The 69,170-nt window shown below is 35.4% G+C and overlaps 1 protein-coding gene across 2 annotated transcripts; it reads right to left on the reverse strand.

Annotated features, from left to right (window-relative positions):
- Window positions 1–6,402: 6,402 nt before the first annotated feature.
- On the reverse strand, window positions 6,403–57,129 carry LOC127423607 (paired box protein Pax-2a-like). 2 transcript variants are annotated; one of them, XM_051668059.1, is made up of 10 exons: window positions 56,617–57,129; window positions 55,146–55,311; window positions 53,411–53,608; window positions 49,621–49,700; window positions 45,632–45,751; window positions 29,232–29,407; window positions 20,933–21,047; window positions 11,809–11,910; window positions 11,225–11,311; window positions 6,403–9,334 (listed from the first exon to the last, which is right to left on the reverse strand). In XM_051668059.1, exons 1-10 carry the CDS (start codon window positions 56,657–56,659, stop codon window positions 9,216–9,218), a joined length of 1,206 nt encoding a protein of 401 aa, XP_051524019.1. In that variant the 5' UTR covers window positions 56,660–57,129; the 3' UTR covers window positions 6,403–9,215. The 2 variants fall into 2 exon arrangements, with proteins under 2 accessions (XP_051524019.1, XP_051524020.1); XM_051668060.1 differs by having other exon boundaries at window positions 6,403–9,353.
- Window positions 57,130–69,170: the final 12,041 nt, after the last annotated feature.

Raw genomic sequence — 69,170 nt, forward strand, 5'->3', positions numbered from 1 at the left:
TATATATTTTAAAAGAATGAGTTCACCCAAAAAATCTAATTCTGTCATCATTTTCTCACCCTCATGTCATACCAAACCCATTCGTTCCAATTTGGTCCCTTTATGAGGTTCCATTTCAGTTAATTTACTGTAGTTAGATCAATCAATGTTCACTCATTAGCTTCTTCCTCTTGGAAAACCTCTACAGTCAAAAATCACCCATAATTGCACGTGGGATGCCCTGTGAACACCCAGTGCCATGCAGGGCAATGACTGGGCATAATGGGTCCTTAAGAGACCCAGTATTTATTGCCAAATTTAATTAGATTCGCAGCATAAACGTGACAACTTTGCTGATGAATTATTCTGATAAGAACACATGAAATGTGTCAGGATTATTTTCTTGTTTTCATCTCACAATGAAAATGAGTTGTGAGATTTGTTGAGAGGATGATCTGATAACAAAATCAGTTATCGTGCTGTAACAGTGATTTATTTTTAACTAGTTGTAGATAGACATTGTTGTAAACGTTGGTGTGCACTGGATTGGAAAAGTGTGACGCATTTTGGATCTGATTGGAAACGAGTTTTGCTAAAATGACATCAGTTTGTTGAATCATGCATGGATTGTTAATTTATCAAAATAACACCTTTGTATATACTGTATGATATTTATAATATTCATTTATTATAATTTGCAAGAGATAATATCAATGGGAAAATTATTATTATAATTTATTTATATTATGTGAAATATAATTTTTCCCATTTAAAAAAAAAGAAAAAAGTATAGTTAAAAGTTGATAAAAAGTATCAAGATCAAATTGATCTTAATATATTTTTTTTTATTAATGTGTATTTTTTAAATATTGTTTTAAAATATATTTAATTTATTTTAATATGGTTACATATTTATGATATATTCTTCAATTAGACAAACTTTCATTCCCATAGGATGATTTGAAAGGAAAACATGGTAAAAACAAAACAAAACAAAAAAATCAAATAACATAGTTTTAAATAATGTGTTATAATTAGAAGTCAATCGATATATTGGTTTTACAATTTATCGGTGCCGAATGCTGCTTTTTGGAACTATCGTTATCGGCAAAAATCGATGCCGATAGTTGCCGATATTTTTTTTTAATCACTATTTATTCCTTCGTCTTCCTCTGTGGCTGCCGCTGTACAGTTCTACAGTTAGAACGACGGCCTCTAGAGGTGAAAAAAAAAAACATCTTAGTCTTTCATTATTGACAGTATTGATCCAGATCTTTATCCTCACTTTAATGCATGTTTCATTATTTTGATTAGAGAATCGAGTGTTCTAAATTGAAGCGAGGACATGCAAAGAAAAATGTGACCACACTGAAACCTGCTCTGTCAGCACATACATCGTGTCTCCAACTTTATATCTTGTAAATAATAAACAAAAACTGTATTCCTTATTAAACCTCTTCTGATGAAGTATACATATACAAAACCCTTCATCTGGTGAATATTTACAGTATCGGTAGGCTATAAAATAAGAGTTCCTTGTGTGTTTCGGGCTTGTTTATAGTTAAAAGTCCCGCGTTATGCACCACATCTTCATTTTCTCTGGTTATTATTGGGATTTTGGTTGAACAATAAACTGCATCTGAGATTTTATTCATTTTGGACTCTTGTAGCCTCTATATCTGCGCCCGTCACAATTAGGAAAGACGAAGAAAAATGGTTAACATTCTAAAAAACTAATTTAAAAACTATCGGGCAATTAATTGGTTATTGGCCTTTTCCAATACCTTAGTTATCGGTATCGGCAACATCCACTATCCACTACTAATATTGTGTATGTGTACTGTATATATATTGTGTGTGTGTGTATATATAATATTGTGTATGTGTATATATATATATATATATATATACATATATATATATATATATATATATATATATATATATATATATATATATATATGTGTGTGTGTGTGTGTGTGTGTATATATATATATATATAGTGTGTGTGTGTGTGTGTGTGTATATATATATATATGTATACACACATTAATTTGTGTTAGCAAGGCCAAGTTTTTTTTTTGTTTGTTTTTTGCTCCAACTTTTTTTTTTCCAAAAAGTGAGAAATGACTTTACCACCATCACACATTACACCAAAATTCACTTGAAGGGTGATCAGGGCCATCAGATCTCTTATTCTGACATGTGGTGAATGTTTCAGCATAGGTGAAACATAGTTATAAGTTTTCTTTTTCATGCATTTAAGTAATCAAAAGAACCCTTGTTGACTTCAGTTAAAGCTAATGCCACATCAGTTGTGTTTTTGTGATGCCCGTGTTTTTCTGTTTCTTTTGACAGATCTACTGTGTTGTCTTTGTGCGTTTAAAGCGTCCATGCAAGTGTATGAAAAGTCTGATAATGCTTCTGAACATGAGCGGTCACAGGCTTGTAAGTAACTGACCACAGCGTTAACAGATTAACAGAACAGCTCATTAACGGTTGGTGAATACAGACTTGTATTAAAGCAGCAAGTGTTCAGATCATTGAACTGAGAGCTGTGTGCTGCTCTGCATTACTGTCGGCAGGGTTTCTCAGTGTCACTAAAGGGCTCTGACAACATTTTAGCCATAAAATCTAGGCTAATGTTTTCAAAAAGGGTGTTTCAGAGTGTATAATACTTACAGCACACAATAAAGAGCAAAGAAAATCAAGTGAATGGCAGAGATTCTGTCCTTAGCTATTGACAAAGACGGGTCACTATTTAGCTCTGTTAGAATTGCGGACAGCAGGGAAAAACAAGGTTAAATGTTAATAGTAAAAGTAGACATGCACCGATGTATTGCACTGTGGTATTGAAAGTCTACGTACAGTATATAGATAGTCATTAGATATATTTTAACATACTATATATTGTGTTTGTGTATGTGTGTGTGTGTGCGTATAACATTTAGAAAGCTCTGACAGTAGCAGGTGTTTTTTTATAATGCTGTTCTGATGAGATCCAATCAGCCCGCAGCTCTCTCCCCTCCCCATATCACCGTCATCTGGCATGCTGAAGTAATGCTCCGTCTGATTGACAGCTGCATCCAGGTTCACAGTTTAATGGTTTCCATGAAAGAGCCAGATATGCCACTTTAGACAGGAGTGACAAAAGTTTCCATCTAAATGGAATAATTTTACCACAGGGAATTCTGTGCTGAGGGAGGGAATGAGTGAACAGAGTTTTTTCTTCTCCTAACAAGCCCTGAATGACAAACATATTCAACAGAGGCTGACAGAACGACTGTGCGGCGCTTCACAAGGGAGAGAAGAGTTTCAAGGATAAAACTACAAATAAAGAGTTGAAACCCTAAATAAATAATGTTTAAAGCAAACTTTCTGGTCAGCTGAACCCCTTACCAAATCTACCATGGTTACCACATTTTCCCTCAAAAATACCATAGTTGCAACCAAGGGCGTAGCCAGGAAATTACTTTTGGGTGGGGCTCAATAAAATGGATGGGCCACATTTTTAAGGCGGCACATTCAAACAGTTCTTTCACACTTTCAGAAAGCAGATTTTTTTTTTTTTATATATTTTATAAAAATATATTTGAAATAAACAAATAATCTCTAATATTCTGGGTGGGCCTCGGTATAATTTGGGTGTGCCCAGGACCACCCCGGCCCACCCTCAGCTACGCCACTGGTTGCAACATTTGTTGACGATCATTTAGTAGTACTTGATATTGGCCCCCTCTTTCAAAAATAAACAAAATGAGAAAAAGATTCTGAGAGCTTTTATTTTACAGAAGAAACAGAACTGTTTGCTTTTTTGGCTGATACACTGATTACCATGGTCCATTTTTGTAAGGGTAACATAGAAGATCAAACAAATAAATAAAAAAATGACAGATTCTGATAGCTTATACACAGTGTAAAGGAATATTCCGGGTCCAGTACAAGTCAGCATTTGTAGTGTAATGTTGATAACCACAAAAAATATTTTCGACTCGTTCCTCCTCTTCTTTAAAAAAGCAAAAATCGAATTTACAGTGAGGCACTTACAATGGAAGTCAATGGGGCCAATTTTTGGAGGGTTTAAAGGCAGAAATGTGAAGCTTATAATTTTATAAAAGCACTTACATTAGTTCTTCTGTTAAAACTTGTGTATTATTTGAGCTGTAAAGTTGCATAAATCGTTATTTTTGCTGTCGTTTTAGGATTTTAGGGTTTACGACGTTACGTCGTCATAGCAACGAAGCTGTAAAATTGGCTGTAACTTTACTCAGGAAAGGTTAGTAAGTAATTTTATGACACATATTGTTTACATCTTATGGCTATACTTTTAAAACAGTGAGTAATTTAATGTTTACAGACTGGCCCCATTGACTTCCATTGTAAGTGCCTCACTGTAACACAGATTTGTTTTTTAACCCAGTTTTTTAAGGATTTTTTTAGTAATCAACATTGACACAAAAGCTGTCGATTACGCTTAACTTGTACTGAACCCAGAATATTCCTTTAAAGAAAATGAATAAACTGTATTTTGACTGGAAAAGTGATTACCATCGAAAAATATGAAAATATTAAACTATATAAACCTGAATGTAAATCAACATTACATTAACGCTAAAAATTGCCAGCTAAAGTCCTGTTGCAAATTGAGATGATTTCAGATTTCATCAGAGCATGTGTAATAAATCATAAATAAATGTAATACATTACATGACACAGTAACAGTTATTTCATTTCGAGTTGGACGTGACAAAACTCATTACTGGCGCGTCAGAAAGATCAATTCAGTTACCACTTCGACTACTGTATAAGTGTTTTTGATTTCTAATTAAAAGAACTGGCCTCTAAGAATCATTTATTCAGGAATCAGACTACACTTGTAGTCGCGATGTAGATTCAACAGAGAGACAGCTCTCTGAGTATTTTAGTGCAATGTTTCATCCGCATCGGTGGAAAATTGCACAGTTGACAGAACCGGAAGTCCTATAAAAATCGAACGGTTCTTGCATTTTTAAAAATATAGAAACGGTTCCCAAACCTAGTCCACATATCATCTCTTTACAGAGTTTCATAGAGGAAAGCATTTAATGGACAGATTTTGATCACAGAGAAATACAAATTCTTTCTCAGGGCAAGTGATGTTATTCAAGCAGAAGAAACTCTTGAATATCTGACATAAATTCATTCAGTCAATGTACCCATTCTTTTTTCATTCACAATCAATAATGAAGCGTAAAACAATTCTGCATGCGACTGCAGGATTAAGAGATGGTAAATGTATTTCCAAAATAAATAAATAAATAAATGTATTCACAGCTTCCTGCGTGTGAATTGCTGCATAAATGCCTTCCTCTTGTTGTGAGGTCTCTGCTAATTGTATTCACCCCATTTCTGGAAATAATATTTCTGCTTTTCAGGGCGTGGAGAGGTTATACATTTTATATGCTCAGTGATCCAAATCATACAGAAAACATTCTGTGGCTCTCTTCCCAGCTGCATTGTGATCTCTCTCTCTCATGCCCTTCAAGAAGTTCATCTATTTATCTTTAAATTCCCTAATTACTTTCTTATGAATGAAATAGTATTCAGAGGTGTTTATAAAGCCTTGGGGGAATCACTCTAAAGAGAGCCTCAGAAATGTTTTGGAAACTGATTTAAAATTGTATTAAGTGAGAATTTGATTTACATGCTGAAACCGCCTGTTCGGTGTTTGCATATTTTCATAGTTATCAAGCTGTTATTTAGAGTGTATTATTTATATAATCTCAGGCCTTATTTCCAGTAGTTATAGGATTACTTTTTTTGTGCCTTCTTTTAAATCTTAGTTTTTGATCTTCATTGTTTTCCAGTGTAAAGTTTTCGTTTAATAATAAGTTAAATCGATTTTTTTTTTTTTTTTTAAATAAACATACAGTAAGAGCAGTCAAATCCAGCCATGTAAATTCAGGCATGTGCTTCTTGGTTAATTGTAACAAATGTTTTGCTCAAAATTAATGTTGAATGTTACGGATTATTCATATTTTCACTCAAAAAAAAAAAAAAACATTTAAAAAAAAAAAATGTCAATGCACTTTTACGATTTACACATTTCAGTTGAATGATACATTTCCATCAAATTAAATTAAGTAATCTTTTAATAAATATAAATTAAGTATAAATGTGATGTATTTAAGTTTAATTAAATGCATTTTAATTAAATTCAGTTTAATTAAATTCAGTTTAATTAAATTCAGTTTGATACAACCTTTTCAAACAATTAAAAATGCATAAATAAATTTAAAAAAAAAGTTTTTTATATATATATATATATATATATTACTATTTGCATTTAACCCACTGGTGTCTCATCCCAAAGTAACTCTTTATATTAAAATGTATTTAAGTTACGTACAGATGAGATGATAAAGAGAGAGAAGGGCCTTGATATTTCATCAGAATGTATTTACAGTACAGAAATTAAATTTCACACAAAATTTAGAAAATCATTATTTCACAAAATAGCATAAATAATGAACAAAACATGTCAGTAGTCTTGTAGTTTTTGCGTACAACTGATTTTCTTTGCTCTGCATAGAATTTTTGTACATATATTGAAGTGTTTTTAGTATAATACCATTTGTCCTGACTGCAAATTAAACAAAAACATCAACAAAAAGTCTTTGGCAAATGTGATACAAGTACATTCTCTCACCTGTAAAATATTGATAAAAAAAGCAAAATCTTTGACCAAACAGGAAATCAAACCGGAGTGTACAGTACATGATTTTGAAATTGAAATGTTGTGGAATTGCACTTGTTATAAAGCATTAAACTGTGCAATTTTTTATTTATTTTTTGCGTAACTGAAACAGCTTGACGATCCCAAAACTGGGTGTGTTGTTCCATCAAAGCCGAGCCTGAATTATGAATCACAAAGCCGATAAATAATGACCAACCCATCTGTTGATTGAGTGAACAGCGGCAAACTATTCTGTAAACATATTTTGAGTTTTAAATGTTTCATCAGATCAGTAGTACATGTTTCTTTATCTAAAATGCTTCATTTTAATTAGGATAGTTCACCCAAATATGAAAACTCTATAATTTTTTACTCAACGTATTGTCATTCCAAAACCATATGTTGAAAAAAAAAAAAAAAAAAGTATACATTTTAAAGAATCTTCACAGTTTTGATATCAGTAAAATAAAGTGTAATTGGTTTAGATACTCAAAAAAACACATTTCATGATGTCAAACCTATGCCATAGGCGCCATGTTTCATTTGAGAGCCATAAGTGAAGATTCTCAGTGAATAAAGACTTAAATTTCCTTTTGTAGGGTTTGGAATGACTTGAGAGTGAGTAAATGATTACAGAATTTTGGCTAATGACTGATTTTAAACTTCAGACTGAAGATACTCATTGTGCAAAAACATAACACTGAGAATTTGATGCATAATTTGATCCAGTAATCAAAAACATTGAAAAATGTATAACAAATGAAAATAGTCCATGCATACTGCAGTGTCCTTCATGATACCATTATAAAAAAAATTAAATAAAAAAATAAAACAAATTGTCTTAGAATATTTTCATTTTAAATCAAATCTGGCCTGATTGACAGCAGGTCTGTTTTGCTTCTTGAAGACATAACTGCCCCCTCGTTTCTCACCTCCTTGTTGTTCATGTCTGATTATTTCTCTCTGACGTTGAGAGCGACGAGTTGGCCTTTTGCTGTTTTCCATGCTAAGAGATCACATTAAGTGATAGTTTAGTGTGATAGTTCAAGTTGAGAGTCCTCGTGAGTTTCCTTGTTGTTCATCCCGGTTTTCATTCTCATTCATACTCATCCGTATTTGCATGTAAAGTGCATTTATGTATGTTTGAAAAGACACTGAAATACTGTATACAATATCATTGTGTTGAAAACATCTAAAACGTAAACCCTTAAACTTCAGAGCAGTGGCGTATCCAAGGGTGGGCCGGGGTGAGCCTGGGCCCACCCAAATTAGACCCAGGCTCACCCAGAATATTTGGGATGATTCTTTGACTTCAAATATATATTTATAAAATAGTTAAAAATAAAATGCATACATTCTGATTTCTATAAGTGTGAAAGAACTGTTTGAATGCACCGCTTTTCTGTTGTTAAGGAAAATTTGGTAAAAAAAAAAAAAATTGGGCCCATCCATTTCTATTGAGGCCCACCCAAAAGTAATTTCCTGGCTACGCCCTTGCTTCAGAGACGTACAAATTTTTATGAATTGTGTTTGGTATGAGAGTTTGGAACTTCAATTGCTGATGCAAAGGCAATTTAAAGGTATTTTTTATCAATTAAATCCAGATTGCACCAATAAAAGTATTTTGCATTCTTTGTTTGGCTGCATTAAATACAGCGCAACAGTGCCCGCCCACTTTTCCCAGCCATCTTGGTTACTGAAGTGTTTTTCCCATTTGTTTTTTTCCATAGGGATTTCATAAAGTCCTTAATAAAAGAGTTGTGAGCCATGAACAAAAGCATCCAGCTCCGATGTGAATCACCTTACAAACTTTGATTAAAAAAAAAAAAGGATTTGAAAATCAGACAAAAAAAACAAAAGAACAAATCAGATTAAAAACGATGGAAAAATATAAAACCATTGATTTAAAGTTTTTGTAAAGTTATGAGGATAGGATCAATAAGCAAAAGTATATTGCAAAATATACAAGCAGTTTAAGAATGTAGGGAGACAGGGGCGTAGATTCCAGCGGGGATGGGGGAAGGTAACCCCACTCAATAATCAAAACAAGCAAGTACACCCCCCCATGATCAATGGAAACATGCAAATGCTTCCCGCTGCAACCCCCCAATGTTTAAGCCAAATCTATACGCCCTTGTAGGGAGATCTCCCTGGTAATATGTACTGTAAGGGGGTTTACGTTTTAGATGCTGTCCATACATTTATTTTGTACATATCAAATTGTACAGTTCAAATGTGTTAGAACGACACTTTACATACAAATACCTATGAATACAAATGCGATCACGAGAACAAAATAAATATTAGAAAAGCATGTTCATTCCATCATACATTTTAAAAATCATATTTACCCTCTGTCATTGATATACATTTATTGTTCACATCATTTAGGTCCTTCTCAAGGGTTAAATCCACTGGGGCTTTTTTAATTGGTTGAATTGTGGTCGAGAATCATCCTGATTGGTCTGTTCTTCCCCATGTGACCACATGAAACCACTCTCTGTCCAATCGGCTGCATTGCTCACACTGGCAGAATATGAAGTCCAAGGCCGTGGGCGTGGAACCTAATTTGGTTCCCGTGGTAACTAGTGGCGGTCATAGGCAGTGGCAGCAGTTGGGGGGGCGGAGCCTCTGGATGCACTATAATAATAGGGGGAACCTGAAAGTTAATAAGAAAGGAATGTACCATTTCAATCCACCATGAAAATGACTGAATATTTTATTATTTTGCTTTGTGATTTGGTGTTCAGGTGTTATACAATCTATAACTTTACAGATCTTGCGATACTTAAAGAAAATCCATCCAATCCCTGAATTGTTTGCAACAGCTTGCAGTCTTATTTTTGCAACATTTCCACATAAAATATAAACTTCAGCTAATCAGATATTCAAAATACACGAATCACTAGCTAATCAGATAATGTATTCATTAATGTACAGCAAACAATTGGTAAACAATATTTTTAACACGATTGCTCTGTCCTGATGATAAAATACACAAATATATTTTGCGTCATTTTTGCATTGAGCTTAATATTTGAATGCATAAGCGTATTTAGCTATTATGCATTAAAACGTGCCAAAATACCATAATTATATGATTACACCGGTAACACTTTATAATAAAGCTATACAGAATTTGTTAATATTAGTAAATGCTTAAGGTAATTAATTTTTACAGAATGTATTACTGTTAATCTTAATTTCAGTATATACTAGTAAATTTTTACATTTAAACTGCATATGTCAACAATAGTTAATGCATTATGAACTAACAATGAACAACATTTTTTACAGCGTTCATTAACTTTGGTTAATAAATTTACAATTGTTAAAACGGGTTAGTTTATATAATGCATTAACAAATGTTAACATATGCTAATAATGTACTAGTATGTAAAGAAATTAATATTAACCAATATTAATAAGTGCTGTAAAATGTTGTCCATTGTTAATTCATGTTTATTGTTCATGTTAATTAATGTTTTAAACTAATATTAATGAATACAAGTGTTACTGTTGCACCTGTAAAACCATAATACAGTAGTACAGTTTTATTAATTAAAAAGTTTTTTATTTTGTATTTTATCCCCTTTTCTCCCCAGTTTTGGCATGCCCAATTCCCACTACTTAGTAGGTCCTCGTGGCGGCGCGGTTACTCACCTCAATCCGGGTGGTGGAGGACAAGTCTCAGTTGCCTCCGCTTCTGAGACCGTCAATCCGTGCATCTTATCACGTGACTCGTTGTGCATGACGCCGTGGAGACTCGCAGCATGTGGAGGCTCATGCTACTCTCCGCGATCCACGCACAACTTACCACACGCCCCATTGAGAGTGAGAACCACTAACCGCAACCACGAGGAGGTGTCCCCATGTGACTCTACCCTCCCTAGCAACCGGGCCAATTTGGTTGCTTGGGAGACCTGGCTGGAGTCACTCAGCACACCCTGGATTCAAACTCACGACTCCAGGGGTGATAGTCAGCGTCAATACTCGGATGAGCTACCCAGGCCCCCCTTATTTATTTATTTATAGTTATGGTTAAACCAGTAAAACTTTACAATAAGGTTTTATTTGTTAACATTAGTAAATGCTTTAGGTATCATGAGCTAACAATGAACAGAGATTTTTTTTTCTGCATTATTAATCTTCTTTTCGTCAATTTACAATCGTTCGTTGTTAGTTCACAATGCAATAACTAATGTAAACATATACAACTTTATATGTTAATAGTGTAGTCCACTAGTATATGTTCAAATTAACATGATTCAAAATCATTATTAAGTGCTTTAAAAGAGTTTTGTTCATTGTTAGTTCATGTTAATGGTCCATGTTAACTAATGTTAACAACTTTATTGTACATATGGTTAAATAGTAAAATAAGTTAATCTTTTTTGATTTAGATGACCACAGTTTTACTGTAGTAAAAGTAACTGTAGGATTGATGTAGAAATAACTGTTGTAAGGTGACTGTGGTCTATTTTTGTCATGGACAGACGGTTTAACTTGACCATTCTGAGCTGTACTCACTCAATATTGCTTGGTTGCTGAATCTCCAGGCGTCGTTGTAGCTCGTGTACTGTGGATGGCTGTAGGGATTCCCTGAAAATTCACTCCCTGAAACAGAACACACACAGACGCATAAACAAATCTGCAGTTATCACATTGCACACAGATTACACTTCCTCCTCTTTTTTATGTATTTAAAGATAAATAGAAACTCCACTGAAAAGCAAACACCACTTTGGTTTTGTACTGTGCATTTTTATTTTGATTTAGAGCTTTAAAGTGAAGTGTTTCGTTTTTTGCACCATTTGTGTCACCAAACTGAACTGCAAAAATAATGACAAAGCCAAACAGATTTCTCAAACACTCACCATCCGAAATGTACATAGAGTACCTTTAAATATCAGCAAAACTGAATTTGTCAGGTATTTAACTTCGTTACATTGCACAAATATCTTTTCAACAGTTTTTTATTTATTTATTTTTTTTAGGGGGAAAAAAAATCACTCCAGCAGCAATGAAACATCCAAACATCCATTCGACCTGAATTTTATATATTTTATAAATATTAATTTCTTATCATTCAGCAGGGATCTAAAGACACTCACCAGGAACCATTCCAGCCAGTGTGGATGTTGGGTAGCTTCCCTGTCCAGTGGGCGGGACGTGAGGTGGATATCCAGGTAAGGTTGTGTTGGCCATATCCCGACCTGCACACACAAAACACAAAACACTTTTAATTCAGTTCAGTACAGGCCATAAGGGTGATACGCCATAATTATGAATAGTTTAAATGGTCCTATATCTAAAGAAATGGGAAGTTGACATCACATAATCTGCAGTATGACACGCTTTGATTTTAAACAACATTTGTCCAATTCTAGTATTATTTTGTATGCAGTTTGTATGACTTTATATTGAATTAGAGACTAAATTGAATATTTGTATAAAAAATAAATAAATAAAAAAAATACTTAATAATATGTGGAAATAGTCAATTATTTATTTACATTTTACAGTCACAGTTTATTTTAGTGTTCATGTTACTGTGTATTTACATAGGTAATTACTGAGTAATATAAATAAGCTACATGTAATTACTGTTTAATTATTTTGTAAAGTTGCTTGTTCTTAAATGTTGTTGTTATTAATATAGTAATTATTAATAGTAACATGAAATATGTATAACACAGACACTGTAAAATGACGTGTTACCCATTTTACAATAAGGTTTTATTAGTTAACATTAGTTAATAACATTAGTTAGTTCATATTGCATTAAATAATGTTAACATATACAACTTTTAATTTTAAAATGTATGAATAAATGCTGAAATTAACATTAAATAAGATAAGCAAATGCTGTAAAAGTATTGTTCATTGTTATTCATGTTAACAAATGGAAACTAACTGTTTAATGTTACTAATTGTTTCAAATATTATATCACTAAATATATCATTTCCAAAAGGCCAGTTTACATTTTGATGATCGGAAATTGTTCGAGGCCCTATTTGTTCTTCTAATTAAAATGAGAAAATGCACAACAAACAGCAGTAGAGTACATGATTGCACATTTTTAACTGATTCACCTTTAATGTTTACAGTACATACATTTTGTAGATTTGATTAATTAAAAAATAATGGAATCAGTTTTTGGTCATTAATATTGAACGTTACATAATCGACAAACCGCTGAGTTTCTGGCCGGGTTCGGGTCAGTTTTTCAAAGTATAACTTTGGGTTCCCTCTTGACCATTTCGCAGTCAGACTAGGATGGGACGATATGGCTCCAAAATTATATCTAGATATTTTTCCGCCTGTTGACGATATTTAATACCTCTATAATTTTTTTATTTGCTCAGAAATAACATAAGTGATTTTAAATCATAATTTTTAATTCATTCTTACAGCCATTGTAGAAACGTAGATTCAAAACATTTAAAGAAATAAAAATCTAGTTAATCCAGTTATTCATCAAATGAATGATATTTAATTTATAATATAATAAATACAATTTATATGCACCAAAAACAACAATACAGTGATAAAAATGCAATAAATACCTACACATTTGACAAAAAAAATATTTTGTGAATGAACAGGATGTGCAAAAAACTACAACTTCACTCACTTATATCTTATAGCCCAGTAGAATATTATGTATTATTGCTGAGTAAAGTTTATTATTATTATATGACACTGAATTATTATTATTATTATTATTATTATTATTATGAGGATTTATTTTATAAAATAGTAATATATTTCTGTCATATTTACTTCAACTTCATCTTGAGCTTTTATTTTGGCAGAAAACTGAAAGTGCACTGCAGTGTCAGCGTGTATTTTACCAGTTTGCCGTGTTCCTCATGACAAAATCTGGTGAAACGCTGTCACCTCCTTGATTACTGTGAGACTGTGTCGAGTTTTTAGATTTGTGCAATAACATTAAGTGGCTTTAACCTTGAGCGACCCCGTGTCCACATGCGTGGACGTTTTATTTTGGCTTCCCTATAAGCAACATGTAATTTAATTTAATTTAAATCGACTGATCTCAGTTCAGGAGACTCTGTGCTGTCAGTAAGGGGTTAAACTTTCATTTGACCAAACAACATGGCGTCGATGACAGCTGAGATTTTGTTTGGTTGAAATGCCAACAAAACTACATCTGGTAAGAAACCCAATTAACTTTTTACATTGAAACCTGTTTGAGTCAAAAGACTAGAGTCTCTAGTTTCATACGATGTGCCATTTTTATAATAAGAGTGATTTAACGTGAAACGGCATGCTGTTAAACACAGTCACCACGTACGTGGACTGTATGCTCGGTTTAAGTTAAAATATCCTATATTTACTGTACATTATCACACTGAGAATCAATGGGTTCATCCAAAAGCTGAACAGTTTTGCTTTCAGAGGCTTTATATGGAGTTAGGATGAAAATAAGGTGCATTTCTAACTGGAGACCAGTGCAGACAGACAGCACACTGGAGGTTAAGTCATTCACTAAATAGGGAGCAAGGGAGCATCCTATAGCTCTCTATGCAGCTGAGTGCATTCAATCCAAACTTCCTATTTAAAGTTCAATTTGAGGATGCAGATGATGTTTGGATCACTCAACATGTTTGGGACAATGATAATCAGTACATAGATTCAGAATTTATAATGTATCATTTTATTTTAACATGGTTGGCAGTGATTGGACGATGCTGGCCATTACTTTGAATCTGAATTAATTATGATAATTTCTGATTTAATGTCTGTAACGTCTCAAAAACATGAACAACCAACACTCCTGATAACATAATAAACAATTTAATCAAAAAATCTTTCTATAGCTTGGTATTATTTAAAATTTCACAATTTAAAATAATGTGGACATACATTTTTAGGAAAACAATTTGCTCTAGAAATTATTATATATATATATAGATATATTTTTGCTTGTTTATTAGGTGCTACTTGTTACGAATCAAAAAGGGAAATGGAAAATGCACACAGCAGTCACACTCGGGTCTCAGGAGGTTAAATGTTTGGAATTGCGCAAATGATAAACCTGAAACACTTTGCCTTCACAATGCATGTAAACTGCTCCAAGAAGGCTGAAATCAGAATATTATGAGCCCCACATCTGAACACAGAACAACGCGTCACACCTTAAACATTTTACCGTCCGTCTGGAGCCCCATTCAGTTGCAACTTGACAGCTAAATCTATAGAAAAAGAAAGCATTGTATATCAAAGGATTTATTCTATTCCTTTTTGTGATCAGAACAGAGAGCAGATGTACAGCAGGGTCAGACTGACCGGCCAATATCGGCCTCAGTGTCTCTTCCAGCACCAAGTAGCTCCACATTCAGAGCAGTAATTGGGGATGACGCTTGGCTGTCCTAGCCAACGGCATGAAGCCCCAACCCAGCCAAGCACTGAAGCCTGAAACCCCTCAGAAAGTGTGGTGCGGGTGTACTGGGGACGCTGGGGGAAATTTGGCCACCAGTTCAATTCTAATGAGCAGCACAGTCACCATTAAACTCAGCGAGTGTAATCCTGTTTGGACCAGCGAAGAGCAGATTTGACAATGACCAGAAAAAACATGCAGCACAGTGCAAAGGCTAAGCAGCAGTTAGGATGAAGTAAAACAAGATTAAACCATGACAAAAATCTTGACAAACGTGTTTGAATGATCTGATAAAGGATGTAATGTGAAGCCTCTAGGTTAAAATGAATGAATGTCATATTTAAATGAGATAGTATTGATTGGTTGATTGCTCTTACATGTACAGTTGTGTTTTGGTTGGCATAACGGTCATCTGTTATTGTTAGTCAGACACAAAATCTGGCATTTTCTTCTCTCTTGTTTCTCCATTAATGAATCAATTATGAACAGTTTGATCTAGACACTAACGGTTTTATAATCAGTCAATATTTTGGAATTTAAATGGTAATTCACTACACATTTAAATCACTAAAAAACTCTTAAATATAACGAATTTTGAACTTTTAAAAGCTGTTGAAATGAAGGAAACAACATAAAGCCGTAATGCTCTATGTTCAAATAGTGTGTATTCAAGTAGTTTTGGGTATGGTGTTAAAGGAATAATTTCTTTCATCATTTACTCACCCTCATGCCATCCCAGATGTGTATGACTTTCTTTCTTCTGCTGAACACAAATTAAGTTTTTTTTAAATAATATTTCATCTCTGTAGATCCATTCAATGCAAGTGAATGGTGACCAGAACTTTAAAGCTAAAAAAAATAAAAAAATAAAAAAAAAATCACACAACGGTAACTTAAAAGTAATCCATACGACTCCAGTGGTTTAATCCATGTCTTCAGAAGTGATATGATAGGTGTGAGTGAGAAACAGATCAATATTTAAATCCTTTTTTTTACTCTAAATCTCCACATCTGAATTCACATCTGATTTTTGGAGCTGCAAAGTTCTGGTCACCATTCACTTGCATTGTATGGACCTACAGAGCTGAAATATTCTTCTAAAAATCTTCATTTGTGTTCTGCAGAAGAAAGAAAGTCAAACACATCCGCGATAGCATAAGGGTGAGTAAATAATGAGCGAATTTTCATTTTTGGGTGCACTATCCCTTTATAGTTTACACATTTGAATGCTTATAAATTTTATGAATACAACTCAAAAAAGTAAAATGGTGCATTTTAGTTATTAGGATTTAAATTACATTATTTTATTGACCTGTAGGTCTTTATTATTTTAAAATTCTTAATAGTATGTATAATTTTTAATAATTAATCAACATACTTAGATGAAATTTTGTTATGCAGTTGGAATTAGTAAATCTTTAAAAAGCAAACGGCTAAAGCATTTTGTAAGTGAAGAGATCAGACTCTGCATACTTAAAATTTGAGTAAAATTTGTGAAATTATGTAGAATTTATTTAAATAGTAACATTTTTTATATGAATCTGAGAGTACTACATTTTTATTGGTAACTAAAATTATATTAAAAATTATTACAATTTTCCAAAACTCAAGGGGCGAAACAAATAAATAAAAAGTAAATAAATAATTATTTGAAACATTTAATATTACTGAGAAATATATATACTGTGTGTGTGTGCCTATTTTTAAGATTTTTCATAACAAAATTCCATCAACAAAATTAAATTAATAAAACTTATAATAATTATTTTATTTTATTTTGTTAAAGATTTCTCAATTCAATTGGATGGATTATTTATTTATTTATTTATTTATTTATTTATTTTTATGAAATTATTATTATTATTATTATTATTATTATTATTATTATTATTATCATTTTGTGTATGTATATAAGTAGAAAGTCTCTGCCTTTACTCCACCATGACAAAATATATGCTGTTTAAGCTGTATGACTCAAAATGGAGCAATACTTCAGTCTGATGTGGTTCATTCCACCTGTAATTACAGTAAAGAAAGAAAGTCTTAATTCCTGCTGTCATGGAGTCTGAAAGAGATACTGTGTAGTACTATATTCTTTGTCCTGAACACTTAATTAATGTCAGTAAAACACACGATATGTCTCCCTAATGACGCCACACTGAAACGCTCATCTCACAGCAGTGCTGTGAGCAAACGTGTGTTGCCACAAAAATAAAAAAATAAAATAACAGAATGAAGATATTGTGTTCGACTCCATCCTTTAGGGTTCCATTTGTTTGACTAGATACTGTCTTGTTTAAAGGTAAAGTTCACCCAAAAAACTAGAGCAACATGAAGGTGAGTAAATGTGTTTGGGTGAACTAATAGTTTCCATATAGATATGGGTCAAATTCCAGTGGAAAGTGAGCATGCCTATGCCCTACTCACTCTGAAGGGCAGAACTTGCATGGCTAGATGCATATGATGCAAACTACAGTGCAATGCAATGTTTACGTTGGCATATTTGATTTTTGTTTTTTGTCTCCAAATGTATAGCGTACTGATTTTCCTAAACCTCTGAAATCCGTTTGACCTTAGTATTATCTGGAAAAGTCAAAGGGTTTAAGTGCAAACACTTGCTTCAACGGCATAGCTGTATTCAATTTACCACGACAGGGACACCTTGATATCTCCAACAACGAGGATACAGGAAACTTTTGACCTCTATTTTCTACATTTAGGATGCAGCAATTTATCACCAGCCAAAAATCCGGCACCTTAATTAATTACGACTAAGCAAAAGATGTTTGTAGAGCCAAATTGCCCTAATTCCCTGGACGCACAGTGAAAGTCGTTTGTTATCAAATGTGTGCTCAAAGGTTAGTTTGATTTTTGTGAAAATGGAATAAGCATTAATTTGTATGACTGGAAGCGTGGTGCCCTCGAGTGAGGACATGGACTGCCAGTTTGTCAGGAGAGAGAGAAAGAGAGAGAGAGCCTTAAAATTCATAACATTTCCGAGCGGCTCTTTGCGTATAATTGGACTAAGCTCAGAGGACTCAGTGAACCGTAGCTTTTTAAATGCTTACAGTAAAACAAGCTGTCTAAAATCCGTGTTTGGAAAGCTTTACTATGAAGCTGTATCTTCCATAACGACAAGTTAAACTACAGCCAATCTACCCTTTTGAAGTAGTTTGCTGCACTATAAGCTTCTAACAAAAAGTCGATGCTATATATATATATATATATATATATATATATATATATACACACACACACTGTATATATATATTTACTGAATATACTGTATATACTAATTGTAAAATGTAGAGTTAAGTAGTCAGTAACATATGGCACAAATCCAATATTTTGAAACGCATCCTATTTTATTATTTAATATTTTATATATATATAATTTTATTTATTTATTTTTTATATTTTTAGCACATATTGGGGTCTTGAATTTTTATTTGCTGTGGCATATATATATATATATATATATATATATATATATATATATATATATATATATATATAATTAAATATTAAATAATAAAATAGGATGCATTTCAAAATATTGGATTTGTCATTTTAGTCATATTTTACATTTTTTATATAAAAAAATACATTTATAAATTAAAATGTATGTTTTTATTTATTATTAGTTTTATTACAATTTACTAATTTTTTTTTTTAATTATAAACAAACATTTTATTATAATTTATATAACAAAGTATGAAAATTATGATTTGTATACTCTGTTAATATCTTTATACATAGTATACATATACATATTGTTCATACTATCCATCCATCCATCCGTATATAGATGACAGAACCAACTGTTTTTACATTAATAATAGTTCATATTAGGATTTTAAGTTTTGCTCGATGTGTTCAGTCATTTTAAACCCTTTTTCACTGGATGGTGTCTCTGCAGGTAGTAAGCAGTTTTAATAGGATAAACAGAGGACACAATAGATGTGTATCTGTAAGGTATTCACAGTTCACCAAGAATCCCATCTCCTCTGGCAATGAATGCTTCATGAATCATTCATTTTTAATAGATTATGCAAATGAACTTGCATAAAATCAACAAGATCAATAACTGTGGTCATTTTAATTGGGGTTGGAAAACACTTTAAGGATGAGTGTAATCTGTGTTTCTTTTCCCGTAAAGGAGCTATTCATCTGAAAGTTGGATCTCAGCCTAAACATGCAAACTCATTTAAAAATCTTTAAAAATCGTTTCCAATCTGGCTTCGGAATTTCTATTCAGTGCATTTATCATGTGTTTTAAATAGGAATACATTTATATTTGGGTGTTTTTCAACTTCGGGCACTTTTAGCACAATGGATTTATGATTTATAGAAAGTAAAGTCTTGTTAAAACATTTTTCATACTCAATTTTTTTTTGTTGGCTAACAATGTCCATCAGTCTACGTACAGTACGTGCACCACAGTAACATTTCCAGCACTTCTCAAATTCTGTATTGTGTTTAATTGAATTATATTTTTAATGTTTTTAAATTAAAATGACTGACTCCTTAATCTATCGAAATTATAGAAACCCCCATTAAGGGTTAGTTCACCCCATGAATAAAGATTCTGTCAGTATTTATTTACACACATGTTGCTCCATTAAGCATATAAGTAGCGTCCGTCCCCATTCACTTTAATTGTATGTAAAAAAATAAAAGAAATAAATCTGCGTTAACATTCTGGCTTTAGTGCTGCACAGAAGAAAGAAAGTCATATGAATTTGAAACAACATGAGGGTGAGTAAATGGTGACATAATTTTCATTTTTTGGGTGAACTATTCCTTTAAGTTCTGCATAAATACCTTATTAGTATACACACAAACACATGCACGATTACAACACTAACCTATCTCATTAGTACAAGCAACTACACAAATCTGTGGTACTATAAACCTACAATTATACCTTCATTACAAACCCACATTCTCTCCAGTGTATCTCTCTCTCTCTCTCTCACATACACACACACACACACATACACACACACACACACACACACACACACACACGCACACACAGTACAAGCTATGATGACTTCTGTATAATTATGTGAATTTGAATAAAAGCGGTGTATATTTATCTTTGACCTGAAGACGATCGTAAAACTGTCAGTAAACTTCCCACATTTCACATTAATAACTGGCACAACAAGCAAGCTACACTACGTTTTAATTAACCGTCCCATCATTTATTTTTAGCGCGAGTGGGCGAGTGAGAGAGAGACAGAGAAACAAATACAGCACGTTCTCTGTCTGCCATGAGCAAATGATGAATTTGTTTATGTAAATGCTAATATTTGATATCATTTTGAAGCTCAGAGCTTTGATAGAACAGCACAAGGAACAAACATCTTCTGTGTAACAGCTCGTTAGCTTCAATGTCGCAACTTTCTGCCGTTGGTTTCATTATGTAACATTACGAGAGCAAAATCACTTCACTGGAAAACTTTTTCAGAAGTTTATAGGATGAACAAACTAGGTAAAAAGGTCCAAGTGACCAGCATTTGAAGAATGTGGCACGGGCATCTTTGTTATCAAGACACCCATTTCTCAAGTTTTATATGTCGAAAACAAGAGACTTGTTGACAGAATGCATGTGTGCTTGATTGCAATGATTTACAGTCAACATGATGGAATGAATTTCTGGAAATGGAAGAATTGTATTCTTGAGATTATTTAGCCATGTACAAATTATTTTGCATAAATTAGGTATAGTAACATGATTCTGTGAGTCTAGGTTGCTATTTAGCCATTCGAGTCCAACGTGATGGGGGGCAAAATATAGGTGTGAGACAGATCAGGTGATCTTACCTACAGTGTAGCTCTGTGACACGCTGGGGCCCAGGTCAGAGGTCATGCTGGACGATAAATTGGGTTTGACTTCCTCCAGGCCTGTGTTTAATGCAGGGAGGCTGTACTCACTTGCCTGTAAATCAGAGGAACAACTCTTACTAATCGTCATGTAACCATCACTCCACCCAAACCTTTGATTTATCAGCATTAATATGGTGTGCCATAATGTTTTTGATAAAGCAATAAAGAATGAGAGGTGCTTTATTGTCAAGCTACTCTTTAGAAAAAGTAATTAGCTGCACTACAAGCTACAAACAAAAAGGTACCTATTGAAACTATTTAAGGATGGTAATTTAAATATGCAACTATCAGGTGATATTATTTAAGATTGCAATCAGAAGTCTAATGAATAAAGTTATATAGTTTGGTCTATGTAAATGTAGTTATATCAACATTTTATTACTAAATAAAACAAGAAAACACTATTTTATATAACTAAATCAAAAATATTGTGATAAACTGCAACATTTGACTAAATATTTTGCTTCAAAAAGGAAGCGAACTTATTCTGCGTGAGGGCTCAAGAGAATCAAGAATCATTTAATTGAACTGCTTTATTTATATGAACCGACCAAATGAATCAATTCACTAAATATAGTTATATTAATAATTTAAAAACAAATTTTGGGGGGATTTTTCCCCTTTTTCTCCCAATTTGGAATGCCCAATTCCCAATGTGCTTTTAAGTCCTTGTGGTGGCATAGTGACTTGCCTCAGTCCGGGTGGTGGAGGACGAATCCCAGTTGCCTCCGCGTCTGAGACCGTCAACCCGCACATCTTATCACGTGGCTTGTTGAGCGCGTTGCCACGGAGACATAGTGCGTAAGGAGGCTTCACGCCATCCACCGCGGCATCCATGCACAACTCACCATGCGCCCCACCGAGAGTGAACCACATTATAGCGACCACGAGGAGGTTACCCCATGTGACTCTAACCTCCCTAGCAACCGGGCCAATTTGGTTGCTTAGGAGACCTGGCTGGAGTCACTCAGCACACCCTGGGATTCAAACTAGCGAACTAGAGAACTCCAGGGGTGGTAGCCAGCGTCTCTTACCACTGAGCTACCATGGCCCCCCATATTTATCATTTTAAATATAGTTACAGTAAATATCGTCCTAAATATACTAATGTATTAATAAGATCATTATTGCATTTGTTAAGATTCAGAAAAACAAAGAAGGCTATATATCTCAATTAAGGTGTAAAATTGAACATATTAATACTAAATAAATACACCAAATAAAACACACTATTTTTACATAACTGAGTTGAAAACATAGTGATAAACTGTAGCAAATCACTAAAAGTGAACTGATCCTGTGCAGGTGCTCAAGAGAATCAGGAATCATTTGAAATTCTTTATTTATATGAACGGTTCAAATGATTCAATTCACTAAATATACTTATGTTTTTATTACATCTTTATTGCTTTTGTGCCATGTAGATTCAGATTTAGAATAACAAAGTAGGCTATATTTCAATCAGGGCGACAACATAAAATTGAACATATAAACACTAAATACAAAAAATAAAAAATAAACTAAAATATTTTGCTTCAAAAAAAGAAGTGAACTGATTCTGCACAGGGGCTCAAGAGAATCAGGAATCATTTATTTGAACTGCTTTATTTATATGAACAGTCCAAATGAATCAATTCACAAATGCATAGTTATATTTATCATTTTAATATTACATTTATCAGTTATATTTATCATTTTAGGCTATGTCTCAATCAGGGTGGCAACATTCAGTTGAACATATTCATTCTAAATGCAACTAATTAAACTAGAAAAACACTAGTTTGTATAAATGAGTCAAGAACATAGTAATAAACCGCAGTAATTCATTAAAATAAAGTCTGCGCGGGGGCCTGGGTAGCTCAGTGGTAAAATACGCTGGCTACCACCCCTGGAGTTTGCTAGTTCGCTAGTTCGAATCCCAGGGCGTGCTGAGTGACTCCAGCCAGGTCTCCTAAGCAACCAAATTGGCCCGGTTGCTAGGGAGGGTAGAGTCACATGGATTAACCTCCTCGTGGTCGCTATAATGTGGTTTGTTCTCAGTGGGGTGCATGGTGAATTGAGCGTGGTTGCTGCGGTGGATGGTGTGAAGCCTCCACACGCACTATGTCTCCATGGCAACATGTTCAACAAGCCACGTGATAAGATGCGCAGGTTGACTGTCTCAGACGCGGAGGCAACTGGGATTTGTCCTCCACCACCCGGACTGAGGTGAATCACTATGTGACCACAAGGACTTAGAGCGCATTGGGAATTGGGCATTCCAAATTGGGGGAAAAAGGGGGAAAAATCCCCCCCCCCCCCAAAAAAAAGTCTGCACAGGTGCTTAAGAAATTCAGGAATAATTTATGTGAACTAGGACATTTATATGAACAAATCGATCCACTAAAATGAATTGACTTCCCAATGCTACATAGAAGTGAATCATTTTTTAACCAACTCATTTACATGAACTGTTTGAATGAACCGATTCACTTAAGTGATTTGGACTTCCCAACTTTACGAAAGAGGTTTAGAAATAGCACAGTTGATTAATCCATCGAGTCATTTGTTTGGGAATCAGACAACACTGGTTGCACTGCGGTTGTGAATACACTAAAAAGAACCAGCTCAAAAGAGTCACTTGTTTGGGAACCAGACTACACTGGTTGTGCTTTATGTCTTGTGCTATAGATTCAGTAGTGGTTCTGCGACGGCATAAACTGTTGGAAGGAACCGATTCCCTTAAGTGATTTGGACTTCCCAACACTACAAGAGAAGTGGATTTGATTACTCCCTTGGCTGTATCGCTACGTGTGACATATGTACAGTTTTGTGATGCTACATGTTGGAAAAGCTACACTGTTGTGAATATAGCTGAACTACTAGTTAGTGGCGTCACTACTTTCACTACTAGTTACTCCCCATCACTTTTCACAATATTGCACAGCTACTCGTAACTTAATACATTTTCGCCTGGTGGACAATACAACAAGCATAGAAATCCCAAAGACTGACATTGAATAATCAATCTAGGTGCCCACCTATCAACCTGGAACACCCCGGCAACCACATAGCAACACCCTGGCAACCATCAAAAACACACTAGCATCATGCCGGTTTTGCATCGTGACTCGCGGTTTCTTCAGAAAACAATCTCGTTAATGATGAAGTAAAAATGAAGTATTTTCTGTTGTTAAGGCCTGGAACCTCCGTTACAGCAAAAGGGCCTGACGCAGAAATGACACTGATAAGATTTATGATTTTCACAACCCCCTTCCTTCCATCACAGACCTGCTCCTCAGACCGTGTCAGCAGATGGGGGGTATTTAAAAAAAAAACTCTTTTGTTATTTAATGAGATGAGACTTCCGGCGTCTATGTGTTCAGAATGTCTGTCCACAGTAAATGTGTGTGTGTGTGTCACAGGGAAGGCCTCTGACCTCAGTCATGTCTGTCTCTATCACAGATAAACTCTAATTGTAGGCTACAACTGTTTGTGGCAACCGTGCCTGATGTTGTGCTCTTTTCAGAGGAGTCTGTGGAGCAGAACAGGGCTTTTCTCATGCAGATGGAGGGACGTGTGAAAAGGATGAGCACATGGCTGGCAGAAGTGTGGGAGGAGAGAACCCATCACATTTAGCATCTCCAGAATGACTTTTTAATGCCCCTAAACACAACCAAGACACTCTGTTCCAAAACCTAGTGAGCTGCCTACATAGGCTGCTCCTTTTTAGGTTAGGTATCTTCATTGCGACAAGTTCTGTGAAAAAATAAAAATAAAAATAAAAATCGAGCCAAGGTGGGCAAAGCTAAATAAATTTAGTCTAAATTTACTTCTAATAAATAATTTATTCAGTACCGAAAAGTATAAATAAGAATAAGTAATAGGCAATAATCTTATAGATAAATAATGCAAAAAGGTACAAGTATACCTAATATTTGTTTGTGTTATGCATATTTATGGTTACATTTTATGGAGTATAGCATATTTGCATATTTGTATGCAAATGGTGCCAAAGCTTAAAATATTCAAGTTGACATGAAAGATCAGAAGACAAGGCAACAAGAAAAAATGTAGGACGAAACATTATTCTATCTATCCAGAACTGAAAAAAATATTAATGAAAAAAGTTAATAATGCATTCAATACCAAACATTATCAATAAAACATTAATAGAAAATAATTATGTAGATAATAATCGAAAAAGGCACTATTATACCTAATATTTGTGTGTTATATAGTTTGTAGTATTGCATATTTGTATGCAAAAGGTGTCAAAATATTCAAGTTGTCATGAAAGATCATTCGCAACTCACTGGCATATTTATGACATAAACAGGATATTTAACAAGAAAAAATGTAGGACGGAACTTGATTATATGCATTGGGAATTTTAAAAAAAGATTAATAAAAAAAGTTCAGTGCAATTATTAGATTTAATTAATTATTCATTCAATACGGAAAAGTACCAAGAAAAATTTAATAGATAATAATTTAATAGATGATAATCTAAAAAGGCACTATTATACCTAATATATGTGTGTGTTTTGTATTTTTATGGTTACAAGAGTATTGCATATTTGCATATATTTGTCAAAGCTTAAAATACTGAAGTCAACATGAAAGATCATTCACAACCCATTTTACTTTCGTAATGTGATGTAATTTTGAAAGAAACAGGATATTAATGAAGAAGAAACGTAGGGCAGAACTTATAAAAAATATGAATAAAATAGTTTGCTGTAGTGGTAAAATACGCTAGCTACCACCCCTGGAGTTTGCTAGTTCGCTAGTTCGCTAGTTCAAATCCCAGCACGTGCTGAGTGACTCCAGCCAGGTCTCCTAAGCAACCAAATTGGCCCGGTTGCTAGGAAGGGTAGAGTCACATGGGGTAAACTCCTCGTGGTCACTATAATGTGGTTCGTTCTCGGTGGGGCGCGTGGCGAGTTGAGCGTGGATGCCGCGGTGGATGGCGTGAAGCTTCCACACCTGCTACGTCTCCGTGGCAACGTGCTCAACAAGCCAAGTGATAAGATGCGCAGATTGACGGTCTCAGACATGGAGGCAACTGGGATTCGTCCTCCGCCACCCGGATTGAGGCGAATCAATACGCGACCACAAGGACTTAAAAAGCACATTGGGAATTGGGCATTCCAAACTGGGAGAAAAAGGGGATAAAATTGAAAATTAAAATTAAAAAAAATAATTGTTTGCTGTAATTATTAGATTAATTAAATATATAATTACTGAAAAATATCAATAAAAAGTTAATAGACTATAATCAAGTAGATCAAATAGATAATCTAAAAAGGCACAATTATACCTAACATTTATGTGTGTTTTGTATTTTTATGGTTACTAGATAATGGCATATTTACATATTTGTATTCAAATAGTATCAAAGCTTAAAATATTAATGTCAACATGAAAGATCATTCACAAGTAATTTTGCTTCCGTTGTGTGACATATTTCTGAAAGATGATTGTTAATGAGAAAACAAATGTAGGGCATGAACTAATCCTGATTATTTAAAAAAAAAAAATATCAAAAACATAATTCATGTAATTATTAAATTCATTAAATAATTCATTTAATACAGGAAAGTATCAATAAAAAATTAATAGAAAATAATCTAATAGATAATAATAGATTATCTAATAATAATCATTTAATGGATAATCATTTAAAAAAGTACTTTTTTACCTAATATTTGTGTTTTATGTATTAATGGTTATTAAAATACTGCGTATTTGTATGCAGTAGGTGTCAGAATTTTAAAGACGACATGAAAGATCATTCACAGCCCATTTTACTTCGGTAATGTGACGTATTTCTAAAAACAGGATATTTAACGAGAAAAAAATGTAGACTGGAACTTAATTCTATCCATCGGAAATTGAAAAAAATTATTAATAAAAATGTATTAATGTAATTATTGGATTATTGCGTCATTAGCAACATACTAATGATAAATACTACTGAAATCAATTTTGAGTCGAGTTTTCAGGATTGCCTATTTAAGGGCACGTCCACACTAATAAGTTTTCGATCGAAAACGTATTGATCTTGCACCGTTTACACCTTATGCAACATTTTCCACCACCGAAAACTGAGAACTTCCGAAATGCTTTACATAACCGCATACTTTGGAAAACGATGATGTTAAGAAACTGAAAATGTCAGACTTAAATGTATTAGTGTGGACGTGGCCTAAAGCATTCCCAATCGTCATTTATGAGGTTCAATTTCAGTGAAGGTGTTGCCTTTAGAAGAAGACAGCAAGGCAGCTCACTAGGTGTTGGAACAGAGCCACTAACTTAGAACTTGAGAGAGAGAGAGAGAGAGAGAGAGAGAGAGAGATAGAGAGATAGAACGGTGGTCTGGTTTCGGGATAGAGGGGAAAAAAGAATGAAGGTCTATGAAGTGGGAAAATAGTCTGATTAATCTTGCTTTAAATTAAAACTGATTTTTCTAGAGCGTTCTGTTCCCCCATTTTTTTCCCTCAAAGGCTCTCTGTGTTCCCTTTGTCTTTTCTTCCTTCTTTTTAATACCCTCTTTGATGGCCTTTGTGATTGCGAGTCATTTCCAATTCATATTGGTATTGATCTTGCAGTGAAAATCAGTTTTGTAATTAGCTGCAAATTAGGCCTTCTTCTGGAGGTGAGTGCTGTCGGCCTGATTAATCGCTGGAGTAATGTCTCCCGATCGCACCCAAATTAAAATGAACTCAATTAGGCTGTTCCCTTTGCTTTATGGCACCGACTCGTATGTTCGGGGAGAGAAATTAATCGTCACTTGTTGTTCAATAGTCTAATGAATGTACATAAAGGTTATCCATTATAATAAACCCAACACTTTTAATAAGAAATTGTACATAAAGGGTTTCATATGCTTGTGTTTGTGTGTGTGTGCATTATGAATTATTAACATTGATCTTTTGTGTGTGTGTGTGTGTGTGTGTGTGTGTGTGTGTGTGTGTGTGTGGGGGGGGGGGGGGGTTCTTAGCTTAGCTATGAGGGGTTTAGACGTAACTTTAGAGTTTGTGTTGAGCCTCTGGGTGGTGATGTGGTGTGGCTCAGAGGAAAGTGGGTGGTTGCTCACCTTGTGTTGTTTTTCCATTAAATTTATTTTTATTTCCATCAGAAAATTAATAAACGTATGGAGTTCTGCTCTTTGATCCTCAATGCATCATACAGCACCACTGCAACTCTAGCGATTACTGTTACACGTATACGGCCAATTAACACACAGAGACATAAACAGAAAACCACAAGCACCATTGGTCGCATCTTTTAAAAAATACTTAGCATAGTACCAATGTAATTCCATGGTATTTTCTTAGTACCTTGGAGTACCGAGTACGCAAATATCATAGTGCATGAATGTGGTAATAATTTATTACCATAGTATATATCAAAGTACCATGGTATTATCTTCTGATGCCATCATTGTACCATCATACTGCCACAGTCATTCTTTATAAGGGTAAATAGGCCTAAATATCCAAATATATTCCCATTGTCAGTGCTATAATTGTATTTTTGACATAGTACTTTGGTAAGATCATGTTTTTTAAGACATGTACCATGACAGTACCATGGGATTAAGATAAGTGCAATGGTAATACCCTGGTAAATGAATGTGACAATAATTCAGTACCATGGTATTACCATTTGCTACATCATTATACCTTGGTACCACTACAGTATTTCTTTGTAAGGTCAAATATGCCTAAATAATTATATATCCCTAGTACTATCATGGTTTTTGGGACACTACCATAGTAATACCATGGTTTTTAGACATGATTTTTTTTTTTTTTTTTTTTTTTGTAATTCATTGGAGTACCATGTGTGTAAATATCATCGTATATCAATGTGGTAATAATTCACTACCACAGTATATATCAAAGTACCATGGTATTCTCTTCTGATGCCATCATTGTACCATCATACTGCCACTGTACGTCTTTATACGGTTAAATAGGCCTAAATATCCAAATATATTCCCAATTTCAGTTGTGCCATTGAATTTTGAACATAGTACCATGGTAAAAGCATGGTTTTTAGACAGGTACCATGACAATGCCATGGGTTTAAGATATGTACAATGGTAATACCCTTGTAAATGGCTGAGTTAATCATTCAATACCACAATATATATCATAGTACCATTGTATTACCATCTGATGCCGTCATTGTAAGTGTAAATACACCTAAATACCAGTATATTTCCCAGATGCAGCCATGAACTCACCAGCTCTGGTTTGATGTGATCTGAACTGGGAAAGACGTCAGGGAATGTTGGCCTCTCGAACACTCGGTCCAATGCTTCTATCTGCTGCTGGGTGAAGGCATCTGCTCGTAGATGTTTTCTCAAGCTTTCCACACTGCCTTGAGAATCACTGCTCTGTGCTGAACCCTCTGAACCATCTACAGACAGACAAAACAGCATTCTAGACACTTCTGTGCTGTTTGTAGGTGAAAGCAATGTTGTAGAACAGCTACAAGATCTTATGAACCAAACGAGAGTTCCAAGAGATCCCTTCGAGATTGCTAGACCTTAGATTGAGAGAAAACGGTTTGTTCTACAGAAAGAGGTTCAGGGTTGGAGTCTTATTGATCTTATGGTCTTCAGACCACTCATAAACATTGCATTGGTCTGAGTCTTGGTCTTGGTGTCTTGGTTTGGGTTTCAAATCATACTTGGTCTAGATTTGGGCCTCATAATTCAGTATCTTGCTCTGGTATGGGTCTTGGCTAACCAGAGGTATATAGTAACGAAGTACAAAAGTTTGAAATATTTCTGCTTTAATCAAGTTGACATTTACTTCTCTACATTTTGAAGAAAAAAATAATACTTTTACTCCGATACATTCCTCCAGACCCTTTTGTTACTTTTGCACCTGAACATCACAAAAAAATAACACTGCCACAAATATAAACTGCATGCGTCTCAGTGATAGTGATGTCTGATTCGCAAATGAATCGTTGGAGTCGAATCTTTTGAATTTGATTCTTTTGAATCGGTCAAATCGTTCAAAAAGTGGATAGAACAATTCATTTAGCGAATCGATTTGCGAATTCAAATCAAAATCATGAGGGGAACCCTGGAAAAGGCGTGTTGTGTAGGGACGGACAAGATTGCTTATTTTCTTTTTGATCTGATACCAAGTACTACAAAGGCCAATATCGCAGATATCGATACCAATACGATTTTTGAGGATAAATAGGGTAATTTTATCCATTTAATATTGTAAAATAAAAGCCATCTATTTTTAAATGTATAGGCCTAAACTGCAAATAATCAGATCTATTTTTGTTAATAATTTATTAACAATGATTTGGTTTATGAATATTTTAACAGATTTTAAATTGAAATAAAATACATTTGAAGAAAAAATATCAATTATATCAAATGAGCGCAACAGTCAAAAATAAAAGTCTCGCTGTAAACTTGAAATTCTTGAAAGAAATGTTGGCATAAATAGTTTGGAATAATCTGATTCTTTTTTGAAAAATAAATTGTAAAACAATTTTGTTTAAAAATATTTAATAAAATATTTAAAATTATATATATATATATATATATATATATATATATATATATATATATATATATATATATATATATATATACAGGTGCATCTCAATAAATTAGAATGTCGTGGAAAAGTTCATTTATTTCAGTAATTCAACTCAAATTGTGAAACTCGTGTATTAAATAAATTCAATGCACACAGACTGAAGTAGTTTAAGTCTTTGGTTCTTTTAATTGTGATGATTTTGGCTCACATTTAACAAAAACCCACCAATTCACTATCTCAAAAAATTAGAATATGGTGACATGCCAATCAGCTAATCAACTCAAAACACCTGCAAAGGTTTCCTGAGCCTTCAAAATGGTCTCTCAGTTTGGTTCACTAGGCTACACAATCATGGGGAAGACTGCTGATCTGACAGTTGTCCAGTAGACAATCATTGACACCCTTCACAAGGAGGGTAAGCCACAAACATTCATTGCCAAAGAAGCTGGCTGTTCACAGAGTGCTGTATCCAAGCATGTTAACAGAAAGTTGAGTGGAAGGAAAAAGTGTGGAAGAAAAAGATGCACAACCAACCGAGAGAATCGCAGCCTTATGATTGTCAAGCAAAATCGATTCAAGAATTTGGGTGAACTTCACAAGGAATGGACTGAGGCTGGTGTCAAGGCATCAAGAGCCACCACACACAGACATGTCAAGGAATTTGGCTACAGTTGTCGTATTCCTCTTGTTAAGCCACTCCTGAACCACAGACAACATCAGAGGCGTCTTACCTGGGCTAAGGAGAAGAAGAACTGGACTGTTGCCCAGTGGTCCAAAGTCCTCTTTTCAGATGAGAGCAAGTTTTGTATTTCATTTGGAAACCAAGGTCCTAGAGTCTGGAGGAAGGGTGGAGAAGCTCATAGCCCAAGTTGCTTGAAGTCCAGTGTTAAGTTTCCACAGTCTGTGATGATTTGGGGTGCAATGTCATCTGCTGGTGTTGGTCCATTGTGTTTTTTGAAAACCAAAGTCACTGCACCCGTTTACCAAGAAATTTTGGAGCACTTCATGCTTCCTTCTGCTGCCCAGCTTTTTAAAGATGCTGATTTCATTTTCCAGCAGGATTTGGCACCTGCCCACACTGCCAAAAGCACCAAAAGTTGGTTAAATGACCATGGTGTTGGTGTGCTTGACTGGCCAGTAAACTCACCAGACCTGAACCCCATAGAGAATCTATGGGGTATTGTCAAGAGGAAAATGAGAAACAAGAGACCAAAAAATGCAGATGAGCTGAAGGCCACTGTCAAAGAAACCTGGGCTTCCATACCACCTCAGCAGTGCCACAAACTGATCACCTCCATGCCATGCCGAATTGAGGCAGTAATTAAAGCAAAAGGAGCCCCTACCAAGTATTGAGTACATATACAGTAAATGAACATACTTTCCAGAAGGCCAACAATTCACTAAAAATGTTTTTTTTATTGGTCTTATGATGTATTCTAATTTTTTGAGAGAGTGAATTGGTGGGTTTTTGTTAAATGTGAGCCAAAATCATCACAATTAAAAGAACCAAAGACTTAAACTACTTCAGTCTGTGTGCATTGAATTTATTTAATACACGAGTTTCACAATTTGAGTTGAATTACTGAAATAAATGAACTTTTCCACGACATTCTAATTTATTGAGATGCACCTGTATATATATATATATGTATATATATATATATATATATATAAAATGTCCATCAAATCAAATAATAATTTTAATAATAATAATAAAAAAATAAATACATTTAAATAAAATACTTTTATATCAAAAGAGCGCTGTCTGCAACTGCTTGTGTCTTTCTGTGCATTAAGTTTAGCGGAAGGAGAAATAGATCCAATCATATGCTATTTGCTTATATACTTTATTTTCTGTCACTGAGTCTTATGATACGCAAAACACATGGTAGATAAGTAATAAATGAAAAAAAACACTAGTTACTAAAAACATTTTGTATCGATATTTTTATGTGAGTATTGATCCTCTTGATACAATATCGGTGTCTGAGGTATCGATACTATCCATTCACCCATCCCTAATGTTGTGTCTACTTCAGAATCTGAAGAGAATAACTGCTCGTGCACGTGAGTTTTTGGGTAGAAATGAACTGATACGTTCTCAAATACTGATGAAGTTATTGCTTGATAAGATTTGTTCACATCTCCCTCGAGAACTGTTCATATGTATAATATTTACGAGGTCAATAAAATGCGATTACCATTTATATTTAACCAAGATACCATATGTATGAATGAGTTGCGATCATCAAAATGTCTAACAGTAACATTTGCAAAAACTATTAAACCCTTAACCACGAGTCTGTGTGGTATCTTGACCCCACACTTTAAACACTTTTGTTGCATGTGTGTTTATATGTTCAGACTGTGTTTGAAGCTCATCTCCCTTGTTTTCTGCAGTAGTTGAACGCTGATTTGATTCTCCAGCGTCTCTTTATTCTTGAGTCGACACACACATTGAAGAAAACCTCTGCTGTTATTGTTCTCTCACTTTACCGGTTTAACAACGCTCCACAAACACTGCACTTTTCCTCGGTCGTCCTCTGACCTGATTACCCTTGGCAAGAGTGGAAGATTCCCTCACATCTTCTCTCTCTCTCTCTCTCTCTCTCTCTCTCTCTTTTCTTTCTCACCCCGGCAAAACGCTTTAGAGGGCCTTTAAATATCTTCACATCCTGCATGCTCTGGAAAGTCGCATCTCCCTTACAAATCTGTCACTCTAAATTTGTGGCATATTATGTTCTCGGTGCGGCCCACAGGTACAGTGATGTATGACATGCTCAACCTCTATTGATTGCCCCAACTTAGAGAGAGAGAGAGAGAGAGAGAGAGAGAGAGAGAGAGAGAGAGAGAGAGAGAGGAGCGGGGGAAGGAGAAAGAGAGACAGAGTAAATCCATGTGAACAGTGCATGATTTTAATGGTCCTTCATGATTTTTGCTTGTCAGATTGTAAAATAAGACCATAATGAGATCTTGTACATAGCAGACTGTGTGTAATCAACATTTTTATGTAAGACTGTATGATTCGTTGAATATTTGACAGTGGTAACTAGGCATTTTAGGTTACCTGACTGCATCACATTCAGATTTCCATTTGTTAACATTAGTTAATGCATTATATATCATGAACTAACAATGGACAATATATTTTTACAGCATCCATTAATCTTTGTTAATGCTAGTTAATAAAAATACAATTGTTCATTGTTGGTTCATAGTGCATTAACTAATGCAAACATATACAACTTTTTATTTAAAAAATGTATTAGTATATGTTGAAATTAACATAAACCAAGATTAATAAATGCTGTAGAAGTATTGTTCATTGTTAGTTCATGTTAACTAATGCTGTTAACTAATCGTAACAAATGAAACCTTACTGCAAAGTGTTACCAGATTTCCTCAGTTACAAATGGAATTAAAATGGAAAAATAAATTGCGCTAATTTTAGCAATGTTTTGCATAGTAAAGAAATAAACAACAACAATAATTTGGGTATTCTGGAGTAAGTTTTGTCTGGGGAATAGAGAACGTCATGGATTGTTGTGAATTTCTTTAGAGCGAATTCTGGATTTATAATAATAATACGATATTGATAGAACGACTGGATCACTAAAAAATATTACTTTCAGAATCAGTATCTTTGTTTTGTTTTCCAGTAGAAATAACACCTTTACAAGAATGTAAATTTACTTAAAGTAATGTTCCAGCTCCCACACATGTTAAGCTCAATCAACAGCATTTGTGGCATAATGTTGACAAAAATATTTGACCTGCAAATATTGCAGGAATACGAAGGCACTTACAATGGAAGTGAATGGGGCCAGTTGACAAACGCTAATATACACACTGTTTCAAAAGTATAGCCACAAGACATAAATATTATACATGTTTACATGATTTTAGTGTGATGAAATCACAAACTAAGCTTATCTGTGTAGTTATATCCAATACCGAGATTACAGGGGTTTCGTTCTCATGGCAACAAAGTTGTATTATAGGATACAAATTTAGAAAAATAAGCTAAATAAGTAATTGTATCACTTTAAAATCATGTTAACTTGTGCGATGTGTATGTCTTGTGGCTATACTTTTGAAACAGTGAGTATTTTAAATGTTTATAGACTGGCCCCATTGACTTCCATTGTAAATGCCTCACTGACTACATTTCCATTGACACCAGAATGCGGCTTATTGTGAGAAAGCAGTGTTCCCGTTTACATGCACTGTATAAGCGGCGTACTCTTACTCCTGTGCACATGCGGCTCGATCAGTAAGCAGCTTTCTCCACAGCAACGTAATTTCCCCGTGACACTTACATCGAATATCGAGCATAGTATCCGAGGAAGACTACATTATTTTATTCTCCGTTGCTTCGCTTTATTTCCAGATAATCCAGAGTTGTTGCTGTGCTTGTTTCCTTAACTTTCCATCATGACCTGCAGCCAGGGGTGGACTGGGAAGAGAAATCGGCCTGGGATTTTACATAGAATCTGGCCCAAATGTTGTTGACCGGGGGGAAGGGGTCGCTGTCCTTTTCTGCATATCGCTGCACCATTTTGTGTCCCGTTCTGCATAACGCAGCAGCCCATTTCAGCTTATCGCGGCCCATTCGGCCCCGTTTCGTGGCCGGCCCTTCGGGAAAAGTCCCGGTTCTCCCGGTGGCCAGTCCGCCCCTGCCTGTAGCGGAATTGCGCTTCAATAGTGGGGTTTCCCTCTAACGTAAAACTCCGGGATTCCTCGATGTATGGCCGCATATTCACAAATGTGAGGGACTGTCAGTATTTTACATTGGTGTGTATAAATGGGTATAATTTATGCATTCTCGTTTATGTGACGTTTCAGAACGCCGCTTTCTGCAAAAACCCTGGAGTAAAACGCTTTAAGTGCATGTAAACGTGGTCACTGTAAGTGCAATTTTTGCTTTTTTTTTTTTTTTGCTTTTTTTTTTTTTTTTTTTTAAAGAAAGAAGGACGAGTTGAAATTATTTTTGTGTAAATCAACATTATGCCGCAAATGCTGTTAATTGAGCTAAACTTGTATTGAACCTGAAATATTCCTTTAAGAAGTAAATTTGCCCATTGGAAAATTTTGTTCGTTTATATTTGCCAAGCATGAAAAATAAACTAAAATAAAAATATATTCTCTGAAAACAAATTTTATTATCTATAATCCTGAAGTAAATGTTGTTTCGATATTTTTAGAGGATTTTTTTTTTTTTTCTGATTCAAGACAAGTTTTACCGATATTGCCTTACAGCGAAAGAAATCTTACGATTTACAAATGTTCAAAAAATCATACAGTGTGCACCCAGCTGAAAACATAAAGAGCGGTAAACAAAGAAAAAAGACAGAGGGGATAAAGAAAAGGGGGGATACATTTTGATGGAAAGAAAGAAAACGAGAGAGAGAGAGAGAGAGAGAGAGAGAGAGAGAGAGAGAGAGAGAGAGAGAGAGAGAGAGAGAGAGAGCGCGATGGATAAAGGCTCAGTGTGGAATGAAGTGTTGATGAGTATCCTGTCTCAGCTCATCGTGTCTATAATGCTCTTCTTCATCTCACATTTTTCACTGCCACTGAATTCAATTGATCAATCATGTCTGTCTGATGGCACCATTTCAGCTGGTTATTACCACTGCAGTCGTCACGGTGACCTTTCCTGAAGTGCTCGCTCTCACACACACACACACACACACACACACACACACACACTTCTCCATGTGTGTGTGAGTGTATACTAGATATAGCCAAAGAAAACGTGAATGCTATTTCCCTGTTCGAAACTCCCTGGCACAAGGTGCTAAGATGTTGTGAATGATTAACAGGGCATTGTGGTTGCTATGGTTTTCTGGGTGGTTGCTAGGTAGTTGTTTACTTGTTCAAGTGAAAAGAGCCTTGAGTGTCTGAAATTCTGATCTCTATGACACAGGTCCCTCCTTCAATGTAAGTCTATTTTTTTTTATTTATTTTTTTTTTTTTTTTGCAATACTAGCAATGATGCCTGCTTTAGCCATGTGTTTTTCCCTCCTCAGCCTGTTAAAGTGGGACGTTTGTGAGCAGGCACTCTGTTTGGACAGCTCCCACGGGGGTCCTTGAGGTGGAGTGTGTATTTGCTCTATCGGGCACAGGGGTAAATGAAGTCATTAATTAGGTGCCATTAGGGAGCCCGGGCCACAAACCTAATCAATACAGCTGAATTTGTCATTCACACCAGTGACATGCTTCCCACTCACTGGATAAACAACACACACACACACACCAATTACTGTGCTGGCTTGCGGTGGCATTTCGGCAGAAGCGATCAACTTTAACACTTCAACTGCTTAGAAAAAATCAACAACTGAATCTACTTGACGGGTACTGTACCAGCATCCTAATATTGTATTCCTTTGGAATTTCCCACAGATATTATTGAAGTAGGTGACTTGAGAAACCACACTTGTGTCTGCATGCTAGACTCTATAAACAGGATAACATAGGCATTTATCATTTAGTTTTGGTACTTTTCAAATGCGTTTATGTATAGATTTTTACTGTTTTAGCCTTGTTCCAGACCCAGACTTACAATATAAAACTATGCAAATCCATTATAAAAATATTAATTTTGCCCCTAATAAAGTTTTTTCAGAAGTTGGTGTACTTGTTATCTGAGTGGACAAAAGTGTTAGTGAGGAGCATGCTTGAGATGAAATATAAGACAAGTGATGTTTGAAAAAAAATTAAATAAAAATCAAGGTAAAAATCACTTGTGAGCAGAGTATTTTTAACTGGGTGTCATTTGTAATCAAGCTATAGTTTTGCCAAATTACGCAAAAAGTGTGAAAACTGTATGAGGCAGTTGTTTTCATTAGTGCTAATAGCTTTCACCTGGAGCCTCAATGGCAGTGTGTTTGAGCTGATGATACAGAGTTGCAATATGTGCTGCCCTGCTGCTGTGGTATTGATCTGCGACTGAGTGGAGCGGATTTCTTTTGACGTGAGTATGTATTAAGACTGAGGTAACGAGGGAGCACGCTCTATCAAAGCAGATAAGCAACTTCATAACACCACAGGATTCACACCCACAGGGCCTGACCCCATGGGAAAGAGAGAGAGAGAGAGAGAAAGAGAGAGAGAGACAGCGTCTATAGACCAATCTTGTTTACAAAAATTTCAGCGCATGCGCAGTAAGTGGTGGCAGAAAGCCGGCAAACTGTTGTGTTAGATTTGACAAATTAGACAATTAAACGAAAGTATGACACAACCATTATAAACACAGATATATTAGCTATACAATTATTATAATGACATGGTTAATAACATACCAGTAATTATGTTCGCTATAAATGTTTGCTGCAAAGCAGTGAGTTGAAATGATCTCCTCAGTCCAGTCAGTTCAGTAGATGATTTGAAGCCACAGCCCTCTATGAGAGCTCTCGAAATCATTTTTTTTCGATAAAAGTTTACTGTTTGAGCACGGTTTTTGCCACCACTTTCACGTGTGATGTAAGCGGTGACGTTGCCAAAGGATTGGTCTATACGTTGAGCAATGCGATTCAACAAAACAAGGGCTGTGTTCCAGTTCACAAAAGTGTGTAGCCTACTTCACTTATGAAAGTACATGCTCTTAAGTAAGAGAGTACACTAGTATTGGGACATATTACCATGTCAAACTGTCTTGATACCACAAACCCTCTTGTGACACATTGCATTTGCATAGCAGCATTAGCATCTAGCTAAATTACCACATTCAGGCAGGACACTATCTGTTAGCCAATCGGCTTGCTCACATGTGATTTGTCAAGCCAATCAGCTCACATGGGGTAAGCTGATAGGTCCTTTGATGTGTAATCAGGCAGCCAATCAACTTGAGTGCTCTCTCTTTGGCTAACATTTAAATTTGCTCAGTCTGCAGCAAGCTGCGAGTTTTCTCCGAAAAAGCTATTTACTCAGATGGTTGCTGGGGCTTGCACGGTAAGGTCTGCTTTATGCCATATAACACCTAGACAAATAGAAGTGCATCTTTATCAAGGTAAGCTGTAGCCAAATCTGGCACTGGCACACATCGCTATCTTAGGCCATTAGTTTAAATAAATCCACACATAGCTAGGCTTATTCACTAGTTAAATAAGCTCTGGGCTTTTCTGATCCTGATACACATTATGTGTTAGGTCACCAGCCATTTAAGCCTATTGGCCAAGCAGGTCCAGACACACATAGAGAGTTAGTTTAGTACTGTTTTGCCATTCAGCCAAGCAGGCCAAGGCACACTTAGCTAGTAAACATTCTGTGCACATGGCTCTTTGGAGCAGCAGCAGTACAAAAGTATTGGCGATAGATCTGCTTGGTTGGGGGGTTGTGTTTGTATTTATGTGCTATGCGTTTGTGCAGCTTCCCTGCTTTGTTAGGGAATTGTATTTACTGCATGTCATACATGCTTGATGCAGCATGTCTTTTGTTTTTCTGGACCATTAGAAACTCTTTGACTTCTGTCATAGGTAAGAGCCAAAAATGCATGCACAAATAATAAATCAAATCCATCAGAAACAGTAACAAAGTTGGTGCTTGCTAAAATCTGATATTGTATCGATTTGAAATTCAGTTTGTTGATTGGTTGGTCTCTATGGGGGAAAAAAAAGCACCTTTTCATATGAGCCAAGTGGTATGATATCTTATGATTTCGCCATCTCATATGATTTATTACAAGTTGTCATTAGTCTATGTTCGTTGTAATTCTAGTATTCTGGTGGACATGATTGTTTCGATGATGAATCTTTGTATTGTAGTGCTGTTGCTGTTCCGCTTGGTTTCTTTCATTTTTAATGTTTATTAACCAATTATATGAACTCTACACTTATTTATAAGATAATCAATATGCCAGTATACAGCCTTTACACTATATGTCTATGCTGCTGATAAGCCATAATGTTCATGACAATAATCACTCCATAGTGCATTTTGAAAAAAATCTAAAAAAATTATGTACACAGTAAAAAATTTATTTTAATGGTAAAAGACTGTAGAAATGCTACAGAAATAAAATGTTAATTGATTAATGAATATTGACTCTAAAATATACAGTAAAAAATTTCATATATTTTAAAAGAAAATACAGTATTTTTTACAATAAAAATGTTGTCATTTTTTAGATGTAAAAAGTATGATTTTCCTGTATAATTAATGGTAAAAATGTACATTGTTTAACAAGAGAGTACATGTACTTTTACAGTAAATTATTGTTGAAATTACAGTAAAAAACAATAATTGGGCGTTCCCACAATTCCCTGCATGACATATCATATTTCATTATATTTTATGGCAATAGTTATGTTTCTCTTATTTTTAATATCAGTTACGTACATTGGGGTGTTCTGTTTTATATTTAATGTGGTTTAGGTAATGTTTACTGCATTATTTAAATTTCACATGTGTTACCCTGATGGTGTTTAGTGTTTGTGTGAGTGACATTGAGCACTGTCTCTACATGTTTATTGGTCATTGCTCCTGGAAGAGCCACTATTGATTAACTTCATGTCATCATGTGCTCTTCTGTAATTTTTACAGTGATTAACAATACCTTAAAGTAAAAAGTTTATTTATTTATTTTTCTTTTCTTTTACAGTGCCATCGTGGTGATTACAGTTTTAAACTGTAAAATGTACAGGTTGTTCTGTAAAGTTGTTTACATTTTTACTGTAGTTTTTACATAATTATTCTGGCAACCACAGCTGCCAGTGTACATTGCCCAGAATAAAGTCAAGCCAAACAGTTTAATGTCAGGGTAAAAAACATATAACCACAACATCAGCTAAAATGGCACAGTGCCAGAACGGTCTCTTTTCCAGTGTGTCTTGGGTCGACTGGCATGAAACTGCTCTTATCTCTTTAATGGTCTGCTCTTATGAGACAGCTGTGATGGTGGGGGAGCTCAGTGTGAATGTTAGATGTTAATTTGTGCGGTAATAGCTTTTCTCCGCGGAATTGCAAATTCTTTTAAATGTCACTTCCAGCTCTGTAGCTCAGACAGCTTGGGTCAGTGTGGATACCAGGGCTCTCTCTCTCTCTCTCTCTCTCTGTATCATGTTACTTTTAATTTGCAGTAATACAGTAGCGCTGTCAGATTAATGGCTGGTGAGACACCTGTGTCCCTGCGGCTTGCTCTCTCAGCTCCGCCATGTACATAACGTGTGTCGCAGCACATTATCTCTCTGCTCGCTTCGTAATGGGTCCAACCAGGGCAAAAAAATCCCAAACTCCTCTTTCTCATAAGACTATTTGTTATGTTGCATCTAAAAATGTAAAAAAATCTTGCCATGGTGTTCTCAATTGTGTTTCCTACTGTGTTTCCTCAATTGTGTGGTGGTTTAAAAAAAAGATTAAATGTGCACTCAGTAATTTTTTCCTCATTACAAAAGTTTGAAGACTCTGGTCATATCGTAACCTTATTTACGATATGTACTGTTTTATTGTACATGGAGAGGGTCCGCACATGGGGGCTGCCATGTTAGAATCACATGACCAGCTGAATACTACTCGCTTAATCTCAGTTACCGTCCTGTTATTTGACACTTTTACTCAGGGATTAAATTAATCATGACTGACTGTGAGTACTACATTTCTACAATGGCATCTGATACTGAAAACTACTGATTTTAAATCATGCTGCATCCAAGCCGCTAGGTGTCAGTGTAAGTCCAAGATGACACAAATAAAAAAAGTTAATGAGTGCTCCTTTAACTGTTTAAAGCATCAACAACTTTTGGTGAGCTGCCTACCAACAATAGAAACAGTGTTAATTTCAACAATGAAATTACTGATGAAAATGTTCGCTGACGAAGGGTTTTTTGGTTTTGTCAATAATAAAGACGAGACGAAAAATATGCATCATGATGACATTCAAACGGTTTTAATTTAAACATACTGTTGACAAAAATATGACAAGACAAAATAATACTGCAAGATAGGGCTGGGTGATATGGCTAAAAATATTATCTTGATATTCTGTTTCATATCGTTGGATATTTATCACAATATACATTCACATTTGCACATTGCACTTTTTTTTTTTTTTTTTTTTTTTTTTTTGGAATTTCCAAGTTGGCAGAAGAAAAGAAGAAAAAAAACCCTAAACAGTCAAAATGGTCTATTCAAAACTGCATTTGGGGTCCAGAGACAGCAATTTCAAAAGGTATTTCAAAAATATTTCAAAATAAAAAAATAAAAAATAAAGAATTCAAAAGTAAACATCGTTTTCAAACATATTCCCACCTTTTACAATTGGTTGAACAAAACAAAGCCCAAAACTTACACTATTTGTTGAGTCAGTGTTGTTGAGACTGGCTGGTTGGGACGCTCAAACAAACAGAGCAATGTTTTTAATAGCGCCCTACAGAGCCACAGTGTTTACATTTTTTGGTGAAATCAATCTACGAATGGTTTACTTATAGTTGTATATATAGTATATTGTATATCAAGGTATGTGAGAATATTGTGTGAGATTTAAAAAATGCAGCGTTATGATCTGGGGTATTATGGGGTTTTGCATTCTATTTTACTAGATACCACAAGAAGGAAGACATTGTTTTAAATCATCTTTAGTCGGTCTGTGTGTTGGTGTGTGTTTGTGTCGTGTGTGTGTGTGTGTGTGTGTGGCCGCAGGTTCACCTGGCAAATATAAAGTACACCTATTTTTGACTCCAGATGTCTACAGTCTAAGAGCAGAGTGTGTGTTTGTGTGTTCTTAAAACATCTCCTTGTGTGTTCCAAGAAAACAAGGAAGTCATATAGGTTTGAAATACTATGAGGGTGAGTTAAAGATACCAGAATTTTATCTTTTTTTGTGAACTATCCCTTTAAATCAAGAAAATGGCCACTCATGAAGAGGATCATTAGAGACTGAGAACAACCCCCAAAACATCTAGTCGTCTTAGATACACACGCACCCCAATCTGAAGTCTGCCATAATTTCTCCCTCTGCTAATGTCAACTATGCGTCCTTGCAGTGTCTGAGAGCAAGAAAAAAAGTGACTGCAAGTGTAACACACTCTAATCACGAGAACAACCATTTCCATGTTTGGTGATTTAGCAGCGAGCTGATCCAAGGACCATCAACTCCTTATATAGAGGAAAATGACATAATCCAATCATTGCCAAACCAAGGAGTTCTGTAACTCCTGGGATCTAAATCCGTAAGCATCCCCATTCTACTTGATTGCAGTTGCATGGCTGGTGTATGAAGGTAAATCAGTAGCAAAACTCGAGAGCTTGCATATTTGGATTTGAGAACTTGTACAGTAAATATTTTTATGAACTGATGCGAGAGAGCAAGACTTCATCACCCCACGACTTCATCAGTTGGGTGATGAAGTCGTTTTATTGGTTAAAGCCTAGCCAATTAAATGGGACGTTTTTGTACGCAATGACATCACACCACAGCACCAGCCCATGCCTTTTTGTTCAATCAGAGCCGGTCATCGCGATGGAGGAATCTAACTATCCAAGGGTACATTTCTTTAATAATTAATTAAATAGTATTAAAAAAAGTTTTGTAAAAATCCGGCACTTATCAATAAGTTGTTGCAAAATAAACCCTATACAGTGTGAACATAAAAGACTGCTTCACGTTGGGGTGAACACATTTTTTGCTATTCGACTAAAAATGTTGTAGCTCAGCGAGTATTGACGCTGATTTCCAACCTTGAAGTAGCGAGTTCAAATCCAGGGTGTGCTGAGTGACTCCAGCCATCTCTCCTAAGCAACCAAATTGGCCTGGTTGCTAGGGAGGGTAGAGTCACATGGGGCAATCTCCTCGTGGTCTCTATAATGTGGTTCTCGCTCTCGGTGGGGCGCGTGGTGAGTCGTGCGTGGATGCTGCGGAGAATAGCTACATCTCCGCGGTAACGTGCTCAACAAGCCATGTGATAAGATGTGCAGATTGACGGTCTCATACGCTGAGATTCGTCCTCTGCCACCCGGATTGAGGCGAGTCACTACGCCACCATGAGGACTTAGAGCGCATTGGGAATTGGGCATTCCAAATTGGGGAGAAAAAAGATAAAGATAATGACCGGCTGACTGTACATTTTCCCTTAAATATTTTTCATCATTTGTGAATTATGTTGGTTATGTTGATTTTGACATCACACTAATGGACAACTACCTGTATAATACTTGGATACCTGGTAAAACTTTACATTGTCAAGTGAATAGTGGTCCTTATCAATAATGTAAATCAATAATAATATAATATATCAGTAAAGGAAAATGTATTGATAAGTGTGGAAGTTTAACAAAACTTTTTTTAATACTATTTAATTAATTACAAAAAAACAAAAAAACAAAAAAAAAAAAAAAAACGTACCCTCAGTTTGTTAGATCCCTGCTCTGCTTTTTTTTCTTTTTTTTTTTTTTTTTGGGTCACTTTGAGGACTTTTATTTTGCCTTGTTGTTCCCCATTAGTTATTATTATTATTATTACTACAGGACAAAACACACACAAACCAGAGACAGCCACATAACAACAAGGATTCCAAACAAACAAACAAACAAACAAATAAATACAAAAAAAAAAGGACAGCCATTTAAAAATGTATTTTTCAATTAAATTAAGCTTTTATAAAACCTAAAAGCAAAATTAGTAAATCTAAACCATGCTTTAATGTATATTAAATTTACCTAATATAATTATAAGGTTAAAAAGAAATTCACAAAAACAATTTTGTACTCAAAATAAACATCTCAGCGATTTATATCAAGAGCATGACCAGATGTGAAAATGCAGTAACAGATGCTAGTAATTGTTTTTTTACTAGTTCCATTTATGATATCGGGAATGGTTATTTCTGCGAGTATTGATATAATTTTTTATATAAAAAAAAAAAAATGTAATAGTTCAGAAGTAATTTCAGACACACAAATGTACATTTTTAGTAGCAATTCCATTGCTGATATCAAGAATGAGCATTTTAAGTGAAAATTTAATGGTAGACATCTATAATTCATAGCTTGCACATGATTAAATGTAAAAAGGGCAGATAAAACAAACTGCTGGTCACTTTACATGTCAGTCAGACTGCCCCTTTCTAAGTGGTCATTTAGACTGCATGCGTTCTTGCACTGCAACACATTTAACAGAATGCATGTTGAAATGGCATCTAAATACATAGTACTCCTGCGCAAGATTCTGCAAAAACAGCTGGATGCACTGCAACAGTCAAAGATGTCCGTCTAGTGCATGTTTACATTGGAAAACAAACATTGGAAAAAAGAGTGCAGATGGACTCAAAAACACATTTGGTGTGAACACCCCTTATGCTGGTGGTTCTTGGCAAGAATAAGCTGCAGTGTGGACCAGACTTTAAGCCAAGAGAGAGAGAGGTCCTTGAGCTAAATGTCCCCTGAAGACTGTTGCTCTTGTTTGAGTGAGTTTGTTAGTTGGCTACATCATCTTGACATGTAATTACTGAAGCTCTCTTAATCACGGCAGTACAGATTAATAACGGGAGGTTCCTGTGGGGGTCACATCACCCCATCAAAACCCTCTGTGCCTCCCTCTCAGTAACACACGTGATAAATACTGCACCCCATCATTAGACATTCAAGGGCAATCTGCTTGGAATATTATATGCCTAAAATAAACTAAGTAGATTTAAACAGGAAACTGAATGTGAATGCACAATTCAAAAGCACGTCTCATGAAAATTACATGACTGTGACAACATTTTTGCAAAATGATATAACGTGGTTTGTTACACGCATTCGTTTAGAGGTGAAGTGTCCACTGTGTGGCACTAAAAGTCAGTCAATTTATTCATTTCTTTTAAATCAACAAAACTTTCCTCGCTACCCTAAACCTTAAACCTAAATTTAACCGATAGTGTCATAAAAAGCAAATGTGAGATGAAAAACACAACCACGTCATTTTGTGGTGCTTCTATGACACTTTCGGCTCACATGTCGACTGGCGTGCTCTTCAGGACTCGTACCTCAATCCTTTACAATGCTCTATAAGTTGAGCTACCATGCATTTTCATCACACTCTATCTAGCAAGCTTGTAATTATAGTTGTAACAAATAAGAGAAACCGCAGACTTACCAGCATCTCTTTTGCGCTTTTCTCCATTTGAGCGAGGGATTCCCAGAATGCCGTTTATTGAGTAGGAGCCCACGGGGTCGTTGGAAGAACTCGAGAGAGGAGGAGATGCTGTATTTGGAACTGTGGCAAAAGAGAGACAGAAATAGACAATCTAAGCTCTTCGCGTGCATATAACATCACAGTAATTAGTAATTTGACTTATGAATACAGCTGTTAAAGAGTCTATTACAGCTTGTATCACTTGCATAACAATTTTGTGGAAAATTTTCAGAATATCATTTGGTGTGTCCCCAAGGATTTGAAATAAAAACCGGCCCAAAAGTTGTTGAGCGGTAGTTGTTGGTGTGTTCCTTCAGCCCCATTTCATGGCCGGCCCACCGGGAAAAGTTCCGGTTCTCCCTGTGGCCTGTCCGCCCCTGCCCCAAGCTGCACTCAAGCTGGCATGAACAAAACCTGATGATCATGTTATCCAGGCAACCTGGTCTTATAGAATCACGTTACTATACCTACATTTTTGCTAAATGATTTTTAAATGGCTTGTTGTACGTATCAATAGGGCTGGGTCTTGATACAGATTTCCCGATTTGATTCTGATTCACAAGCTTTCGATTCCAATTTCTATTCTATATCGATTCATATGTGTATATTTAAATTATAATGTCCATTTTGCCTACATATGAAAGAAATTCTCTCCAAGCTAATGCTGTTAGTTATACAGTGACCTTCTAACTACTGTAGGTATATTACGAAAATAGTAGTGCTGTCAGTCAATTAAACATTTTAATCGCGATTTAAGGAATGTTCCAGGTTCAATACAAGTTGAGCTCAATCGACAGCATGTGTGGCATAGTATTGATTACCACAAAAATTAATTTTGACTCATCCCTCTTTTCCTTTTTTTTAAAAAAAAAGGAAAAATCTTGGTTACAGTGAGGCACTTACAATGGAAGTGAATGGGGGCCAATTTTTTAACATTAATATACTCACTGTTTCAAAAGTATAGCCACGAGACATAAAGGATATGCATTTAAAAATTATTTTAGTGTGATAACTTACTAACCTTTTCTGTGTAAAGTTATAGCCAATTTTACAACTTCGTTACCATGACGATGTAATGTCAACAGACCCTAAAACTGTAAAAATGACAATTTAAACACCTTTACAGTTCAAATAATACACAAGTTTTCACATAAGAATTAATGCAGGTGTTTTTAAAGCTTCACATTTCTGTGTTTAAACCATCCAAAAATTGGCCCCATTCACTTCCATTGTGCCTCACTGAAACCTAGATTTTTCTTTTTTTAAAAGAAAAGGATGATGAGTCAAAACATATTTTTGTGGTAATCAACATTATGCCACAAATGCTGTTGATTGAGCTTAACTTGTATTGAACCCAGAACATTCCTTTAAATCGCTTTAATTTTTTTTAAGTTAATCGCGATTAATCGCAGATTTTAAAAGTGCTGAAATTGGACACAATATACTGTCTTAGATTATTTTATTTACTGAGATAACGACCTCCGCATCTCTATCATAGGAGAGAGTGTAACAGTCAACTAGCGTGTTATGACAGTACCGGCCATAGAATGTCTATGGGACCACCGCACATCGCATTATGCTGTTTTATGCTAAGCTTGTAGACTCACCTTGGTAGAAGAGCTCTGGTGAGCGTGTGTGTGTGTGTGTGTTGTGAAGTGTGCATCAGTGTAATGACTCCGGGGGGACACCCTTTGAAAGGTTCAAAGGGTACAAATGTTCCGCCCTTCACGCCAGTGTTTTATGCTGTATTAATGGTCAAAGCGTTAATCGTAATTAAGAAAAATTAACATGTTGAACTTTAATGAATCGCATGCGTTAATGTATATTAATTCTGACAGCCCTAGAAAATATACAGTTTACAAATGATATTTTATTCGTTTTTCATCATTTTGTCACATTTTAGCTTTTTAAAAATGAACAAATCCATTTATTCCATTGCATATATTACATTTTGTTACATGTTTATTGTTTAATTGCATAATGTATACTATTTACAAGTATTTATATTGATTTGTTGAACACATGCTAGAAACCGGTACTGTCTCTTTAAGAAAACCGGCATTTCTGTAAAGAGCGTCCGTAAATGTGCGCAGATTAATGAGAGATGACTCAAAAAGTTTTAACTCATCTGTGCTATGCATGATTAGAATTAACTGTTTTTTTGTTGTTTTTGATCAACAACTGACAGTAGAGAACAGAAAGGGTACTAAAAGAGACATTATTCAATGACAAATGGGTTGCGTGGATCTCGTCTTTGGACACACATACGGAACTAGTCAAACCAAACTTTCACTCTCAACATGCAGTGAAAACACCTCGGTGCTGAATACTTCACCACTAGTGATTTAGCAACCAGTGGGTAATCATATACATTTTTAAATCGAATAGCAAAAAATTTGGTTGCGAATGCGAGTGATTTTTCTCTCATTGTAGAAGAGGGTTGCAATAGAGTAAAAGATCGATCTTGGGGGCCTGGGTCGCTCAGCGAGTATTGACACTGACTACCACCCCTGGAGTCATGAGTTTGAATCCAGGGCGTGCTGAGTGACTCCAGCCAGGTCTCCTAAGCAACCAAATTGGCCCGGTTGCTAGGGAGGGTAGAGTCACATGGGGTAACCTCCTCGTAGTCGCGATTAGTGGTTCTTGCTCTCAGTGGTGCACATGGTAAGTTGTGCGTGGATCGCGGAGAGTAGCATGAGCCTCCACATGCTGTGAGTCTCCGTGGTGTCATTCACAACGAGTCACGTGATAAGATGCATGGATTGACGGTCTCAGAAGATGAGGCAACTGAGACTTTTCCTACGCCACCCGGATTGAGGTGAGTAACCGCGCCACCATGAGGACCTACTATGAGGTGGGAATTGAGCATTCCAAATTGGGAGAAAAGGGGATAAAAAAAATAATAATAAAAAAAGATTTAAGAATCAGTATCGAGATTGTTCAAATGAAGATCGTGAATCATCGAAAAATCTCTATTTTTACCCAGTCTTACGTATCACAGCAGTTTTCTGGTGAAATTAACACTAGAGCCGCTACAACAATGACTTTCAATTCACTTTCGCACAAATCACGAGTGCATGACTTGTAAAAGGATACATTTTAACGTTTGCATTACATAACCAACTACATTTACAAGCTTGTTTGAGCACAATCAAGTTGTGCGATAGCTCAACTGACAGAGCGTTGCAATTGCGATGCAATGTACCAGGGTACAAGTCCCGAAGAGCACGCGAGTTGACACGTGAGCCAAAAGTGTCATAGAAGCACCACAAAATGACATGTTTTTTTATTTCACATTGACTTATGACACTATCAATAAGGGTTAGGATTAGGGTTTAGGGTAGGGAGGTCGGTTTTGTTGATTTTAAACTCTAAGCAAGTTTGACATGTTTGGGAGAATTATTACTTTTTTTTTTCCACATACTATCAATTTGCAAAAATGTCATGTACTTCTCATGAGATCAGGATATACAGTCTCCAGCATGATTTTGAGAATTTTCCAAAGAGCATTTTGCCTTTTGCACAAGGAAATCTTACCTTTTGTACATAGCAGTTAACATTCTCAGTGTCACAATTTGCTTATTTTAATAGTAAGCTAGAAAAAATGCAGAAGCTTAAATATTTCTTTGAGGCAGCTGTTTATGATTTCGATATGAAACTATAATTTCAAGAATAAAAGATTAGTGTACAGTACATATTAGTATACACTTTAATAATGCTAAGAAATGTACAATAACACTCAAGAAAAGAGTAAAAGGGTGTGCGTGCGTGTGCGTGCGTGTGTGTGCGTGTGCATGCGTGCGTGCGTGTTTCTCTCTCTCGATTAACTGCTCCAGTCCAGGTAATACCCAGTTCTGAGCTGAAAGCTTTGGCCCTTAATTTGATTTGGAGGGATGACCTTGTCCAGAAAGGTTCAAATATGACCCGCAGAGTTAATGATGTGATCTTACCTATAGTGTGTCCTGGGGTGGATAGCAACGTCCCATCTGGAGAGGGGTGAAATGGTTGCTGAACCTTCGTCCGAATGATCCTATAGCGTAAAGACAGAAGACTTACTCACATGGAACTCCAGAGCTAATGCAATGTCTTTCTCTCTCTGATAATCTCAGATTTACTTTATATATCTCAGATATCTGTGAGCAGAACAGATGACTGCAGACGTTCAGATCCAGTTTAAGCCGAGCTAGAAGCAGACTGTCTGTACCTTTAAGGAGAGATATAGTGAAAAGCCCTCTGAGCTCCTTTGCCTTGAGTGATTTTGCAAACAAAGCATGAAATCACAACATTTCACCTCAACAATTGTCATTAGTTCGTGTTTTGGTCCTGACTAGAGCCTTAGGCTTGGTTCTAGTGTGGATGAGGTTCTATTGATCTAGAATCTGGGATAAAAAGTTCTGAATTAGCCACATGGGTACTGGGATGCAAATGGAAAGCTATAAATTACATGTGACAGGAAAGCAATAGTTGCTCAGTACGGTGTACAAGCTTACGCCTGCATTTGATTCCGTTAATCTGAATGCACTTTGGGAAAAGAGCCCGCTGTCATGCTTATTTGTAAATTTTGGATCTATTCATCACTAATGGCGTTACTTGTATTTCAGCAGACATATGCAAACAAATGCTCTATAGAGAGAGAGAGAAAAAAAAAAGAGCAGTACTTTAATGTCGCATGCAAAAATCATGCTTTTTCCATGACATATTTTGCATTTCATGCCCCATGAAGATTATTCATTGCGAATGCGAATCCTATTCAAAGAGCAAATATGTCCATTAAAATGAATGTGCTGGTAATATTGATATCTGCAGAAATAAACGTCAGCTTTAGGGATCTGTCCTCTGGGCATTGAAATGGAGAATAAGATACAGAGAGAGCATGCTTTCTTGGACGTGACAACATATCAATATTATATTTAATTCCTCTTTTTAAAACCAACGGTTTGACCCCCTTGCATGGCCTGGGGAGAATAAATCTGCACACTTTATCCACAATCCATGTTTCTGTTATTGAATAAGTCATTTGGAAGAGTGAATTTATGTCTGGACTGCGTCTGAAAATCCTCTGAAGAAATATTAAAATTGTTTTACACGTGAATCAATAATATTGAGCGTCATTCTGGAGGTTTTTTTTATATGTTTAGATGTTGCAGTGCTGTCACTTGTTGGTTGTGGCTACACTTTAGTACAACAAGAACTCTGTAACACTTAATTATGCATGATAAAGAAAAGTGTATTGAGTCTGAACATACACTTGTTGTCAACATGCCCGGTTTCGGTTTCAGCGTACACAAACACACACACAGACACCAAGATGCAAACTATAGCTCTTTCCTTTCATGCAAAGTTTTGCAGTGTTGAATTAAGCACTAAAGCAATGAATAAGTGTGTAGGTGCAACTGATTCTCTCTTCCTGTACAGCACAATTTAGCTAATATAAAATCAACTCTTTATTTAGAACTTGCAAATCTTAAAGGAATATTCCAGGTTTAATACAAGTTAAGCTCAATCAACATTATTTGTGGTATAATGATTGCTTTGACACGTCCCTCCTTTTCTTTAAAATAGTAAAAGTCGAGGTTACAGTGAGGCACTTACAAATGGAAGTGAATGGGGCCAATCTTTTGAGGGTTTAAATGCAGAAATGTGAAGATTATAATTTTATAAAAGTGCTTACATTAATTCTTCTGTTGAAACTTGTGTATTATTTGAGCCATAAAGTTGTTTAAATCATCGTTTTTACAGTTGTTTTAGGGTTTGTGGAGTTAAGTCATAATGGCAACGAAGTAGTAAAATTAGTTATAGTCTAACTTTACATAGAAAAGGTTACCACACATAGCTTTTTTTACGTCTTGTGGCTATACTTTTGAAACAATTAGTATTTTGATGTTTACAGATTGGCCCATTGACTTCCATTGTAAGTGCCTCACTGGAACACAGATTTGTGCTTTTTTTTAAAGAAAAGGAGGGACAGTCAAAATTATTTTTGTGGTAATTAATATTATGCCACCAAGGTTGTTGATTGAGCTTAAATTGTATATTCCTTTAAGTGACCAGTGTATGAATTCATACATTTTAATATAATCAATGGAAATGGCCTTCATTATGCGGGATATATTATTTTAAATAAATAGATCACGTATTTATTGCCTTATCAGATCATTAAAGACCACCTCTCTCTCTCTCTCTCTCTCTCTCACTCTCTCTCTCTCTCTCTCTCTCTCTCCATAAATGTTAAATCAATTTTAAATAAATTTGGCATTTCATCAAACTTTAACTATTACTATTGCAGTGAGATGTAAGTCTTAAAAGAATCACATCTCACCACATTCATATTTTAATTCTCCTCGTAAACAAAGACACAGTTTCCTGTTTCAGAATCTGTAGCCAGACTGAATTCAATTAGATCTTTAAAGACGTTTAAAGGGGCTTCAGTAATTACATTAACACACACTTCGGATTTATCTCACAAAGTCATGTCAAAAGATGCTCAAATGGCCCTTTTTAGGCGACCACGAGGCATGAAATTATTTTTTATTTTTTTTTTCTGGCCTTCTCTTCTCTTGTGTGGGGCACTCTATTCTTTGGCATGGACTCATTAAAATGTAATGCACAGTCTGGTTTTATGGAAGAGTGAATCTTAACTAAAGTTCAGCGCCTCACTGCTTCTTTTTACCATTTTGATTTGCCACACAGGTCTAACACACCATCCTAAACCACCATTTTAACCAATTATAAGGATGTAAACAGGGTCATATTGGATTACAGATAATGCATACTGTAGATTTCCCATATTGTAAGCTACATTACTGAACTACATTCCAGAAAATGTCTATCTGTCTGTCTGTCTGTCTGTCTGTCTGTCTGTCTATCTGTCTGTCTGTTAAACATTTTCACCCACAGCTGTTCAGATTTTTTCCTCCAACACAGAAATATGATCAATTTATCATAGCAACACAAATAAGCAACAGCAAATATTCTTTAGGCCATAATATTTAGATTTCTCGATTAATTCGCGATCTCGATTTTTCCCATTTGTTCGCAGGAAAATTATGAAAGGTTGATCCATAGGGTGGGTATATAGTAGGCTTTTACTTCTAGATCATAACATTCTTCTTCTATATTATCTTGGAAAATATAATGGACAAATATAGAAGAGTATTAAGTGTAATTGAGCGGCGGTGGGCCTCTCCGGTGTCTGATCACCGTTCATTGATCGGTTTTCACTCGGTCAGATGAGATTTTAGAGGTCCAGTCTGTCATTGCTTGCGGTATTTTAAAGCAGAGGATTGAATTACAGCTTTAAGACCACCAGCAAAGCAACAAAAACGAACCTTTATACTGCCAAAATGCCTAATTCACCTTGAGGAAAAAAAGTTAAAAAAATAAATAAAATAATAATAATAATAATAATAATAATATATATATATATATATATATATATATATATATATATATATATATATATATATATATATATATATATATTAGCGGATTATCCAAGTTATTATTTTACAATTATTATTTAATATTTAGTATTATTATACATACTAGGAAATATTATAATTTTGTATTCGATTGGGTATTTATTATCATATTTCGATATTAATGGCAACATATTACAAACAATGTTATATAATCGTTTGATTAGCTTCTATCATTTTTATATGGATTTCTTTCTTTCCCAAGACGTTTTGTTCCACAGCTCATACCTTGTTGTTATATGAGGCTGTCGGTTGTTCTAACCTGTTTATGGAGGAGACGCTGGGGACGGTGTCATTATCACAGATTCCCTCCGCCAGCAGCCGGTCCCGGATCTCCCAGGCGAACATGGTGGGATTTTGTCGCTTATAGTCCGCTATTTTATCCACCACCTTCGGCGTGGCCACTTTGGGTTTGGATCCGCCGATCACTCCAGGTTTTATGCTGCCCGTCTCATAATATCTGGTAACAAGAGTATGATATGATATTCATAACCTGACCAAATCTACTGAACAAGCGACAACAAACAACAGATGCGTGGTGACAATGCATGAAAATGTTCTAAGCTACTTAACAGCATAGAAGAGCTATTAGAAAACTATCATATGATTAGAATACTAATTTACGCAGAAGGACATCCCCATCTGTTATTTAAGCAGTTATTAGGCCTATTCTCAGATTTTTAAATAAATAAATAAATAAAAAGAAAAATCACCTATACTTGGTGATTTGAAGCCGCACTTTGCATATTTTTGACATAGCTGCTGGTGACCAAACTACACTCAAACAGCAAGGCTACTTCATAAATCAATTAAAAGTGGAGAAGCATTCGAGCAAACAAATCTAGATTTGTTCAGTCTATTAAGGCTAGCAATTTATTATTAAACATATATAGGAACACCTTACACCAAGGCTCCATCTGTTAACATTAGTTAATGCATTAAGCGTCATGAACTAACAATGAACAATATCATTTGTACAGCATTTATTAATGTTATAATACAATACAGAAAACAATTTGTTCATTGTTAGTTCATGGTAGCTCATAGTGCATTAACTAATGTTGTTAACTAAGACAACTTTTGGTTTTAAAAATGTATTAGGCCTAATATATGTTGAAATAAACATGAAATAAATGTTTACATTGTTAGTACATGTTAACAAATGGAACCTTATTGTCATTTGTTACACACACACACACACACACACACACACACACACACACACACACTACATATATATATATATATATATCCTAATGGACAAGCAAAGACTGAGCAAACACATTACAATTTCTACATCTGGTTACACCTCTCTTTTGAAACAGCTTAACAGAATTGATAACTAATTGCATTTATTACAACAAAATCTTTTTTGAAACTGGACAAATATGGAAAGCATTCAAATCCACCTCAGCAGTTCTGATGAGCGAAACAACTAATTATTTTGTCATTTTGTTTGAATTGTTATATGGGTTAAATTACTCTCAGAGATGTAAACAGTCTGTTCTAAATTGTGGGAAAATAACAATATTCCCCATACAGAAATCAGACATATGGCCATGTACTGTATATAGTTCATATATTTGATACATCTCCCATGTTTAAGTTGCACGGCAATTTTTTTTGTAATATATGTTGTATATTTGTACAAGTATGTAACCTTTTCTATATCACTAAAAACCATATATGAACATATATTTAACATGTGTGTGTTGCATAATGCATATGTTGTTATATATCAGATTTGTGTCTGGGTCTGATGCGTTTCCTCAAACACATTTGTGCTGTTTCACTTTTTTTGTTGTTGCTTATATGGGGTACAAAATGAGCCGAAATGGAGAAAATGTTTAATTTATTTTCCCTAATAGTAGCCTATGTTGAATATTGCATCATTGCATATGTTATAATTACACTATATCAGTGTGTTCTTGGACGACTTTGACAATGAGTGGGCTAAATATCATGTTTTGGTCGCATTCATGAGGTTAGGGTCTCACCTGCCCAGAATCTTGCTGACGCAGCCGTGACTGACCCTGAGCTGTCTCGAGATGTCACAGGGTCTGACCCCTTGATGCGCGAGCTCCACGATTCTCTGGCGCACGACGTCAGGTAAAGGCCTTCCGTTCACGAACACCCCGCCCAGCTGGTTCACTCCCCCGTGCCCTATACCGGAGACAACAGCAACAACCGACAAAAACATAACATTACATACAGGCTGTGTCTTACCTCCGCAACAAAAAGCATCCCTTCTATATGGCCGACGAGTCATAAACCACAATTTACAAGCAGGTTCATTTCAAACAAGTGTAGTTTAGATGTGATGACAAATTCGTTAATAAATAGTTGCAAACGGATGTATGTAATGCTTTTTTTTTTTTTTTTTTTTTTTTGGTGCATTATAGGCCTACTTATATGCATTTCCCCCGTTCATGGATGTATACTCATATCATATAGGTTTATAGTCACATCATGCATAAGGCTTCTCTTTTGAATTTTAAATATTTTAAATATACAAATTTGGCTTATATAGACATTATAACGAGGCTCATTTGTGGGTCACTATATTATTGTATCTAAACACATAAATATATATTTTTAAACACAATTGCAAACGCAAACCATATTATTAAACATTTGTTGTGACGAGCAATATGATTGTTTATATATGTGACTAATTTAATCCACGCGCCCAGTCGCATTTTAAAGCGTTTCTCAAATTCTTTAGGATTGAAATAGAGAATTTAATATTCTAAATATTCCTGTTTATTTTCTGATGATAGTTACAGACTGTCCCATGATCGAATATTCTTGCTGGAACAATAATGGGGTTTGTTTCTCGTAGGTGGGCGATTAAATTACACGAGCATTTATTGTTTTCATTCCTTGTATATAAATAATTAAACTGTTTTGTTTGATCACATTACATACTGTTGATCTCAATTAGCTGTTCTAATGCAGAGTAAATAGCCTGCACTGCTGCAGAAATATTATGCAATTGTTTTATAAAAATAATCTGATTAAATGTTGCCGTCACATATATAATGTATTTTCAAATGAAGTCAGCTGTGATTAAATAACTTTGAATAATTGTGAAAATTTGCTACTCTGAAGGGCCGCGTGAAATTCCTCATTATCCAAATATTTTTACAACTATTTAGATCTTTTGATATTTCCTCTATTTAAGAATAAGCATTATACATAGGCTAATAACTGCATCTCATTTTATGCAGTAAATGTTTCAGTGCAAGGAAAATAACCCTTTTTAAAAACTTAGTTCTTTATTGTTTTTAATACCGTTTTATTGATTTGGTTATTTTGCCTTAAATGCAAAATATGGACACCTAATTTTGGATTTTTATTTGGATTTTTTTAATTGTCGCAAAACTCCTAATAAACTCTTATTCAAGTGACGATCTAAATTGGCTCAATGGCAAAAACATTCTTCAGAGAAACTCCTGTGTAACTCACGGTGCATGGCGGAGAAGGGGTCTGCCTTACAGTGAATATCCATCGGATAACAGAGAAAGGACAGATAATCAACTGAAGTCGCCGTCTCGTCTTTCTTAAAAAGATAAAACCCGCAAGAAACGAAGAGATGCGCAACGTGTATCCAGGCGAGGACGGGGAAACTTCAGAAAGTTGCAACTGTCCGCTCAGTGCAAATGGATTTGTCAGGTGTCAGACATGATCGTATATTCTGTTTTCAAAGCAATAAATGTTTAAATGTTTTCAGCATGCATGATTCTTTCTTTCTTTTTTCTTTTTTTTTTTTTTTTAGTAGTGCTTTTCAAGCATTCGTCGCATCCATGTGGTTGTAGTATCTCTTATATCCCGGTGGATTCGGTTAGCAGGTGCTGGGCTGTTGCGGTTCGGTATTGCGCATGGATGACCGAGAGCAGAACCATTGGAGACTGCGGGTTTCCTGTGTCTACCTTTCCTTTCCCCCTTCAATAATAACAACGCGGTGCGTTTGTATACACACACGGCCCGGGACTGAATGACTTGGATGGTTTGTGTTGGTTTGTAAAAGCTCCAGCCCCCCTCCTTTGCGCATACCCGCTTTCTCCTCTGTGGATGAGTGTCTCAGACAAAGGCAGTAGATTCCAGCACTTTGTGATTCGTTTAGATGAAGCTCCATCCGCCTGTCACTCCAAAAGGGGTGGGAAGAGCTCAGTGTGTCTAAGTGAATGAGAGTGTAGTGTAAATGACAGCAAAGCATTTGCTTTTCTTTGTGATAAGGCTTTTAAGCCTTTATAAAGTGCACGAGAAGAATTTGGTCAAATCAGAATTGGATTTCTTCAATGGATTTCAGTGCTTTATATCAATTCTCTACGCACATAACCAAGGAGGGTGGTGTTGTGACAGCACTGAGGTAATTAGATGCGTAAAATGTGCGTTTGTACTACATTAACACGGTCACCTTCAGCCCTAAACAACCTATAATATCTCTTAAATTAAAAGCTTGCAGATGCGGCCTCCGAAAATGAATGCAAAATAAGCACCTTGTTGGAAAAGCACATATCAAATTTCTGGCCTAGTTGGCGGGTTATCTCTGGTGAGGTCGATGGCGTGATTATGGTTTGATTTAAACACCATCATGTTTTGATTTCTTGCGCGTGTCTCTGTGGTAAGCAGATTTGGCTCGGGTCAGGGTGCAGGAGATTGACTGTAGGTGGCGCTCTATCGTCTCCATATCCTTCTGAGGTTTGGACATTTAAATAGTTCTTGCGTCGTATTTTTGTTTAATGTATAAGACAAATTACAGTTCTTTTTGTTTTGTCAGAAACATGTACAGTTGTCAAAAATGAAATATATTTATATAGGTAGCTACATAATTATTGCTTGTTTATTTTCTAATCTATCATACCCTATAGTAGCCTAATATTATAATTTTGGCCACACATCCCAAACATTTGGTATGACAGAAAAGCTCTCTCTCACTCGCTCTCTCTCTCTCTCTCTCTCTCTCTCTCTCTCTCTCTCTCTATAATTTTTTTTGCAGTGCACATTTCAGTATTTGAAGTCCTGAAGAGCTTTTCTGTTATATATCAGAATCTAACAAAAACAGAATAAAAATAAAGAGCGAATAGAAATATAAGTATATACAGAAATACACAATAAGACACAAATATACATATAGTATGTACAAATACATATCTGTTATATACAGTGCAAGGGAATGTAAGGCAGAAGAGGTAGGATATGTTAAATAATATAACTGACTAGGATGTGTATTGCACGCAATTAAAGTATAGTTTTAACTGAGAAGGATAGCCTGAGGGGAAAAAACTGTTCCTGTGACTGACAGTTCTGGTGCTCAGAGCTCTGTAGCGTCGGTCAGAAGGCAACAGTTCAAAAATGTAGTGGGCAGGGTGAGTGGGGTCCAGAGTGATTTTTCCAGCCCTTTTCCTCAGTGTAAAGTTCTTGAAGGGAGGGCAGGGGGCAACTAATAATCCTCTCAGCAGTCCGAACTGTCCTTTGTAGTCTTCTGATGTCTGATTTCGTAGCTGAACCAAACCAGACAGTTACTGAAGTGCAGAGGACAGACTCAATGACTGCTGAGTAGAACTGTATCAGCAGCGCCTGTGGCAGGTTGAACTTCCTCAGCTGGTGAAGGAAGTACAACCTCTGCTGGGCCTTTTTCACAGTGGAGTCAATGTGTGTCTCCCACTTCAGGTCCTGTGAGATGGTAGTTCCCAGGAACCTGAATGACTCCACTGCTGCTACAGTGCTCTTTTGAATGGTGAGGGGGGGGGGTCAGTGTTGGGGTGTTCCTCCTAAAGTCCACAATCATCTCCACTGTTTTGAGCGTGTTCAGCTCAAGGTTGTTTTGACTGCACCAGTGAGCCAGCCGTTCAACCTCCCTTCTGTATATATATATATATATATATATATATATATATATATATATATATATATATATATATATATGAGGAAAGTTTCAGCAAAAACTGTGCTTCATATGTTAACATCTAAGTTTGCTAGTTTTATTCAAGTCAAAATATGATATTAATATGACTGAATCAACTTGACAAGGGCATAGGTTTGGTTTGAAAGTTGATAGGGACATATTACTAGGAGGATAATATTCAAAATGTTGGTTTTAAAAAAAATCGAAAATGTCAGTCTGGCAATATAGGAAAATAACATTAATTCCTCATATATGTAACAAGTCACATTTCATATTTATCTGGCCAACCACACTGAATATTAATCTGATTTTTATTTTACTTTATTTATGTATGTATTTTAAGCTTAAACAGGTTTAGAATTGACCGCTAGGGCTGCACGGTATGAAGGAAAAATGCCATATATATATATATATATATATATGACGATTTCCAATGCGATAAACCTAAGATTTATGTGTGAAAATAGAATTCAATTGTTTTTTCGTAGATCTACATTGAGAAAACAATGATGTCCAAGGGACATAAAGTGACATTCTGTAAAATGTATTCTACAGCATTAAACAAATGGAAATCTAAAAAAAGGTGGGCTGAATTAACAAGTTACATGTCATAATGGCATCTCAAGATAGACAAATTATGGGGAGAATTCATATTTAACCCAACTTTCTACTTACTGACTCCCTTACCCGGCACAGTCGTTCAGTTCAAAGGAGTATTCATTTAGAGGGCGCTTACCGGCCGTAAAATCGGAATCCTCCATTGGGCCGCATGCAATACTCAGGATTTTTTTTTTTTTAATTTATTATTTTTTTTTTTAATAGAACAAACATTTGAAGGCTACACGAAAAGTATGTTTGTTTACATCTATAATTTTTTAAAGGATTGGACATAAAATACAAATGGAAATTCGCCCGTGTAATCAAAAACGACTGCGATTGGTGCATCCTGAATAGCGCTGAGAAAAGTAACAGGTGCCACGTGACAACCTCATTTCCAAACTGCTCCAGAAGAGGTTTGCACAATATAAACGTGAATTATGATACTGAAGAACTTTAATAGTCATTAAAAATAAAATAAAAACATAATATAAAGTAAAATTAATTTCTATGTGGTAAAAGTGCCAATATGTTGGTGGGTTTCTGATTTTCTAAAAGTTGGAAGAGACATCTTCTTACCATTCCTACCTAAATCTAGGCCTGCGACATTAGGGTTTCACCAACAAAAGTATTCAAAGATTTAAGTTAAAAACCGCGTATTTTCTTTTACCAGGAAACTTGGGAGGTGGGATGTGTGTTGGCTAAGTTAATGTATAGAAGCTATTTCTCATGTTTACATCCCGCTAAAAATTAATAGGAACGGTTTTGGCGGTATTTTACTTGGTTTGCCAATGTTTTTTACAAGTTGGTGGTTTCACTTGTAATTCACAGTTAGCTTTATTTGCAGTGATGACAGGTTGATGTTAATGCTTTAAATGATCCCGTTATTGTTTTATGGTGTGAGAAACCGCTGCAAATGATTCAATCTGTGCGGGAAGCGTCCGAATGATTCCGAGTGATTCACGATCCGATTCAGACGCTTTTGCCAAGTCGATTAAGCGATTCATTGAAAAGAATCGACTCATTTGCGAATCGGGCATCGCTAGTTCTGATTCAAACAGACGACTATTTTTTATTTTTTTATTTATTTTTTAGAATATTTCATATTAAGATTTTAGCCAGTCAGCAATTGAAATAAGTACTTACTGAGTTACAATAACCAACATTTAGGCTTTGGCCACTTAATAACTCCCAGTAACAGTTTAACTGCAAAATGTTTCGAATAAAAAACATTCGGGGCGCAACTAAAATCAAACAGCCTATATAGATGTGGAAACAGATGTTCATCCCCTTTATGGGTGTCATCATTAAAAATAAATAAATAAAGAAAGAAATAAAGAAAATAGAAGAAAATGACAGACTGTCAAGATTAGGAAGGGTGTTGAAAAATTATTAAAAAAACAAAAAACAAATCGTTTATGGACAATGTGGCCTCACACCAATGTGCAGTTAGGCCTACATCGTCATTTTATTAACATTATTTTTTTACGTTTATGATTTTCGTTTTATAGCCTATCATTCTGGTATCTGTTAAGAATGACAGAGAACAAGATGGGGAAATCTTGGCGCTTGAAGTCCCGAGCAATCTGCAGGAAAGTAGAAATGTCCAGTGTTTGGAGAGCTCTCTGAGGAACACAAGGGGCAGGTCGGCCGGTCTGCCTTCTAGTTAGGTTAGAGGATGATTTTTCTTTCTCCTGGTGTTTTTGGAGGAGCTTCTGGTACAATATGTAGCACTGCGGGCTCTAATTTCACCCTCCGTTGCACACCTTCCCCAAAGCTAAGTTTTTTCTTCTTCTTTCTTTCTGTGAGACCCCCTCCCAGACTCTGTCGCATGTGCTTTTTAAAAAGAAATAGACATGGCCTGAGTTATAGGCTACGACTAATTAACATATCTAAAGTATTACATAGCCAAATAAAATGAATAAAGATAACATAATATTTGTGATAATCCATAATGGATTAAGCAAATCCCATTTTTAGCCAATATCTTGGTGACGATTTTGAACTGAACAAAAAGTCTGAAATACTAAAAGTCTAAAATTAGCCTAATATGAAGCGAAATTTAAGATCTTAAAAAATAAAACATACTGTGTCTTAATTTGATTAGGGCCTTGCGAACTGACATTGAGTAATCCATTTTCACTCCGGCGCTGTGGAGCCTGTGAGCTCTCCAAACACCAGACGCCGGGGAACCGCACACAACTACAAGATGAATCTCCTCGTTCCAACTCTGTGTTCCCTCGTCGTTCTGGTGAGCATTGAGAAAGCTCATTTGCCACAGGTGAAGAGATGTCTTTCTTCTCATGCCTCCCGTTCTCATGGCAACGTCACTGATCGATCAGACTCACCGAGCTCTTCATTTAGACTCGAGTCGAGAGAATCACCACAAGTGAGTCTGACTCCAAACGATCCACATGTCTGACGATTTCGTTGCTATCATTTATAGTTATGCATACCTAATATGTTTTAGTGGTGAAAAGGTGTCATTCGCCCATTTTAGAACTGTTCTACGATTTCAAGATCAGCTACATGATTCATTCAGTCAACTATTGTACATTAGTAAACGAATGACGTGCCAAAAATCTCCATCCGCCAAAAGATGTATTAATAAAATATTGTATTCTAAATATATTTGAGCAAAGATTGTTGCATCTTAGAAATTTTAGTATAGCTTAAACGAGCTTTTTTGCCATTCCCTTTGTCATTTATGAAATGATAATTCATTAATTTGGATTATTTAGTACCCGCATAAAGCATCCGCGTGACATATGTGAGAATAATATAGCCTGTCTCCCTATCCTATTGCCAGTTCTGGGTTTGTGGCTAAAATGACCTCATCTTGCAATCGTTTAACAATCTAAACCCTCACTCACTGTATAATAAAACGTTTAGCACAATAAGATTGAATAAAACCCCTTAAAGCACTAAGAGCAGTGTAAAATATGCCCGTTTAGGCTTTGAGCTTGTGGTGCGATAAGGGGACAGATGGAGACTTCACGCGAGAGATTGATTCTGCGCCCGCTTTTAATTTCGACATAATTAATTAGATCATTACAACAGTTTTCCATTGATCTTGCCATTTTGTCACAAAATGTAAAGGTGAATCAGTTAGCTGTTAGATATATGTTGTCTATTAACAATGGCGTATTAGTTAGTGCGAGAGCACGCACAGACGCACGCGCACGCACACAAATAGGGCAATGCAATGCTGCTACTCATCATTTATAGAAGAGATAACTTTATTATAGCTTTCGATTTCTAGCCTACAAAGAACTTGTCTATTTGTTTGTTTGTTTGTTCATAATTCATGATTTTTAAAAATTTTCATTTAAACGGAATTTGCAATCTCAAAACTTTTTAATGAACATTATTATTATTATTATTATTGCTGCTGTTGTTGTTATTACTATTCCTAATCACTAACATAGAACTCGCTATAACACGTTATGCATGTAATTTGTCACTTAATAGTATCCTACTCTAATGCGCAGTCTTAAATGCTGATTGGTGACATGAAGACAGTTCCCATCACAGAGCGACTGTGTTTAGCTTGTTTGGTCTAAGTACATCCACAGGCCATTTAAAGTTACTGCCTATGAAAAGCATCAAAAATCACGCCTAGAAATGACGTTCAATATTTAACTTTTACTACTGTTCAGCCCACGTTTAAGATCATAAAACTGATTTGGCAGGAACATGCCTTTTAGGGCCCAGCTATAAAACGCAATACGCTGAAAATATAAATTAAGGAATGAAATGAGAAATCCTTCACAGTTGAAATAACAGCACGAAGAGGATTTCTGTCGCTCTGTCCTTCTTTCTCGCTCTCTTTTTTATCTCTTGAATCACTCAGAATCAAAGATGAAATAAAACATGAAACTTTCCAAAAACAATCCTTTGAGTTAATATAATATAATAATATAATTTGATTAATGCAAATAAAAAATAAATAAATATTATAATTTTAAGTATTTCTCATCACCTGACATGTTGGTCAGGTATGGTAATCAAAAGTGAAAAAGCCTTTAAATGCTAAAAAAGAAATATTATAATTTATATAATTGAGTAAATTTGATAAATAAATATAATAATAATAACAATTATTATTATTATTATTATTATTATTATTACTGTTAATGTTTCTCATCAGGTGACATGTTGGTCAGGCATAGTAATAAAAAGAAAAAAGTTATATTATTAAGTTATATAATTTTAAAGTTATTTCCCTCTTACAAAGTCACAACTAGAAAATCTAAAAATAACTTTCAAATAATAAGAAAAGAATCATATAATTTAATAATAATTACAAATTATAAATATAATTATTATTATTATTATTGTAAATATTTCCAATAATGCTGCATGGTAAATAAATAAATAAAATAAATAATTGTTTATATATATATATATATATATATATATATATATATATATATATATATATATATATTATTATTATTATTATGTAATAATAGTAAAGTTATTTTCAACTTTACAAAGTCACAATTGGTTAATCTTCAAATGACTTTTAAATAATGAAAAAAAAAACAAACAATAAAAAATAAAATAAAAAAAAACCCTACCTACAACACACATCTCATGTCATATCATGCTCTCAGCTAGTCTCTGTCTGTTTTATTTTGTTGAACCTCAAGTGTCCCACAGGCTGATAATCAGGTTAATCCGTCTGATATTAAACTCACAAGGGAGGTAAAATTCAGCACATGAGTGCCAGTGGTTCATACAATATGCAGATTTAGAAGTAATTCCTAAATGTGCCCTGAAGTGTTTAAATATAAATAGTTTTGGGGTTATTCTGTTGTCATGGGAAAATCCCTATACTTTTCATGCTTTACTGGTCAAACTTGCCTTGATACACCTCTGGACTAAACTAAAAAGTGTTCTAATTCTATTCTCAGCACATCTCAAATCAGGCATTCGATTAATCGATTCAGCTGTGTTTTATTAGACATGGGCTATAGTCACTATCTAATGAGAGTGACTGACTAGTTTTCATGCCCTAAAGCAGGTTCCATAGTAACTGTGTGTGTGTATGTGAGTGTGTGCGTCACACAGCTGTGTAGCTGCTCTGTAGTGACAAAAAACTGCTTTTTTGCACTCTGGTGCAATATGGGAACCAGCCGTCTGTCCAAGTCGGCCCTTGGGCATCATCCCTCATCCCTGTGGCCCATGGCATCAGACACGCTCTCTTATAGAGCCTGTATGCTAATACTCTCATCATTTATCCAGACACAAACATTCCACTGTTGTGTGAATAATACGCTGGTTAATTCTTTGAAAGGGTAATGTGTGAGAGTGTCCTCCACCCATAACTGAGAGATGATGCTTTGACAGGTAAATAAATAAATGTTGGGCCAATTTGTTTTGCAGTGAATAATTGGACGCATGACATACTATTTATCTCTCTGACATGCATATATACTTATAAACATGGACAACACAAATTAACTCATCATATATCCTCTTGATGACCCATAGGAAAAATCACATATGAGATCTCTTTAACATCTCATTTGTTTCTCTTAGAGAGCCATGAGATCAAATGAAGAGAAATGGAGAAGATTGCTGGAGTCTCCTGCTTTTCAGATGTTTCTCCTGAGAATAAGCAGAATAAGGATAATCTCAAATTTGTCTCATCTAGAGTTTCAAAATAGATTATAAATATAATATAAATAAACAGCATCTGAAACTGTGCTCAGATTTACCAAAATACTCCAAAGTCAATGTTCATTTCTGGTCTGAAAGGCAAAATCACATTTGGTGTGAAAGGGCCTTTACTACATGTCAACAAGTGTCTCATTTGTGCCATTTTTATTTACATTTCCCCTAAATCATTTTAAGATCTCCTGAGCTTTAAAAGAGCAACCTCGAAGCAATAAAAACAAGCAATGGAAACTTTTTACCAGGTCTTCATCATTTATGTTTGGTACTTTTCAAATGCTTTTAATATATGGATTTGACTGTTTTAGCCTTGTCCCAGACCCAGACTTTCAATATTTAACTGTGAAAATCAATTTTAAAAATACAATATTTAAAACTATGATCATCTAAACAGAGTAAAATAAGCAAAACCATTTTTAGAAAAAAATATTTCTATCCATTTTTCAAACATTTTGTCTGTTCCGCAGTTGTGGCGTCATTTTCACCCCACCAAACAATTTTGCCCCTAACAAAGTTTCAAACATTCAGTTGTTAGTGTACTTTTTAACTAAGTTGACAAAAGTGCCAGTGAAGAGCATGCTTGAGATGAAATATAAGATGAGTGATGTTTAAAGAAACAAAGAAATATCTGTGATTTTGCCAAATTATGCAAAAGTGTGAAAACATTATTTAATTGTGTGTATATTTAGGAAACATAAAATGTTAGCTATGAAAAACGCCTAAGCAAGACAAAGGAGTCAGCCATTTTTTTGACAAAAAACATTAAAAATGTCATTTACATGAGTGTCATTTCCAGCACAGAATTCTATTAAACACAATACAGAATTTGAGATGTGTTAGAAACACTGTGGGTGGAATTTCCATGACTTTCAAAAAAAAAAAAAAAAAAAGGTGAAAGTGTTAAGTTTTATCAAGTCTTTACTGTCTAGAAGCCCATAGCGCTAAAAGTGCCAGAAGTTGAAGAAACACCCATATATCTCTCTCTTGCTTTTCACTTTTAAATGAGCACTTTTAATAACCATATGTTTGTTTATTACTAGTGTCACTGAAAATAATGACTGTTCCTCTACCACTTGTCACAAAAACAGATAGTCCTGCCAAACTCCCCCCATTAGCTGAGCCAATGTTGCTGGGGTGCATCACCCAAAAGCATGGTTAGCCAACCATGGTCATAAGTTTTATCGTTACCAACATAGTTAAACGATTTGATGTTTCCCAAAACCACAGTTACAATGAACATTTGCATTGCAAAGTTGTGTGGTAGGATAGTTTCTTGTTAGTTTTTTTTTTCTTTAGCGATATCTCTTCAGATCTTTTATATTTTTAAACTCTGAGAACAGCTGTGGTTTATGATTGTCTGCCTCCACCAAAAGAACTGAGCAAGTGAGCTACATCGTTGCATGGAAAACTCAACCCTGGTAGGGATGCATAAGCAAACGGGGCAATGTTTTTAAAATGCCACAGAGTGTTACACTTTTCGGTGATAATCTTCAAATAGTTTATTTAGTTGTCTATAAGCTTGCATATTAACCTTGTGCAACACCGCATCCACATGTGTGGACATTGTGTTTTGGCTTCGCTATACGCAACACATAATTTAAATGAATTTAAACTGACTGAATACTGTTCACAAGACTCTAGACTGTCATTTAAGGGTTAAACCGAGTCACGTGACACAACAACATGACGTCGATTTCTATGGACCGCTTTTACAGGCGCAGAGCCCGTCATTCACTAAATAGGGAGCATCCTATAGCTCTCTGTGCAGTTAAGTGCATTCAGTCCTAATATCTGACCAAAAGTTCAGTTTCAGGCTGCAGATGATGTTTGGACACTCAACAGGTTTGGCAGACATGTGACAATGATAATCAGTACATAGATTCAGAATTTATAATGTATCATTTTATTTTAACAGTGATTGGATGGTGCTGGCCTTTATATAAGTAGTAATTATGCTAATTTCTGATGTAATGTCTGTAACATCTCAAACATGAATAATCAACACTCCTGGAAACAAACAATTTGATGAAAAACAAATCAGACTTTCTATAACACAGTATTATTTAAAATTTCACAACTTAGTCCCACTGTCCACATATGTGGACATCAATTTTTTTGAAAACTATTTGCTCTAGATTTTTATTTATTTATTTTGTTTCTTTGGGGCTAGTAGTTACAAGTTAAAAAGGTAAATGGAAAATGCACACAGCAGTCACACTCAGGTCTTAGGAGGTTAAGTTGGGATAGGATATAGTTTTTACATAAAAAAATGACACAATTCACCTTTAAATAAAATAGCAAGTGTACATCAACAGCATCTTCTCCACCTGTCTTATTCTGGGACTGTAATGTTAAACCATCAAGATCAATTACAATTAGACTAATACACATTTGTTACCCAAAATCATCTGCAGTGTCATTGTAACCTGTGAACCCCAGAGCGGGCGGCCCAATATGGCTGCCATGGGGCAGCACTCTGGCTGAATCAGTCCATCACGAGTAATTAAGTTCCCCCTCCATCGATGTGATGCGACGGGCTCACCGCGTTCATCCATCCTGTGACACGGAGGCCGTCGGAGGAAACGAGCTCTCGTTTATCATTCCTCCCTCACTTTCGACGCACACAAACAAACAAACAAACAAACAAATAAACACATAAACAGCCCATTACAATGAGTCTCAGGCCTCACTGGGCTCATGTACACTCTGGTAAGTGCACTGAATGAACATGATTTTCCCCCCATACAAACAAGTCTCATTTCGGATGAATTTCAGTCTTGTATTGTGGATTGCTGGTAAATCTGTTGAGTGCTTTACGGCCCACTGACCAGTGTGACGGGCATCTCAGCAGAGTTGTACAAAATTCAGAATGTAAGAATTGGCTCCCTTTCAGTTTATAAAGTGGAAATGAAACAGATTTGATCATGCAATACAAGATGTTGAATTGGATTTTGGATAAAAATGACAGGAAGAGGAATTTACTGAATTGCAGTTCAAAGAAATTCAACAGTTCAACAACATGACTGTACTTTGGTTTTCATTAGTCCAAAACAAATAAATAAAATGTATATATTTAAAAGTACATGTATATATTTAAAAGTATATACACAGTAGTACATATATACTGATCAGCCACAACATTAAAACCACTGACATGTGAAGTGAATAACATTACCTCGTTACATTGGCACCTGTCAAGTGGTGGGATATATTAGGCAGCAAGTGAACAGTCAGTTCTTCAATTTCATGTGTTGGAAGCAGGAAAAATGAGCAAGCGCAAGGATCTGAGCGACTTTGACAAGGGCAAAAATTGTGATGGCTAGATGACTGGGTCAGAGCATCTCCAAAATGGCAGGTCTTGTGGGGTGTTCCCAGTATGCAGTGGTTAGTACCTACCAAAAGTGGTACAGGGAAGGACAACCGGTGAACCGGCGACAGGGTCATGGGCAACCATGGCTCATTGATGCACATGGGGAGCGAAGGCTAGCCCGTTTGGTCCGATCCCCCAGAAGAGCTACTGAGCACAAATTGCTGAAAAACTTAATGCTGGCCATGATAAAAAGGTGTCAGAACACACAGTGCATTGCAGCTTGCTGCATATGGGGATGCGTAGCCGCAGACTGGTCAGAGTGCCCATACTGACCCCTGTCCACCGCCGAAAGCGCCTACAATGGGCACGTGAGCATCAGAACTGGACCATGGAGCAATGGAAGAAGGTGGCCTGGTCTGATGAATCACGTTTTCTTTTAGATCATGTGGACGGCCGGGTGCGTGTGCGTCGTTTACCTGGGGAAGATATTGGAGCAGGATGCATTATGGGAAGAAGGCATGT

Source organism: Myxocyprinus asiaticus, chromosome 32 (assembly GCF_019703515.2).
Source record: "Myxocyprinus asiaticus isolate MX2 ecotype Aquarium Trade chromosome 32, UBuf_Myxa_2, whole genome shotgun sequence".
Taxonomy (NCBI): domain Eukaryota; kingdom Metazoa; phylum Chordata; class Actinopteri; order Cypriniformes; family Catostomidae; genus Myxocyprinus; species Myxocyprinus asiaticus.

Bases quoted from the DNA above. Each gene is read 5' to 3' on its own strand.
- LOC127423607 (XM_051668059.1), bottom strand. From the start codon at position 56,659: ATGGATATTCACTGTAAGGCAGACCCCTTCTCCGCCATGCACC. The intron at 55,312-56,616 runs GTGAGTTACACA...TCTCCGGTATAG, and splicing joins CCCCTTCTCCGCCATGCACC to GGCACGGGGGAGTGAACCAG. The intron at 45,752-49,620 runs GTAAGATCACAT...CTTTTGCCACAG, and splicing joins CACCCCAGGACACACTATAG to TTCCAAATACAGCATCTCCT.